At 40.4% G+C, this 72,089-nt stretch overlaps 2 protein-coding genes and 2 long non-coding RNA genes across 5 annotated transcripts; all 4 read left to right on the top strand.

Annotated features, from left to right (window-relative positions):
• Positions 1 to 28,103: 28,103 nt before the first annotated feature.
• On the top strand, positions 28,104 to 37,228 carry LOC131223645 (protein MALE DISCOVERER 2-like). Its single transcript, XM_058219097.1, has 9 exons — positions 28,104 to 28,387; positions 28,510 to 28,636; positions 31,252 to 31,323; positions 31,982 to 32,125; positions 32,207 to 32,347; positions 33,131 to 33,663; positions 34,137 to 34,327; positions 34,416 to 34,548; positions 36,108 to 37,228. The coding sequence occupies exons 1-9, from the start codon at positions 28,282 to 28,284 to the stop codon at positions 36,707 to 36,709; spliced, it is 2,049 nt and encodes a 682-aa protein (XP_058075080.1). The 5' UTR covers positions 28,104 to 28,281; the 3' UTR covers positions 36,710 to 37,228.
• Positions 37,229 to 38,811: 1,583 nt separating this feature from the next.
• Positions 38,812 to 39,345, top strand: LOC131224243 (non-classical arabinogalactan protein 30-like). The gene has a single exon (XM_058219779.1). It carries the CDS (start codon positions 38,812 to 38,814, stop codon positions 39,343 to 39,345), a length of 534 nt encoding a protein of 177 aa, XP_058075762.1.
• A 25,507-nt stretch (positions 39,346 to 64,852) lies between these two features.
• Positions 64,853 to 65,192, top strand: LOC131224344 (uncharacterized). Its single transcript, XR_009160840.1, has 2 exons — positions 64,853 to 65,038; positions 65,121 to 65,192. It is a non-coding gene; the product is annotated as an uncharacterized LOC131224344 (long non-coding RNA).
• Positions 65,193 to 66,956: 1,764 nt separating this feature from the next.
• On the top strand, positions 66,957 to 68,354 carry LOC131224343 (uncharacterized). 2 transcript variants are annotated; one of them, XR_009160839.1, is made up of 3 exons: positions 66,957 to 67,071; positions 67,209 to 67,691; positions 67,852 to 68,354. It is a non-coding gene; the product is annotated as an uncharacterized LOC131224343 (long non-coding RNA). The 2 variants fall into 2 exon arrangements; XR_009160838.1 differs by having other exon boundaries at positions 66,982 to 67,691.
• The last annotated feature ends 3,735 nt before the right edge of the window (positions 68,355 to 72,089 follow it).

Genomic DNA, 72,089 nt, shown 5'->3' with positions numbered 1-72,089 from the left:
CGGACGTTAAGGAGAGAAGGGGCGAACTGAAACCAAACTCACATCAAAAAAACATGAAAATGGCTAATTAACGAAAAGAAGATTTCAAACGAAACCTCACCCTGAGGAGAAACTTCGCCTACTGCCCCACAACGTCATTTGGAGGCATGTCCATTATTTTCCTGGTGAATTCCGCATCCGGAATATGCCACTCCACCCAGGGCAGAAGACCTTCTATCAAGGCACGGGCCGATCTGGAAAATGCCTGACCTCCATTAGCTCGGACTTCGACTCTAGGCGGAGCCTCGACCTCTGCAGTGCCTGGTGGCTCAAGAGGCCGAGCCTTAGAAACAAGGGTCGCCTTTACCAAGACTTCTGCCGCCTTGAAAATAATAGCAGTATGGGATAGGGTTTGTGCGACATCTTCTATCTCTTCTAGGCCACTCAGCTAAAGAAGTTGCCCTATGCTTCGAGCCCCTCTCATCAAGCATTTCTACGCGACAAAGAAAAATGAGGAAGAGTTAGCAAACGCTACGAAACAAATGAAATCTCGAACGATCTAGCGATGTACCTGTCAGGAATAAATCAAGACCTGACTTAAGTATCAACTTAGGTGTAATGAGGTGCCTCCAAGATCTTAGCTCGGCGTTCACAGTCCTCGCTTTAGCAATCCAAGCTAGCTCTTCCCCACTCACCCCGGCAGAGTATTTGGGCAGAACTGTCATAAACGACCACAGAAAAAAAAAGAGATAACGAAGAAAACTAAGGGAAAGCAGTTCAGACAGACTGTAATGTCTCAAAAAAATCCATACAGGGACCCGAGTACCACCTCAGGCAGGACTCCCAAGGACCACATCCTGTCAAATAATTTAGGTAAAAATTTGTTGACTACTAAACTAAATAATTGGTGGATTAAGCTTGGGCCACCATTTCTACAAATGAGAAGACCTAAAACCATTAATACCACTGACTCAATGTCACTTAAAGACCTAGGTGAAACCCCAAGAGCCTGTCGCTCTCGGGAGTACATTGAAATCCCGTATCGAACCTGGACAGCACGTCAAGGGTCCGATGATCGCAAAACTATAGGACTATGTCCGTCCTACTGGGCTTGACAACCGTTGTGGGAATCAAACCCAGATGGTGGCCAGAAACGTACAACTTGAGGCCTGAGTGAAGTGTGTGAGAAACGTGAATATCTTTAGAAACTGAAATGAAACTTAAGTGAATTGGATCATTTGCTCTCACGCGAAATTAAGAATTTTGGACCATCAGTTTCTGACCAAACTTCGCCCATGAAAAAAAGAAATTTCCCTGCACATATCCGTATAACAGTGGCCCCGATCGAGTAAATATGACCGTTAATTTGACACAGGTCCTCCACCGTCGATCGGTTTATCCGATCGCACCGAAATCGTGTCTTGACATGGATCCATTGTCGAAGAGCATACCCTATGACGTAGGTGGGTAGTGGGCCTCCTTATGAGCCCTGTTTGTCAGAAACAGTCACCCAAAGGGTATAACCTATGTACATAGTGGCCCTGGGGCCATTTGCATCACTTCTGGGCTTATAAATAGCCCCTATTTCACCCCACCTCTCTCATATATGAATTTTTCCAAAACCCTAAGGGAGTGAGGAGAGAAACGAAGAGAAAAGAGGAAAGAGAGAAAGGAGATCTTGGGAGATCGTTGCAAGAATCCTCTCCCACGATTCCACGCACCAAATCTCCGTCCCGTTACGCTACACCTCTTCTGGTTACGATTTTGGGTAAGAAAACCTAACCCTAATGTCATTGTAGAGATACAAGTTGATTGTTCGTCAAACTAGCTAACCTGTTTTGTTATTAAGGTGCCCAATGTGCTATTTTCGACAATGTAGAGTTTGAACCGAGTCCAAAGCGGGTACTCCCACGAAAGGTTCGGACTATAAATACTTAGGTTATGGTTATCAATGCTTTCAATGTCAGCTAATGATTTATGTCTGACTTGATTGATACCATATTGTCTTAGATGCGCCGATTTCGGTATAATATACATGTACGAATTATGTTGAACAAAAGATGCATTACATGTGTTTGTTGAAATGTTTGAATGAACATTTAAACGTGATTTATGCTTGCCATGATTTCTGATATAAGATTAATCATTGTCATATTCATGTTAATCTCTCTGTATAAGGAATTGCTAAAATATATGTTGTAGTTAACCTAGTCTATGTATTTAGTAAAGTGTAGTCCAAGTGTTTGATGAATTGTCTGAATGAGAAATTGTTGATGATTTGTATTCATTACAAGTATTAAGATAGGATTCTTAATTGCCTTATACATATATATAGTTTCTTTTATGTAATCATATTTACCTCTACGCAATTCATCGATAAAATGCATGTGTTTGGTAACATGATCAATGTGTTTGGTGACATGAGGAATTTACTTGGATTATTTATTAAATGCTGAAATGATTATCACATGTGTTTATTTGCTGCATCTGAGTAAGATTGGGGCTACAACGTAGCCCAGGTAATCTTTAACAGTCCCTGCCAGGTGGCTGAATTAGTCTCGCCATATTGGGTATACTAGATGCATCCGAGTTGCACGACGATTGTCGACAGTGGTTAGGCCGCGAGGGGTGCTTATCTGCTCCATGTCGATTAAGGCAGCGTGTGACCATACCAATCCAACTTGCCTAACAAACTGATTAGCCTATTGTGTGTTTAACATGTATGGATAATATTGTTTGAATCTAAGGTACCCCTCACCAATATAAAGGCCCACTTTAACTATGGTACCACGATCTACTGAGACTCATGAGCTGGGCATGGTGGTATGGGACATCGTGTTCGAGCTGTCAGCCTACGCTGAGGTGACGAGCCTCCCCGTAGTGACCAGTGAGCAACCAAGACTCATGAGCCGGGCATGGTGGTATGGGACGTCATGTTCGTGCTGTCGGCCTATGCTGAGGTGATGAGCATCCCGTAGTGACCTCGAGTATAAACTCTTGAATGTTCCTATCGACTACTTTTTATTAGGAGTGATGCCCTACAACTTTCCTATCGTATGTGCTTAACTAGGAGTGACGACCCTAGATAGATCCTTTGGTTCGGGTCAATGATATAAAAGGAGGTACCCTAGCTTTCCAACCCTGCTATATGAATAAGCCTAATTAAGTACTCGACTGACACGACCATGCATCGCATTGCATTAGTTAGGATGTTCTTTAAAGGCAATGAAATTGCACCTTTTTGAGGGAGTGTTGTAATATACAAAATAGGTTGTTGGAGTCGTTTGTAAGGGAGCTTGGATGCGAGAGCATACATCATTATTTGCACTCCATTCCTGTATTAACAAGAGTAGTTAGGAAGTGATTGTTATGTTGCTTTATCATTACTGCTTGATTGACTTGATAACATGTTAACTTTTGCCATATAGTACCACTGAGTTGGCCACTCATTCCCACTATGGGACGGTGTATTAAACACCAACCAGACTCTGATTTAGATGTAGGTGCTGATGAAGTCTATGCGACGGAGCAGGACTTTATGGATGAGGAGGAGGAGTTCTCCTACTTTTAGCTCTCGGGCGAGTCTACGTAGACCCCGTGCCGATGCCCAGGGACTACAGGGATATTTGGCTTAGTTGAACACATCTACTTTTTTGCATTTTGTTTATTTTAAAACAGTACATGTATATATTCATCTCGGTTACATACTCATACTCTGGAGGTTGTGAAACACTTACATGCTTATATACATATGTTTCGGACTTTCGCTTACTAATTTAATTATATCTGGAGTATGATATGTTGTTTTAGTATAATCTCACTCATGTTTAACTCATTAATATGGGAAAAATCTGAACATCATTATCTATATTACATAAATGATGTGCTAAATCTCGGGAGTAGAGCTTTGCTCGACCCTCGAAATTCAGGGCGTTACACATACCGAACTGGTTTTGCAAAAAAGGTCGAAACCCATAAACGTAGCCCGACAAGTCCTGGTGTCTCCCAATCTCTCGATGCCTAAAACCATTTGCCCTTCCAGTTTTTATTTGAGGTCGGAATGTCCATGATTAAGGCCTTGCCAGTCTTCTTCCAAGCGAAAAAATAATACCAACCCTCATAAAGAGGGTTGGACTTCACTTGGTATAAATGAAGGAACTCATTCACGATCAGCTCAGGATGGCCAAGCTCGGACCAGAGAATGAACGTCCCTACTAACGCTCTCCAAGCATTAGGGATCGGCTGCCCGGGGGACAACCTCAAATATGCAAGGACCCTCCTCACAATCCTCTACAAAGGGAGCCTTAACCCACATTAGAGGGCGACTTGGTAAATGGCCACCTCGCCCTCCCGAGGTTCATTTGGGAGTTCACCTAGTGTGGGATTCGGAGTATCGCAAAATGACATGATACCCCGACCTGATCCGCACCAGTTCAACCTCCGTCAGCAACGACCGTATCAGTCCTTTCTCCTCTCCGTATGACGAAGACCCACTTGTGTCCTCATCTAGTGAGATAGCCTCTTACATATCATCTGGACGCTTGGCTAAGGACTTCTCCATTATTCGTGACTCATGGGATGCCCGGAAATCCCTGTCGCTCATAATCATTAAGGGTGACGCTGGGTTCAACATAAGGCGAAGATCATCTGCCCCACCGTCACACCGGGATGTCCCCTCCCGTTGACCAGACATCTCAGGCACATTTTCATGCAAAATGGTTGTCAGACACTTGAAGAAAAGAAGAAAAGACGAAGGGAGGGGGATAGGAAGACAAGAAGGGATCTCACCGGGGAAGGAAACCTCTGAAGATTGTCAGAAATCGTCCAAGTACAGGGTAAGTAGGAAAATGGGTAGAGAGGAGCGACGGTACAAATAGTCCTTGCACGATTAAGGCTCTCCCTTTTTATAGCAAACTCATTCGTACAAGCATTTATTGCTCACACTCAATGTGTAGCCAAAGTGACTCCTCGATGCCCGCGCTCGAACACGTGGAGCACTACCACTCGCTGCATGACTTGACTCTTGAGAACAGGCCACACATCATCGCCTCATACGTCAAGCACCGAAAAGGCACCTTGATAACGCACGTGACCTCAAGCCACGACACACCACCTCGAGTGCAACGTATCATGATTGCAAATACACCCCGATTCCTGTGCGTGCCACCTAACTTAACAATTGATGACGAACTGATTTGACACTCTAAGCACAAGATATTCCGACCTAACCAAGAATGACCTACTTCCTGAGCCCTCTACATGAACTCAAAAGTAGGGGGCATACTTTTATGGGAAAAATGAACCGACTAAAAAGAAAAGGTCAGGTAGGGACTCTATGCATATATAACGTCCTGGATTTTTTCAATATAATTAACTTATGTTGTCACTTACTGACAATTAACACTTGATGTTAGCATATACGTGGGTGGTATTATTAAAGAACCGCACATATTCGATTAATCGATTGTGGAAAGCCAACAAATTCACCCGATCACTTAAGCATCGAGTTTAGCCCCGTGATTTGTTCACATAGGGCCCAAATCTAACTGACCTATTATTGACTAATCAAGACGACCATAACTAAATTAAAGATCTACCCAAATCCAAGACAACTAGGGGTCAGATCTTAACGAACAAACCAAATTGACCCAATTATCCATTTAACCTACAAACAAAGGGTTTAAAGTGATTATAACCGAATCACCATTTTCGGTAATAGCGAATAGGCCACACTATGAACATAGTTAATCCAAACTCTAATCATTGCGCACAAGAAATCTTGATACCTAATTCATTTTAGAAATATCTTGATTATCCAAACGAGCTCTTGACCGATCGTTAGTGGGCCACTAGTTTCAAAACTATATAATAATGTTCGTCTCACTGGGCTTGATACCCATCACGGGTGGTGAACCAAGAAAGTGCCTAAAATGGCTCAACTTAGGCAGGAAGCCAAGTGCTTGCAAAGTGCAAATCCTTTAGCCTGAAATCTAAAACTTAAGTGAATTGACCTTCCGCTCTTTCGTGAATTTATGCCTTTCCAACTGATAGATCGCAACCAAACTCGAGACATGAGTTAAGGATATTTCCATGCTCGTATCCCTATAGCCGCAGTCTCGATCGATCACTGACGACTGTTTATCACAAGTGGGGTCCCCACAGTTTATCGAAGCGTTCAATTGCCATCAAATTGTGATGTAACATAGATCCCATGGTGGGATACCTACCCTCTAGTGTGGATGAGCCTGTGGGCCTCCATTGAGGCCCTGTAAGTGAGAAACACCCTTCCCTAGGATAAATCTAATGAAAAAGGGGTATCGGGGCTATATGTGCACATTTTATCACTATAAATAGCCCTCATTTCTCACTCTCTCACTCCCATACGAATTTTCACTTGTAAAAAGAGGGGGAGAGAGAGTGGAGAAAAGAGGGGAAAGTGGGAGAGTAGCTAGTGTGGAAGATCCACCTCACCGCCACTAGCCGACAATGCATCCGCAACACGTCGCATTGTCAGAATCTCCCCGGTAATGATTTGAGGTAAATAAAAACCCTTTTCATGAAGATTTTCCTTTGAGAATCAAATGCATGAGCTATTACAAGCCAATCGTATTGGTACAGGGCACCAGTGAGACAACCTGCGAGACTCTAGCACTAGGAGCAAGCTTGAACCCGATACACCGACCTAAGGTGCGGACCATTCCCCTATGTTACCGTTTATCGAATTCCATGTCACGATTAATGATTCATGTCATGAATAAATGAATGCATGCTAACTTGTGCGTACTAATATAGCCTGTTTACTTTCCATGAGTTGTTATCCGTGTGTAATGAAGCCTTTATGTTCGATTGGTTATTAGAATAGGTTAAATTTGCTAATTTCTTGCTCATGCTTCTTACTAGTCACTTTCATATCCACTCAATTTACCTTAGCACCCATGAATTACTATGTTAGTCATAATATGGCCAACATATTCAATAAAATGCCCAAACAAAGTAGAATTTTCCTGATTTGTTGTTTGTACATTTTCCTATAGCCACGATAATTAATTTGTTAGTATATTGATTAATTGTGACTATTTGGTTAATTGGGTTGGTCGGTAAACCATAAATTTATGAGGGTATCCATAATTCAGTTAGCCGCTCCTGACTAGTCCGATTGACCTAGGTTGAACATGGATAATCGACAGTAGTTGGATCACACAAGATGCTTACACTCAGTGTCAGTTATGCCGAGGTTCGCTAAGTCTATCGAACTAGTCTACTAGCTGACCAACCATGTGTGTCTACCATGTATATGTGCCTACTGATAACTATTAGTGAGATGATCCCAAGTCTCAGGAGCTGGGCATGGTGGTATGGGACACTGTGTCCATGTTGTAGGCCTACACTAGGGTGACGCCCCCCCTTGGCTAATGATCAATTAATAAGGCTATGAGCCTAGTACATCAAACCTTAATAATGTCGCGACCATTCCACAATTGTGTTTGGGTAACAACCCTTACATCATTTGTGGGTGCCCTCCACCCGTTAATGGGCAGCCTAACCATATACGTTCGGGCTGTGTCATCCAGGTCCTGAGTTATCGGTCGGGCCAGTATTAGCCTCACATTGATTGGAGAGTTGTCGTCTGGGTGGTAAACCCTAATATGGATCAAGGATTGCAGGCACAAAACCGCTACAGCCGCTCTGGGCCTAACAATCTGGATAAGGCCATTGATTATATGGAGATGTTTCGGCTTCCCCAATCTTGTTGGATGAACGGACTTAATTAATTCACTTAGCTAACATGAGCATTCATCACATTACATTAGCTAAGTTTGGCGACTCAACAGTTGAGGTCGCACGATGAGGGAGTATTAGTCATTTGTGAATGCGAAGTTGGAGTCGCTATGAGGGAGTGTTAGATGGCGAGGGCATACATCATATCATTATAGCATACACGTGCATTAATAAAAGTATCTATGGACTGTTTGTTTAAGTTATTTTTCATTAACTGTGCATATGGATTTGATAACCTATGTAACTTAATGTTAATAAAACCACTGAGTTGATCACTCACTCCCACTCTGAGATGGTATTTTAAAACATCAACCAGACCCTATCATAGATGCAGGCACCCTAGAGCCCAACACGTTGGACAAGACATATATGTACTCAGAGGAGAAGTCCTCGTATATCCAATTGCTCAGTGGGCTGATATAGGACGCCTGTGAGTCGTCGATGAAATCTTAGAGTTGACACATTTGTAAATTTTGGACTATATATTTTGCTCAATGGTAGTCTCATACTTTAGATGGACACGTTTTATTATTTGTTGATTTACTTGCATTAAAATTTATATTTATTCTAGGGTACATCATATAGTCTATTTTAATTATATGAACTACTCAAATGCCAGGTGAAACGAAGTATAAAATTTTGCTTCCGTAAAGCATAAGTGGCACCCGGGATATCGAGAGTTGAGTATTTACTCGACCCCCGAAATCCGAGGGTGTTATAGAATTTCTCCAAATTGAACGACAACGGATGCGACTTAAGGAATCCAACTTCTGACCCTAGATCGAGCAGAAACGAAGTCAGGCTCGGTATCTAGCCAACAAGTCGGAAGATCCATTATTCGACATACGAAGCAAGAAATGGAGTCGAGCTCTGTATCTCGTCAATAGGTCGACATAATCCCAAGTCGATACAAACCCAGGTCAGAACAACCCACATTCTGTCAATCCTGACCTGATCACAATTGTATCTACCTGAGATCATAGCAGAAGATCTAGGAAGTCAACTGCAATACGGATCTATCCAAGATCCTAGCCAAGAATCTAGGGAGGATCTGAATCCTATTACAACACACTCCTGCTAAACAAGGAGATCTCCTTTACGCTACCGTCTACTCTCACCCATAAATAGAAGTACATCCAATGGTGAAAGGTACGCACAATTCTAAGCCTAAAATCCTACTTTTGACTGAACCCATATTCCTTAGCTTGACTTTAGCATCGGAGGGTTCCCTACTTTAGCCAGGGTTTCCTTTATCTGTTCCTTGTGCAGGCATTTGAAGGTCCAGGGAAGGCTAATGAGTTTTCCGCATCAACATCTATTATGCATTTTCAACAAGATCACCGTTAAAAATGACAAGGATATTCGTTTTTGTAGATCAAAAATTAAAAAAAATATATCACACCAACCCTTATGCCGATATGGTCTAGGGAATGACAGTGACAAGTGTTGAACCCACGATAGAAATGGTTTTTGTCAGAGATTGGTTTCATGCTTTGTAAAAAATAAAAATAAAAATTGAAGTAGCCAGGAAGAGTTTTGGGTCTCATAATGGATATATTGTCGGCGAAAACATGCCAAAAAAGTGACCGTGTGAGTCCCACGGAGGTAGGAACAACTGTCCAACGGCTTGTGTGGTGGTCTCCTCTCTCTAAAAAAAAAAAATTCAAAACTTCCACAAATGATGTCGCAATTTTGTTCTTGGCCATTTATAGGGTTTTGAACTAGTTTTGTGAGGCCCACCATGAGTTTTTGGGTGAAATCCACTCCAGGTATTTGAAAGGGGATTAATTTTAGGGTATAGCCCTGAAAACGAGGGGAAAAGACATCAAAGGTGGACCACACCACGAAAGGGGATTAATTTTAGGGTATGGCCCTGAAAACGAGGGATAAAGACATCAAGGGTGGACCACACGGCAGGAAATAACCCAGAGAGAAAGAGAACTGTCATTGCCATTTGAAGACTACACAGTAATTGTCACACCGCAGGAAATAACCTAGAAAGAAAGAGAACTGTCATTTCCATTCGAGGACCACACAGTACTTGTATCAAAATGAAATCAACATCTTGTAATGCCACCAATGAAATGAACGGGTCGAACGGAATGAGCCCAATCCTAATTTAAGAAGACCCTCTCTTATTTTGGAAGAAGGCTTTTCAACATCTGAACAAGCGACTTCGCAGAGGTCAAACCCATGGCCATTTTTATTCAAAAAAAAAAAAAAGCCTATAAGCGGATCAGGTGAGACCTCGCTCCACCCAAGTTAGTGGGGCTATCTTGATATATGTATTCTGTATCCACGCCGTCCATCCATTTTTTTCGATGCCATTGTAAGGCATTATCACAAACGTGAAGCATATCCAATTATCAAGTGGACCGTAACATAGGAAACAGTGTTCACTGAATGCTCTACCATTAAAAACTTCACAGGACACTTTAAAGTTTCCGTAGTATTTATTTGCCATCTAATCTGTTGATGAGGTCACGTCAGCTTGGATCATGACAAAAAAAAAAAAACAAATATCAGCTTGACCGAGAACTCTTGTGGCCCATTAGTGGTCAGTTACCATGGTTCCTATGTTATGGTCCACCTGATAATTGGACCTGCTTCGTTTATAGGGTAAGGCCGTAAAATGATCTGGAAAAACGGATGGACCGCGTAGATGCAGAATAAATATATGAAGATGGACCCACGTCACGGCACACAGTCTTGCGTGACTCTGGATGTCACCTATCCGCTCCCGACCGTCACCCAATAGAAGCGGACGCGGATTTCCTACGAGAGCTTTTCCCGGTGAGTTCCAACGTTGGGATGCTAGGGGGAGCCCACCGTAATGTTTGTGCTAAATCAACCCCGTCCATCCGTTTTTGGAGATAATTTCAGGACATTACAAAGAAAATGAGTTAAATGCAAAACTCAACTAGACCACACGAGAGGAAAAAGCGGGGATTCAATGACCACCATTGAAACATTCACATGACAACAAAAGTTTTGTATCGGGCTAATTTTTTGAATTTTTCACTTCATCCCAGTAGGAATGAGCTTATAAACGGTTTGGATGGCATATAAATATCGAGATGGAGGCGGGGAAGGCTTCAACGGTAGACATTTTTTCTTCCAATTTTTCATCTCGTGTGACCCACTTGAGTTTGGATCCGCCTCAGTTTTGGTGGGATCTCCTAAAATGAACTCGAAAAACGAATGGACCGGGTGGATTTCTAACAAACATCACGGTGGGCCCTACCTAGCATACCAGCGCGTGAACTTTAGCATGCTTTCCAGGAAATCCGCGTACGAAGCTGTAAGGCAGGAATTCGGTGTACACGAGATCTTAATAATTAATTAATTTATAATTTAAAATTATATCCACCGTCCATCCAAAACGGTGATGACCGAGTTCACGGTGATGATCGCGCGGTGTAGAATATGCGTGTACTCTTCTTTTCCTCATTTTAAAATGTATGAGGCTGAAGTACTGGGATTCTTCCTTGGGAAAATCTTTGATACTCGAGACTCTGATGGATGATACACAGGCACTTAGAAATTACCAATAAATTATATACTTGAAATATAAATAATTCAAATTAAACTGTTTAAATTATGGGTACCAGTTTATATATACCATGGCCCAAAAATTACATCTTATCTGATCATCTGACTATCAGATTGGTGGAAAATTATTGGACGGTTAGAGATGTAAGAATCTAATGGTCCAATTTCAACAAACAAGTGTAGAATAATAAGAGTTCAGAATTTTTCAAAGAATCCCATTTTGTACTTTTGAATTAGAAACGGTGATTTCCATAATTTAAGCGGTTTAATTTGAGTTATATTATGCCACGTATGCAATTTCTGATCGCCTGTGTATCAATCGTCATACGCAGCTGGAGTATCAATTAATTAACTCTTTCTTTTTGTACGCCCTTTCGCTGAAAGAGGAGGATGCGGTTATTGATGAGCTGACACTGAGCCGGACTCCATCTCTTGAATTTCTGGGTCCAGCTGTAATATGCTCGCATTCACATGTCCATACGCGGCTGCGCATGTGGCCACGGAGCATGCGTGTGAGACATCTAAACCGTACATCAGGGGCCCACATTGAAAATAGACTGGCCCAAAAACGAGGTTAGTCATTTGGTTAGGAACAGTGTGAAAAATAACGAGATCTTGAAAATATGGCTATATTCATCATGAAATAAGGGTGTGTTTGGTTGCACCAAACATCGTGAAATTTCATCATAGTTGATATTTGGTGCAACCAAACGTACCCTAAACTGAAAATTAACGTAATAGTTATTTAAACACTAACTAATTCATTACAGACTTATATATTTAAATATTTAAAATTATTTATTAATGTATAAAAAAATAAATTTTTAGCAAGATTTTTCCTATAATGTCACGAGAAAATTTTGAAAATCTAAAAATTTCAGAGCTGAAAAATTCCGATACGAGATTTGTCAAATACGGTTAGGCGGGTCTGATGCGGAATCGGTGGATCACTGACTTTGGGGCCCACCTTTATGTATGTACCTTGCATCCACACCGTCCATCCGTTCTGATATCTCATTTTAAGGCATATTTACAAAAATGAAGCAGTTACAAATCTCACGTGAACTACACCACAGGAAACAATGGTGGTTGACCATTCGGAACTTATTGTAGACCACAAAAATTTTAGATCAAGCTAATATTTGGGTGGTCCCTTCATCCTCGTCTTGTGACCTCATCAACAGGTTGTATAGAAAGTAAACATTCTGGTGGGTCCCCAAGAAGTTTTTAATTGTGGTATTCAATCACCACTGTTTTATGTGGTGTGGTTCACTAAGATATGAATTTGCTTCATTTTTTGTATACAATCACTAAAATGAGCTTTCAAAACGGATGGACCGTGTGGATGTAAGTAAAATATATCATGGTGGGCCCCACATTCAGGGATTCACCCACCCGCGCGGGTCTGATGCATGGTTTTAAGACTCGGATTCTGTGGGACCCGAACTCGGATTCGGCGGGTCCCCAACTTTGACACCCTTACTCGGGCCGGTCACGCCATTTCAGCGCTAATTTGGACGGGTCACGGCTCGAGTCAGGGCTGAACGAGTCGATCTGAGTCACCCAGTCTTTCAACCATGGTTTGATGTGTACTCAACGAGAGTTCATCTTGCATCCGTTGCGACTTAGAAGGCCAGCATGTATCGTTCCATTGCGCTCACTTGCTGAAATTGTTCAATAATCCAAACCGTACATGTTCTTTACTGTATGAAGATTTATCTGAAGAGATGATTCTAACAATGCCTGATTTGAAGATGAATTTAGAACGTTAATTTTAAGATTTAGAGTGGCCACATTCAACTTAACTGAAGCGTGATTATGGGATCATGGCTTCTTTAGAATATTATAAAATCATGTGGACTATCGCAGCATGTGGACCGCAGTTGGGGGCGCCACAAGCTTGTATCTTTCACAAGTGCCATCACTTCCATGTGAGGCCCGTACACGTGGGCTGGGCTAATATGTGTGGACGCGGATTGCGTACTGACAGCGTCAGTAGCGAGATGGCTACTGACAGTGCTCTGTGGGCCCATCATGATGTGTGTTTCTTATCCATTCCTTCCATTCATTTATAAAGACTATTTTATAGCGTGAGCCCAAAAGCGAGGAAAATCCAAATCTGATATGGACCACACCATAGGAAAGAGTGGTGATTGAACACTAACAATTAAAAACTTCTTAGATACCACAAAAGTATTAGATTAAGCTGATATTTGTGTTTTCTCTTCATTCAGGTGTGCGTGACCTAATCAACAGGTTGGATTACAAATAAAAATTACAGTGAGACGGTAGAAAATTTTAATGGTGGGAATTCAATCACCAATGTTTTCTTACAGTGTGGTCGACTAGATATATTGATTTCCTCATTTTTGGGCTCATGCTCTATAATGATTTAGAAAAATAGATGGACAGCTTCGATAAAACACTCATATATCATGCAGTCCACAAAGCGCTATCAGTCGCCACCTCGCTACTGACGGTGTCAGTACGCAATCCGCGTCCAATGTGTGGTCGCTTTCTCTTCGCCCTTGATTGCACTCTGCCAAAACATGCCACTCTCTCTGCTCGTAAATATATCAAAGGGACTTAAATGCATCTGTTTAAATGCCACCAATTGAATTTTGAGATCCTTCAATTGATGCGGGATTTCGGTTGTCACCTACCCACAAGAGGGGGCCCATCAAATGAATGGTTCCGATTGGTAGAGCGACAGTTAGGTGGGTCCATTCAATGAATGGTCTCATAAAACCGGATCCAATAGTATCATCCTTTATAACTAAAGTATGAAAAGTCTCCTTACCTTGCCCAAAAAAAACAAACATGGGGCATGTGGGAAGAGATCACCTGCAGCGGGTGCATGCTATGCGACTGTATCTTTTCCGCCTACGTGTGGTGTATCCGGTGCATTCTTTAGGAATCAAATAGGAAATTACACGTCTTTGCATAGAAAGTATATACCATGCGAGAATATTTCAAGCGTCTGTTGTGAAAATAACAACCATACTACACACTTCAATGTAGCTGAGTAATGAAATACATGATAGAACATGACTCATAGAAAAATGATGTTGAAGCGGTTATTAGGATAGGTATCACGAAGAGCCTGAAAGGTTGGAGTAGTAATGAAGTAGTTATTGTAATTGGTCAAACGGTAGAAGAAGCATCTACATAACTATCTCAAAGAAATTTATTAGTAATATAAATAGTAAAGGAGTTTAATAAAGCAAAGCATCTCATACCAACTCAATCAAACAAATCAAATTTATCAATTATCCTCTATATTTCTTAAGTATAGTAAGTTTTATATGTTCCTTAGTGTAACTAATAGCCTAATCTTACATTAAGAGTAGTGATAATCTACCAATTATAATCCTTAGATGTAATCCAAGTCTATGCTCATACACTGAATGATTTGCATTGAAATACAAGCATTTCTTCTTTAGAAATGTGTTATGTAGTTATTCCTTGCAGTTGATTGTAAGTGTTTCCTTTTTGTTTGCTTTTATATCAGAAAATTCTTTCGTACAGAAGACAATATGCAACCAAGTCTTGTAGGAAGAACCATATCCTCTAATATTCGCCTGATCATTTTAAACAATATCTTGCAAGTGGCTAAATAGGCGACTGGTCTTCCCAGATCTCGTTCATATACAGTCAATTCTTACGTATTTGCCTATCTTGGCACTTGGGGTCAAAATTATTCAGTTGAAATCAAGCTGCACAGTTGGTTCTAGCACATCTGCGCACACGTGATCGAATTTTGAAACTGAGAGGATAAGATATGCATTGAGTTAAGTTGAATTGACGAGCAAGAAAATTATGACAGTATTGTTCGACTATTTCCTTAGCATTGACACTAGTTTCCACAATGCCACCATAAGGGAAGTCTGGGCAAATGAGGTAAAATTTTAAAGCCCTATATCTGTTCTCGACCATGACGGTGTTGGCCAAATCAAAGTCTTTTTCGGTAAACCAAGTTGGGCTGATGTATTTATTTTAGAACGGATAGAAAGAACAGCTGGATTTATTAGCATGAAGGGAAAAAAAGAAATTCATACATTCTGCAAATGTGCAGGTGATCTTAGAATACAGGATATTACGTTGACCATAAGAAGAATGAAGATCGGAAGAAGTAGTAGGGTTGCAAGTGAAGGAATGGAAGTACTCACAAAGCTACATTTGGAGCAGCTATAAAGGTCCTCCGTTGTGGGAAAAACTCCAAATCCATGGAACTTCTCTGGACTCCTCACTGAGAGTTCTCGAATCCACGAGGAAAGAAAGCAAAAATTAGATTTATATTCTAATAAATTCGATATTGATTAATTAATTAATAAAAACGAGTTCACAACCCTTTAAATAAGGGTACCAAGCATTGGGAAAGAAATCAATCAAACTACAACTCAAACTCCAGCAACCGGGACTTACTATAAATAGTAAACTTACTATTTGTAGACGGTCGTGATGTCTACTAGTGCAAGGTTTTCGGCCAAAAATAGTAAGTGTCCTATTTGGCTTCACCAAACCTGTTCTCCTAATTATTCTAAGATCTTTTCACGTTAGGTGCAACTCCTAAAGCTCGGATGAAGAGTTATAATCAAACTAAAACTTACTATTTTGAAAAACGAAATTAAAACAGGAAACGACCATCGATCCAGGGGTTTTTCGCAATTTGGCCGCACAAGCCGGGGTGGTTGGCTTCAGTAGCTTGCTCTACCCCAAAATCATATATTTGACGCTTGGTACTCATTTTGGATTGCAAGATATGCCCGATTTAAGGTTCGATGGTCCGGATAACTTCTGGCCGGGCCTTTTTCGATCCATCTTGGCCATGTAAGTGTCCGCGACCGCCATAAAGGTCCTCCGTTGTGGGAAAAACCTTTAGTCGTTGCTTTATACATGCTATGATATAGATGGCCGAGCACAAATGGAGTGAGAACTAGTTGTCGTCCTTAAGCTAACGCCTCGGCCAGATAAACATAATTTTTCATGATTTGTACGACATTCACAAATCCACATCAATAGGAACATTGCATGTTCCTGATCATCAACTTTAGTATGATTCTTGCACCAAAGAAGCATGAAGTTGGATAAGCTCTTCCACATTTATCTGAAAGGTCGAAGTTATGGTTGTCATTTTGGGTGAAATTTGGGAAGACTGCTTCACTAAATGAAAAAAAATGATTGAAAGTATAAACATCAATGATTGTTGGACTCATGGGACCGCATCCAAATATTGAAGCATAAGGAAGGGGCGATGTGTATGCTGAATATGAAAAAAGGGAGAGCCTGATGCATTCATAGATGTCAGCTTGTCTACTTGTATTGCTATGTTACTGGACTACACAATTGTACCATTTTGCATATCCTTTCATTGGTATCAATTAGGATCTTAAGGATTTGAAGGCATTCACATGATCTAGAAGGTTAGATTGCAGTAATAGTTTTTTAACCAGATAGCTTGGGAAGAACTAATCTATGATTGGAATCTCTTGGTGAGTGATTTCGGAGTAAAATGATGGTCAAATCGAAAGGAATGATCTTTGATTGATAGGAACATCAAAGATGATATCTTCTGTAATCTTTAGAAAGAGTTTGTCAAGTTCCTTAATGAAATCTTCCTGATGGAAGGTCAGAAGAGTAGAGAACGAAGAAACAACTATGATAGTGATAAGGATTTTCGAAGAAGAAGAAAAGAGATAAGAAGTCAAAATATGTAGAAAATCAAAACTGAAAAATGCGAATATATTGGTCAGGAACGTGTGCATTACTCCTCGTAGGATTCGATTGTTTGCTATGTGTCACAACAGCAGCCGTGGGAACAACAAAACCATCATCTAGGTTTTCGTCTCAGCTAAGCAAAAATAATAGGAAGTTGATATGTGAAAGGAAAGACCAATCACATTTAATTTATTAAGCAATGAGCCGCCATCATTTTCACCTTTTGCCCAAAAGAGAAGCAACAGGGGGAGGGGATAATATTGTACCTTATTTTTTTTACTATTCTTAGAACCAAGGGATTCCAAACTATTGCTCTGATACCATCTGTAACACCCTGAAAATCGGGGGTCGTGCATACGCTCGACTCCCGAGTTCCCGGGGTCACTTATAATCGGTTTTCATTAATATGCGATTAATCTAGGTTTAAAGGCGCAGCATGGAATTACTTGAAACATGAAGCACGATCACAACTAGTCTGATGAAATGAAAATAGATTATTATATACAGGTCCAAAAGGATATAAAAAGGGTCGTATCAGGCGTTGCCCAACAAAATCACAAAAGGAATATCATGTCCAAAAGAATAGAGCTAAGTCCATAACTCACCGATCCAAATACTGTCTACTAGGCCGACGGGGAACCATCCATCAGCTGAAAGTAAGAGAACTCGTCATTCTCCTCGAGGCTCGCATCACCAGGCTCTACAAAATCTGCATCACCTGCATTTATGAACGGGTCTGGTTGGTGTTTTAAAACACCGTCCCAGAGTGGGAGTGAGTGATCAACTCAGTGGGTGCTATTAGCCATAAGTTGAACAAGCATCAATTATAATAAGAATTTAATGAAAAGCAATCAATCATAAATATCTATCTAGTCTTGTTAATGTGCATGCATGCAGGATGATATGATGTATGCCCTCACCACAACGCTTCCTCGTGCGACAACATCTAACGATCGCCAATGCCAATACTCCCTCAGTGCGACCTTGACTGTCGAGTCGCCAACCTATCTAATGCCATGCAATGATGATGTTAACCGGGTTCTTAGTTAAGTCCATTCATCCAGATTGGGGAATCGATACACCCCACGTATCAAATGCCCGAATTAGTTGCGAGGCCAAGAACCCCCAATGTGTGAGGCCGAGACCTGCGATCCTTGACCCCGTCCGGTTTTCCCCATCCCCGACTTCAAGCACATGGGGGTGCTTGAAAATGGGTTTGCTCATGATCACTATGGGGAGGCTCGTCACCTCAGTGAGGCTGACGCTCGGACATAGTGTCCCATTCCACCATGCCCGGTTCACGAGGCGTGGATCAATATTCCATCCGGTATCGATGGGCTACAACGGTGGTGGGGTGTTCCAGTTTCCATACATATGTGAGCAAACAAGGTTAACAAACTAGGTGGGTCAGCCAGTGGACTAAACCGCACGAGCCCAGGCAAGTATGTGGCGGAACGACATCGGGTACAAGCGACCCATGTAGCCTAACTACTGCCGCCCACACGTACTCGTCCAAACCCATGGGTTTAGCCTCAAGGTGGTCCTACCAACGGAACCACCTTCGCTCTCCTCATGTTCCTGACCAACCCAAGGGTAGGAATAATGACTCATAGCATGCCAACTACTAATGTAACATCAAACATATTCAACACCATGTTCTCATGTTGCTCAACATACAATTCAAATTTTTCTAGTGTGGGTTGGTGAGGAAGTTAAGCACTTCCTACACCTCAAGGGATCAATTACATAAGAACAATGAATCAACACATTAAGAAGCAACACATATGAGAGAAAAAGAAATCAAACAAACATGAGCATGTAATCATCCATACACTAGATCATGAGAGGCAAGATTTAACATCAAGGAGAACTAAACATGTCATTCCATACAATCCAACAACATACCATTCCTAGGTTCCTCTAGATTCTTCCATACAACATACCAAGCAAACAAAATCATTAAACTCCAACTATAATTGGTGCTAGGCCACCTAAGGATAATAGTCCGCACCTATGGATCGTTGGAGGCTTGGAAAATGACTTAGGAATGAGGGTTTTTGGGGTCAGAGATCCTGAGCCAAATGAACTTGCATGTTAGGATTACATGCATTTCCTAACTCAAACCCAAAGATTACCAAAAATGATGGGTGCTTACCTCCCCATTCGGATAGAAGTGGCTTGTAGTTGTGCATATGGGAAAGGAAAGATATTTCTCTAAGGCCCCAAGCTTCCTTGGGCCTTACCTCCTACCACACACCCCTTTCCTTTCTTCTTCCTCTCTCTTTCTCCTCCTTTCTCCTCTTCCTCTTCTCCCTTTCTCTCTTTTCTCTCTTCTCTCTTTCCTTTCTCTAGGGCAAATTCGTATGGGGAGAGGGGTGCTCCAAATGAGGCCTTTATATATTCCCAAATTTGATGACAATGGCCCCAAGTGTTGGGTTTTCACTATACTAGACCTATGAGAGGGTCTTTCAAGCCTCTAGGGCCCACTATGGGGTGTACAAGTCAATACACACCGTAGGATAGCTAGCCCTAATGATGATCTACGTATGAATATGATCGGCCCGCCATTTGGATGCGCCGATCGACAGATATGATAAGAAGTCTGTTCAACGGTCACCGATAGTCGATCAGGGCCGCGGCTATACGGATATGAGCAGAGAAATATCCTTACTCCATGGGTAAAGTTTGGTCGCAAACCGACGGTCCGAAATCCTCAACTTTGCATAAGAGTAGACGACTCAATTCACTTAAGTTTCAACTCCTTCCTTTAGGGTATTTGCACTTCTCATGCACTCGTCCTTTGACTCAAGTTGACCGGTTCTGGACAGTACCTAGGTTTGATTCCCGCGATGGACGTCAAGCCTAATGAGACGGACATTATTCTATAGTTTTAGAACTAGTGGCCCGCCAACGAGCGGTCTAGAGCTTGTTCGGAGAATCGAGACAGTTCTGGTGGCCCTCTGGCTATGAAACTTATAGGATAGGTGCTCCATGGCCCGATGAAGGGCCATAAAAAATTTGGGGACGATCGGATATGGGGTTTGGTCGCACGGGTCCGATTCGCGATCAACGGTCACCATGCTATAATCGGGACCCAGATTTTGTGGGTGGGCGTAGACAAATACATTAGACCCTCATCGTAAATTATAAAGAAATCGACGGCTGAAATGTCTTACATTTCAGCTTTTATTTACGTGCCCGATTCTAATTTTGGCATTGGTGGGCCGCATCTGGCAACCCACTTCTAGGTGTCCATCGGGTCCGTGGTCCGCGATGGTCCCCAAGTCCGGTGAGATCTATGCTCCCTTAAATTTTTATAATTTTCTCGACCTTCCCGTTGCGGAATAGCCCGCACGGGCTGTCGCTAAGTGTTAACGGCCATCCGGCTTGGAGGCCCGCACCAGGTTTTATCAGACCCGTCCGACCTATTCAATTGGGCTAATCTTGGTTTAATTTATTTGTGATACCTCACTATGAGTGGCTTAAACGAACGGTCCAGTGGCAAATCCTATGTGAACCCAGGACACTGTTCTGGTTGAGCGAGACGTTATACTACACCGATGTTCAAGTGATCGGTGGATTCATCGCTTCCTACTCGATTAATGACGGTGCGGCTCTTTATTGGTATCACCCCGTATACACCGATATCGAGTGCTAATGGTTATTAAGTAATATTTAGGTTGATTAAATAAAATAAAAAATATAAAATTTGATGGATTTTGGAAATCCAAAACAGTGAAAATCGAGGATGTTACAAGGACACTAAAAATCTGTCGCTCGAAAAGCTCGCTCGACTCGACTCGAGTTAGCTCGGATTGACTCGGCTTGAATGGCCGATTCAAGCTGAGCCAAGCTAATTATTTGAAGCTCGAGTTGAGTTCAAGCCAAGTTCGACCAGGGGGCATTTCAACTCGACTCGACTTGAACTCAACTCGACTCAAAGCTCGAACTCGAGCTCGATGGGCTCGATTAATAAATATATTAAATATAATATATTATATGTATTATATTATATATATATATATATATATATATATATTATATTATATTAATATAAGTTTTAAGTTTAAACTTAAAAATAAAAAAATAAAAAAACAAACCCTAGAGTCTCTACCCGACCGCACATACCCCCTTGCCTTTCCCTTTCTTCTCTTTCTCCGCCCATTACCAGCCGCAAGCCCGCTCGGACCACCACCACCACTAGTTTTCATTTCACTCCACAATAATATGATTTTAATTTCTTGAGATCTACTTCTTAAGTGAGAAACCCAAGAAATTCAAGATGGGTTCTTCTCAAATTTGTTAGAGCTTTAAGGAAATCCAATGATCCGATTGGTTAGAGCTCTTTACTTAGATTTCGATCCGTGTTCCGCTCTGTTTCTTTTCTAGTACTGATTTCTTTTGGTGGAAGAAGATCAAGAACAGATCGATTCTCACAGGTTTCCTCATCCGATTCAAGCTTTGTTTGGTTTTTTCATTGGATTTTGCTTTGATTCTCCTGAGATTTTTGAATATTTCATCAATGGACGAGGATCAAGAACAGAATCCATTACTCTCTCACCCAACAAGCTCGAGCTCGACTCAAGGTAAACTCGACTCGACTCGAACCACTAGCTCGACTCGAACTCGACTCGACAACTTTGGCAAACAAGCCAAGCTTCAATGTTGAGCTCGAGGCTAAGCTCGAGCTCAAGCTCGAACTTGAGTACATCATGGACAAGCCAAGCCAAGCTTGGCCCACCTCGACTCGACTCGGCTCGATACTCACCTCTATATGCTACACCCCTATATATATATATATATATAATTAGATAAAACCATAGATGGTACTTTATTGTTGATACTGAGAGAGAGAGAGAGAGTGCTCAGGTGAGTGTAGGCCATACGGCTGAGACGAGCCAGGTAGACGTTGAGTCAAGCTCAGGCGAGTGGCCAAGTGGATAGAGAAATTTTGTACCTTATTTTTTACTATTCTTAGAAGAACCAATTAGGAAATGATACGTGTTTTTGCATGAGAAGTATATAATATATTTAAGATTTATGAGAATATTTCGAGCGTGTATTGCACAGGGGAGGGGGCAATGTTGTACCTTATTTTTTACTATTCCTAAAAAAACCAAATAGGAAATGACACGTGTCTTTGCATGAGAAGTATATAATATGCTTAAGATTCGCAAGGATATTTCGAGCGTGTGCTACGCAAATAACAACTAGCACTGGTTAGATAATATATGTCAACGTAACTAAGTAGTGAAAGATAGAACCTGGTCGAGAGATAAATGATGCTAAAGCGGTTATTAGGATAGGTGTCTAAGAAGAGTTTGGAAGGTCGGAGTGGTGTTGAAGCAATTGTTGTAACTAATCGAATGTGGAAAGAAGCATTTGGATAGCCATCTCAAGAAAATATATAAATAGTAAAGGAGTTCAACGAAGCAAAACGTCTTATACCAACCCAATCAAACAAATGAAATCTATCAAAATTATCCTTCATATTCTTTAACATAATTAATCTTTTTTACATTCCTTAGCATAACTAGTATCCTAATCTTACATTAGTAGTAACAGTAATTCATTAATTATAATCCTTAAATGTAATTTAAGTCTATACTCATATGTTGAGTGATTTTCATTAAAATAAAATAAGTTCTTTAAAAATATGTTTTGCAATTGATTTTATAATCGACTATAAATATTTTATTTTTGTTTGATTTTGTATCACAAGTCCTTTGGTATGGAAGGATGTATGATCCGATAATCTCACCTAATAAATTTTAATGGAAGCGGATTGGATGGTGTACCACACACTAGTTATATAGTTGGTGTAGATATGTGTTGTGTGAAGACGAGCCGATACTCGTCGAGCCGCGAGTTGCTAGAACAGTTCAAATGTGATCAAAGTTATGTGGGCTCCATAATGATGTGTTTATTATATCCATACTGTTCATCCATTTTTTGAGATCATTTTAGAGCATTAAGCAAAAAATAAATCATATCCAAAGCTCAAAATGGGCCACGCCAAAAATAGCTGCGAGGAGAATGATTTTCATCGTTAAAAAATTCGTAAGACCCATCATAACGTTTATTTTCCATCCAATCTGTTAATAAGGTAACAAATACATGGATGAAGAGGAAAACCAAATTTCGTATTGATCCGAAACTTCCGTGTCCCCAAAAGGGTTTCAATGATAGACGTTCAATCCCCCACTGCTAGTGTGGTCCAATCGATCTTTATATCTGTCTTATTTTTCGGCTCAAGCCTTAAGACGTGCTCGTCAAATGGATGGACGGTTTGGATATAACACATACCTCATGATGAACCCACAGAACTTGCTGACGTAAATACACCAGCTATATAGCTGGTGTGTGGTACACCAGCCAATCCGCTTCCAATATAAATAATATATTGCGAGGGACTAATACGTAACCGGTTTTCCAAGATCTCAGTTATATACTGTAAATTTTGAATTTTGATGTATCTGAAAGTTGTTCGACTGGGACAGTGACACGCCCACGTTATCACATGCGGCCGAATTTTGAAACTGAGAGGCAGCACCTGGGACATCTGATCCATGAAAATAGGCCGCCCGATCACGGCCCTGCCATATAAGGTCAACATGTCACAAGGTCAGGTTGATTCCGTTCATCATGCGGGCCACATCATAAGAATCAAACGACGGCAGATGTTCTGCCTCAACGTGAAGTTATGGCCCACGTAATGACTGTATAGACCAAATTATCATGGTGGTTCCCAGACTTTAAATGGCACGGATGTTTGGTACAAGTGAAATTTTGGATGGAAAGATGCGTTGCATTCTGGGTTAGCATACAGCTGGTTGCAGGTAATCAGTTTTCTATGAAGTGCCGTTTTGAACCCGAGAGCGGATTAGGTGAGACCCCGGGCTCACCCATGACGGTGCGGCCCTTACCGTGGGGCCCATATTGATGTATTTATTGTATATCCACGCCGTCCATCCATTTTTCCAGATCATTTTATGTACATCCAAAAAATGAAGAAGATCTAATTATCAGATCGACCACACCATAAGAAACAGTGGTGATTGACCATTAATGGGCCACAAAAGTTTTGGATCAAGATGATATTTGTTTTTCTCTTCATCCAGGCTTATGTAAAATTATCAACATATTTTATGGTAAATAAAAACTACGTGAACATTAATGTGGGCCCTAAGAAATTTTTAATGGTAGGGCGGTCAGTCATCACTGTTTCTCATGGTCTGGTCCACCTAATAATTGGATACTTTTAATTTTTGGTAAAATGAAATAAAATTAAATTTAAAAACGAATGGACGGTATGGATACATAATATATACATAAATGTGGGCCCCACAGTAGGGGCCGCACCGTCTTGGGTGAGGCCGGGGTCTCACCCAATCCACTCTATTGGAACCTTGACCTCGTCTTTTTCCTCCCTTATTTGGTCTATCAAAGACCAAAAGTACTTGGTTTCTAATCCCACACCTGGTGGAGCACCATCACACATGCTGCCTCCTTGTGTACCAATGTGAATGGCACACGTATGAGGGATCCAATCCGTCCATTACGTGTGAGAAAATTTCTATATTCTATTTCCTAATAATAAATCTGGTATGCTTCTTTAAATGGGCCAAAATGTTCAAAAAAAAATGGACTGTTAAAAATGGAATTTAAGTGTCGAGGCCAATTCAAGGATGGCTTGTATCTTGGACACACGTGACGCTTTAAAACGTGTGGAAATGTGCATGGGGTTGGACTATAGAAGCGTGTGGGAGTAGCAAACTCCTGCTAATCGCATATGGTACGAAGCACCCACGTGATAGGACTGGATCCAATTCAACGTGCGATTGCCGATTAGTAAGGTCGGCATATGGGTCAATCCAGAGGGACCAATTGATGGATGGTCCACATAGCTGGCTCGATCCACAGCCGTTCGTTTCTTGCTGCCCAAGACTTTTCTCGTCCGTCGAAAACATGGGAGATGATTAAATAAGGGACGAATAGTAGGTTACCGTACCTTCTAGCTATGTGGGGCCCACTGTGATGTGTGAGTCCCATCCAACCCGTCCATCATATTTGCCTCTAAATGTTAGACCTAGATCTCAAAATGAAGCTTGATCCATGACTTAGGTGGGCCAGACCACAGCGAACAATGGGGGACAATGAGAGGGACTCCCACTGTAGAAACTTCTAGATGGAATGCGGGGTCCATCATGTCTTTTATATGTCATCCAAACCATTCATCAGGTGTAACCCACAAGTTTTAAGGGACGTACAAAAAATAAAAGCATTCTAGAATTTTGGTGCTCCAAAACAAGTGAATATAAACGGTGTAGGCATGATTGTACATTGCTCCCTGTGGTGTGCCCCATCTGAGTTTTCGACAAAAATGATTTTTTGGAATATAATATTTCCATGATATTTCTCACCCGATGAACAGCTTGGATTCTTTTAAATATAGTCTATCCATGATAGGGCCCACTAGATGGATGAACATGGTTAATACATCACTGTGACACGTGTACTATGGAGAGATGGCTCTTCCGTATTCCTTCTTTTACCCTATACCGTCGGGGCCATAGGTCCATAGTACTTGCGGTTGCATGGTCGGATACAGTCCATCACATAGGTTATACTGTAGATCATTCATAAAACAAAGTCATACCGGTTGGAGTATCCTAACCGTCTGATCATGGGAATTTAATGTGGATTATTAGCCGTTCCTTTCTTTCGACCACCCCTTTGAAGGTCACCGAACGAACACTTGTGATCGTCCATGTCCCTGATTTTTAGACATGGAGAATCTAAAGTGTTTTCCAACAGATGAACGATCCAGATCATCCAACCATGCAGCAATACGTAAGGTGGTAATCTGTGCTGGACAGGGCTGAGTCAACCGCGTGTGACCAGATTTCTATTCAGAGACGAGCTAAAAGAGACGGCAATTAACTTCAGTTGCGGCAAATCCGCACCAGTTGCTGCACTACACTGAAACTCTATTGAACAAATCTCCTAATCTAGACCGTTCATTTCATGGACCACGATCCAAAAATTTTACAGAACAGACTAATTTTCCTATATAATTTACAGAACTTTTCCTCATTTGCCAATTTTCTTTTCTGCTGTCCATTCATAGGTAACAGATCAGACGGTTAAGATAACCCTATCAGTTAAATAACTTCCGTCATTTCCAATCTAAAGTGGACCACACAAAATGAACGATCTAGATCACCAGAAATTTCTACCAGTTGTCCAATTCCCGGGGCTGGTCACCGTAAGGAGCGCCTGGTCACCGAACAGACAATCTCTTATTAATCACAGAGATTTGCTTAACCAGGCATGTTCGAGGGTTACCATCTACACGCCATCACACGTGCTAACCTGGTGAGCAAGTATGATATCGAAGCCGTCCACCAAGTGAGTATGAGATGAAATATTTTTAATAAGAAAAATTAAGCTGGGCCAATAATCATGTGGACCACGATGGTAGCAACAGTCACACGCATTAAAAACTTCAACCAAGTTTCTATCAGCCGTACATTTGTTGCATGAATTGTGGCCATCCTGGAAACTGAAACAACTTGATTTTTGGATCAGGCTATCTTGATTTTGAAAATGCTTTGATGGATGGATTAGATCTCTTTTCTATGGATGGACACATGCTCCACACGTGTATGGCACTCATGTCCAGCTATTCACGCCAACCAAATTGCTGGTCCCATTTGGGATATAGAGCATATGACTAAATCACTCTGACCAATCGATCATAACCATCCAATCAATGGCCATCAAATAGATGGCTAGGATTAAACTAATGAACGTTTCAAATTCAAAGTGAAAAACTTGTAGGGTGACGGAGTCCTCTCAGTTCAACTTTTCAGCTAGGAAAAAAACGCTTGCGTACGTACCCCGCCTCTCCTCTCTACGTACCGAGTTCTTTCTCTAACGTGTGGAAAACAGCTTGACGTGCATGAAATCCAAGCTGTCCATCATGTGGACGTTTTTTTTAAAAAATCTTGATTCTGAAAATGATGCTGATTTAACGCTCCAACCATAAAATTACGCATAATGGCCCACCTGGGTTTTGGAATACTGTTATTTGGGTATTTCTTTTATCTTGATGAGGACCACAGATGAATGGATTGGATGGTGTATAAACATCACGATTAGCCCTATAGAAAACTAACGGTGGATGTCTCATATCAACGGTTTCCCATCGTGTGGCCCACAGAAAATGTTGGATCATATGATTTTTGGGTTCTACTGTGAACATGAGGCAGTGTTCATGATGGACGGGGTGGATCTCATGAAAGTTATACAAAGGTGGATCTTGGTTAACGAAAGTAACGGCCACGCTTCATCGCAGAAAGTCAGCTATTTGCGCCGGACAACTATTCCGCGTGCGAGGTTGAAGGGTCTGTCCATCCGCATAAGGTAGACCATCCGACCATCTTAGCAAGTGGGGCCCAATGCTTGGGAGACGCTAGAGTGCTCCTGCTTGCATTGTCCACTTGGACACTCCAATATATCGATCGGAACGGTTCATCAAGTCCAAAACACATCTTATAGGTTAAAATAAAAAAAATCTCATTAATAGATTATCCAATTCATCCTTGATCTGGCCTTATTTTCTCTAGCCATCCATTTTCCAAGCCTTTTATGAGGCGGTTACAATTGCCTAACAAGACTGATTCTTTAGAATGATAATCAATCCATAATGGGCCCTACCAAATGGACAGATCAAATTTCTGATTGGATCTATTTTTCGTAAACGATCTTGACCGTTCACATTCAAGACGATAAATCAATAGCTAATATCAGTCAGATTTTTGTGAAAATTTCTTGGTAGCCCATGAATTATGCACCGCTGTACCTAATGAACGGTCTAGATCAATGGATTGGACTTACAAGTGTCCGAATGTACTCAACTTAAATTACTCTGAGAGCAACGGAGCATTAATCAGATTCAGCCAGACAGCCGCAAAACAACACGCTTGAAGCACGTGAGAGGGCACAAAGTCACGTGCCAGTGGCCGCCTATATATATATAAAATTCAAAACTCCATAACGCGTCAAAAGAATTCGTCTCGGCCAATCTCACTTTCTTTAATATTTTCAAATCCCAATCCTCTTTGTTTAAGTCCTTCCAAACGATCCCTAATTCCACAGACCGCATCGACGGATTTCTGCATTTCGATGCCGTAACATATCGGTGCCGGCACCGTTTACTGCGTTTCGGTCACAGATTCTCGTATAGCTATGGATAGCCTGAGATTGAAGCCGAAGCTGATGATGCTTCATTTGTTTTTGTTGCTGTCTTTCCTTGTTCCGAATTTCGACTGCTGCTTCGCTCTTCGCTCTGAAGGTGTTTGTTCTCTGCAATTCAGTTCGAATTTATCGATTTGGATTTTTTATTTTTTATTTTTTGGTGTTTTTTTCTTGGATTTTGACGGTTGGGATTCGATGGTGGGGTTTTGGGTTTTTCAGGTTTGGCTCTGTTGAGCTTCCGAGAGCGGGTGGAGAGCGATCCATTTGGTGCTTTGTCGAATTGGAACGGCGATGATCTGTGTTCCTGGTTTGGAGTTACGTGCTTGGATGGCAGAGTTGTAATTCTGTAAGTGATTGGTTGACCATTGAATGATGGAATTTAGAAGTTGTTGTATGTGAATTGTTTGATGTTTTGCACGGATGGTGTCTTTATTATGTGTTTGTTGATTTGGGTTTGGGATTTGGTGTTTGGACGGCAGATTTTTAGTTTCACAATCAAACGCCTCGTTTGAATTGGTGCCGAATACTGTTTTCTGTCTCTTCTCCTTGCTTTTTTGAGTTTTTGATTTCATTGTATATGAATTGTTTGGGTGAAAGAATCTGAATTTTAATGAGTTGGTTATTGCAAGCTTGGTTTTGGTTTGGATTCAGAAATGAATGGCACAGTTGTAATTTTGTAAACAATCAGTTGGTGTGAATTTCTATCCAATGTGTTACTGTTTTGCAGATTATACAATTCTGATGACATTGTTTCCATTGAATTGTTTAGCATTTATGCAAACGAAGTATGAGTTAGCAAAAGTTGCTTATTTGATTTTGGCTGTTGGGTTTGTTAGAGATGGTGCGATAGATTAATAGATTCGACGACATCTTCAATGGGCCGCTTGCTTCTTGACAGCTGTGGAAGGATTCAGTTTCTCTTTCTTCAGGATTCTGTTGCCCATCCGGAGGAGATCTCGACCACTCATCTTTCACTGTTTGGCGTCGTATTTTGTTCTTAAAAGGATTTTTGGATTCAGACATCCCTTTTGCGCTGTTAGCAAAAGAAAGTATTTGATTGTTGTTGCTCATTGGCAAATTAAGTCATAAATCTTGTCTCTGTTCTCCTCAAATATTCTCTCTTACAATAAAGCTCCAACCCCTTTCTGGGAAGATTCTTTTAAGAGTTTATGTAGTGTATTTCATTTGTTAGAAAGAATGTAAAGAGCTTACTGGCATAAATGCCACATAGCTTGCATTTACCTACCACGTTCGACTTAAGGAAAATCAGTTAGATGTGAATTATCACAGCATGGGTTTCATCGAGTTTGGGATTACATATTGTTTTCTCATTTTTTTATTTTGTAGTCATTGTCCTATGCAATACTTTTCGACTTGCTCGCCCACTACGTTTTGAGACCTTCACCTTCCAACTCCTAGTGACCGATCCTCATCTTTGTTTTCGGTAGGGAGATCATTCCATTATAAGTATTTTATCCAATGATTTTATCTTATATTGAAAAATGCTTTTCTTTCTTCCATAAGTTGAATTAGTATGTTTGAAATCGAAGGAGATTCTGTCCGTTTGTGTTGCTAGTGTCCAATATAAGTCGAAACATCCTGATCGCGTACGCTTGGTTGATACCGTTGCTTAATTCAATTAGCAAGGATTTTGCAAAGGACACTAGCTACCGTGCATGTCTTTCTTGTGTGAGCATGATACGCATCCTGAAGGTTAGCCCCTTGCACATCTTGGGTGGGAAGAATTTTGGGGGAATTATTGAAAATATCATGAGGTAAATCCAGTTCTTCCTTAGAGAGCCATGGGAAATTTTCTACCTCAAGGCAAGTTCCTTGTTTTGGAGGATTCTGCAAACGGAGATTGAGATGAAAGGAGTTGCTCAACTTTACCATTTAGAGAAACTTGGAGTAGACTGCAGAAAAATAAAACCCTTGGTAGAAGGCTCTTGCTCCCACACAGCTTTAAAAGGGATTTTTGGTTTTTGGAGCATGAGAGGGATCTCAAGTTGGGGATTGATAATAGCTAGATTTTAAGGCATCTTCCGAGTGATGGAGGAGGTGAATTTGTTTCCGAGGAACTTCGGAATTACCAGAAAACCTGCAGAGTTTCTCAAATCTCTTTCTAACACATTCGCATATGAATGGTCTAGTTTGATCATTCACTTTAGTAAAATTAATGAGCAGATGATACTTGTACTGTTATATGTAGACAATGGCACATCAGGAAAGACAACCAATACAGAAATTGAGGAGAAAGCGTATTATGAAGAAAATCATGGTTCTCCTAATAGATCCCTGGATCAGAGAAGTCAGAACTTGAGATGGAACGCTTGTTGCAGGCCAGTACTATGCATTTGTTCTGTTTCATCAAAATGTGGCACGGGAAAATGCAAGCCATTATTATACCTATTGAAATGAATAAGAATCATAGTTCAGGTTAAAGGTATCTTATAAAAATCCTACAGCATATAGAAGCATCATAGAAGAATCCAACACCTGTCTTCCATTGAATCTAATATTTGATCTTAGTAGGTTCAGTAGGACATGCAAACATGCAGGAGAATTCCAATTATATAATGGGCACTATAAATGACGATACAAGTGTAATGACTCTTAACTGCTGTGTTCTTGTTTGTTTCAGTAAGACAAACTATCAGGACAAGCATGGATCTGGGCCCTACATATCAGTAACTTAACTTGAATTTTGTTGGGCGTCAAGAACTATCCGAGCCTCATTTGATATGAGTGGATTCTCAGAAAGAATCCAGTCTGTACATCTGTATGAACTGTTAAATTATGATGTTAATGGATGAAGATAGACACTTCTTCTGTAGTTAATCTGTGCTCTTGCTTTATGGTGTTTGTTACAGTAACCCTCTATTACATGTAAAACAAATTTACTTTAGCTTTGGTGTTAACATTGTTTGATTTTCTCTGAAGCCCGACTTGTTCTGCTTGCAGGAACTTGCGAGATCTCTGTCTTGTGGGGACACTGGCACCTGAGCTTGGGAAGCTTCGTCACATTAGATCTCTGTAAGCGATAGACTCATCATATTGAATGCGCCCATAATCAAGATTTTAAACTACCATTTGGAAACTGCTAGGTAATGCCACATAACGCCTGATACATAGAGGTATCATCCATGAATGATATGGATATTGATGTGGGTCTGTATCAGTGATGAATGACACACTACCCGATACACCTTTAGAACCTTGCCCCTAATGGTAGTTCCCAACATTCTTGAGTAGATGCTTTTAGTTGACTTACCTGCTGCATCCTAGATTCTTGAGTGAAAATTTGAGGTTTGCATGGTATCCTTGGGAATGCAATGTAGATTTGGGTGCAACATTGTGCAAGTCTAAGATGATCTTCAGCCATTGCCTCGTCTTAGGTAAAGGAAGACATGATCTATGTAAAAACTGCAATGATGATGATGCTTAAGAGACAGATTTGGTGGGATGGAGGGAAGGAGTCCAATGCAACTATTTGTATTGTAGGGTCCAGAACTCTCTCTAGAGGCCATGATATGATACAGTGATTACACCCATTTGACGATTCTAACCTTCCTATTAATAGCTTGCGAAATGGACACAAGATTGTTTGCAAAAAGATAGGTTCTATTATAACTAGATGGATGGAAGATGATCTTTCAAAGGCAATTATTTTACTTCGTGCCCTTTTGTGCAGTATCTTACACAATAATTCTTTCTTTGGGACCATTCCAAAAGAAATTGGAGAACTTGAGGAGCTTGAAGTATTGGACTTGAGACGCAATGATCTCAGCGGGCCGCTTCCACCTGAAATTGGCAGTATCTTGCCCCTGGGAATCCTGTGAGTTGATGACCTTTTGACTCTTTTAATTTCTATCATTTTTGGGAAATTATAACTTACATGTTCTGGTTTATGTTGCAGCCTACTCAGCGACAATAGGCTCTTGGGAACCATGTCTCCTGAACTTCATAAGCTCAGTATGCGTTCGGAGCTTTACGTGAATGAGGGCATGTTATCTGACGATGCACAAGAGGCATGCTGGTACAGAGGATCCATTACAAGGTATGGGGCATTATACAATTATCAATCTAAAGAGAGGGAGAGGGAGGACTCAGCCATTTTCCATGTGGTGGGTCCCAACCTATGGTTAATGGACTTCATTGAATTCAGACCTTTTCATTTTAGCCATCCATTAGAGGTCCATTGATCACTCACTTAGGATCATAGTGGTCTGGTCCCTTTTAAACAGATAAATGTAATTAAAAGACTAAATTACAAATATGTCCCGTATTTGTGCTTGACTTTCAAAACATTTAATTTGTATATCCCTTCTCTTTGGTAAAATTACAAAAGACAACCTCTATGCATGTAGCATTCTAAAATTTCAATCGGTATGTGAAAGTCAAATGCACAAGTTCTCTAGGGGTGTTCTGATTGTGGGTAAACTACAGAAAGCTAAAGAAAGCAAACAGTTTTTCTTTAATATGACATTTCCTCTGTTTGAGAAACATGAGAAGGAAATCAATTTCCTTTCCTCAGTAAGGGAGTAAAACCTTTTTTTTTTTTCAAAAGTAAATTGGTGAGAAAAGAGATTTCCCTCTGACATGACATTTTAAATGGCAAAATTGGAGGGAAAGAAGTTCCTTCCGCTTCTGTCACTATCATAGTTTTCTTTTCCCTTCTTTTGTTTACCCCTAATCCAAACAGGCCTTAAGAACTGTTTTTCATATAGTATCAGAGTAACATTGTATCATAGCAGAAGCAAACTTTGCGGGATAAATATAGTATCTAAGTAACATTGTATCTTTTCCATGTTGGCATCATAAGAACTGTTTTCTTTGCTAGGGATGTTGATGAGCAGGTTGAAGATGCTGGTGATCGGAGATTACTGCAGGCTACGCCTGCTCCCTCGAATGGAAGACATCATAGAAATAGGAAAGGGGAGCCTCCTACGTCATCACCATCACCATCGCCAGCGCCAGCGCCATCGCCGTCCCTGTTGCCATCTCCACCAATTTCATTGCCACCAACGGTCACAGGCTTCTTTCTCCAACCTACGTCTTCACCTGCGCCTGCTCCAGCAGATGGCCCACCTTCTCCTGCTCCAGCAGAACCTACCAACACTGTTCCTATGCCACCTTCTCTTTCATCCCCCGTGCCTTCCCCCTCTGGGAGTGCCCCGCAATCAGAAGCACTGTTTCCTCAATCGAAGCGGCATAAATTTTCATGGATGATTTACGTGTTTGTAGGTTTAGGGGCTTTCATTCTTTTTAGTATTTTGTCCATCGGCATTATCTTTTGTCGAAACAGTAGGGTGGTCACCGTGAGACCATGGACCACAGGCTTAAGTGGGCAACTGCAGAAAGCATTCGTTACAGGTTCTTTTTTCTTCTCCTTGATTTTCCATGTGGGGGAATTACAGGTTCCGGGACAGAGCAAATATATGCTTGCTGAGAAGCATGATTTTGTACATGTGGTGCCCATATTTCAGTGATCCAAACTGTTGATCTGCTGGGCCCCACTGTGGATGGGGGATGCACCAAAGGCCTCTCTGAGTCTGATTGGAAGATCCCAACCCTACATTAGTGGCCTATAAGCAGATGAACACTAAAATACAGAAGTTGTCCACATTCAAGGTAAAGAAAGGCCAAAGACTGAAGGGTTAGAAGACTCTCCATGATGGGACACAGCTGATCAATGGTCTGGAGATCACCGAACCATGGGCCCCATATGTGTGGAAGTGTGTCTCATTTTCTTTGGCACAGTTGCCTATAATCCCTCGTTGCATGTTTACAATCACCTTTGTTGCAATTTACTTCTCCATGGTCATGGTATGGCATTCATTTTCCAGGTGTACCTAGTCTCAAACGATCAGAGCTTGAAACTGCTTGTGAAGACTTCAGTAACATCATCGGTTGTTCATCTGATAGCACAGTATACAAGGGGACACTATCAAGTGGGGTTGAAATAGCGGTGGCATCTACTGCAGTGAAATCTGCCAAGGAATGGCCGAAACATTCAGAAGGCCAATTCAGGAAGAAGGTAATGTACCCATCATCTTTTCGAAAAATTTCAAAGCTTAGTGCTCAGCCAGCCTCTAACCATTGATCTTGGCTATGGTTTGTTTCAGATCGCCACATTGTCAAAAATAAATCACAAGAACTTTGTGAACCTTCTTGGATACTGTGAGGAGGAGGTGCCTTTTACTAGGATGATGGTTTTTGAGTATGCTCCGAACGGGACGCTCTTTGAGCATCTGCACAGTGAGTATCTCAGTTGTGCATTTTTAAATTATTATTATTTTTAATTTAGAAATAAAAATTACAACATAATTTATGCCATCTATTGGTTAATTATTTGAAGATTAGTTGATTTCTGAAATGAGCTTAATCCCGAACGTTGATGAAGCATCAACTTCTTGATCTCAAACGCAATATTTAAGGTCACACTTGTACTTGTTCTGGAGTCCTGTAATAAGGAAAATTTCCTAAGATATGCGAAAGATATATATGCAGCACACGTGTGAGATCTGGGCTGTTCATCAATATGCCCCTTGCAAGAACATGCACTCTCCAAAAAAAAAAAAAAATAAATCCCGGTTCGCTCATCAGGTGGGTGAAGAATATAAATCAATTTTCACTCTATTTTATTATTGTACACATGCGGCTCACCTGCTGAGTGAACCAATCTGGTCTTTTGGCCAATACATGCTCACAATGGGACCCACAGAAAGCTCAGGCTCACATATCTCAACATGCGCCACCTTCAATGTGTGTGCTTCAAAGAGGATTCTTAATCAATTTTTGCATGTCCCTTTTTATATGTATCCTACGATTTCGTAATTTGAAGCTTACGATTTACAATTCAAATCCTGATTTACGATTGAAATTATACTTGTTTTCTTATATTTTAAGCTTCACTTGGCTTTCATTTTTTGTTTTTAACCTTGTGGGGCTTTAATAATCATTTAGAAAAAAAATGAATAATTTAGAAAAGGTAAATTATTTTATTTATTTATTTGTTTGTTTGCTTGTTTTTATAAGAGATTAAATGAGTCTCCCGCATGTGTGTGAATGATCCAGGGTTTAATCCCTAGAAGCGTTACCTTTCAGAAAGAAATCCCTAGAGAGAGAGAGGATATATATTCTCTTTACCGTTAAATCATAAAGCAATTTTTTAAAAATATTTTATGTATTGTGGAATGATAGTTAGAAATCAAAATATCTTTTCCTCGGTCAAAATATCTTTTTTCGTCAGTCTGTAGAATCAAATGCTACTTTTCCAATGTGATTCTATACATTCAAGAAAGGTAACAAGAACATAAATTATTAAAGAATACTCGAATGCTTTTTAAGGAAAATTTCTTGAAAGAAAAACAAAAAGAAGAGATAAGAATCCTTTAACACTATCATGGCATGGTATTACTTAGTGCATTTTGATGGCGAAAGGATGATTGCTAAGTTTTTAATTTTGTTCTAACTTATTTATATTTTTCATATTTTTAAGAAAATCATTAAAAAAATCTTACTGTTTACGATACAATTTGCGATTCAATACGATTGAACTCCAATTAGGATTTGCAATAGAATAACATTTTTTACAACACTGATTAGGATTATCCAAGCAGTGTCAATTGTGAGATATGGCCCATCAAAGGTCTAGTGCTTACCTGATGATCAGTTCCAATCTCCTACATGTTTGTGCATGTACAAAAAGCAAGTCACTGATTATATGTGCTGCGTGAAAGAAAATAATTGAAGTTCCAAGTTTCTTGAGCTTTCAGAGGCACCATGCTGACACCAGCTTTTGCTTGCTGCTACAGTAAAAGAATCAGAACACCTGGACTGGGCCACACGAGTGCGGATTGCAATGGGAATGGCGTATTGCCTCGAGTACATGCACCAACTGGACCCGCCTATAGTTCACAAATATTTACACTCAACAACCATCTATCTAACTGATGACTATGCTGCAAAGATCTCAGATTTCAGCTTTTGGAATGAAAAGGCTACTGTCAAAACCAGCTCAGGTGAAGCAGGACACCCAGATACAACATCATCAGATCCTGAGAGCAATGTATACAGCTTTGGGAAAATCTTGTTAGAGATGATGACAGGTAAGCTCCCATATGCAGAAAATGCAGGGCTAATCATCGAATGGACATCGGACTACTTGAGAGGTGAACGGTCAATCACAGCCATGATGGACCCGACCCTGAAATCATTCCAAGAAGAGGAGGCCAGAGCTCTATGTAAGGTGATGCTATCTTGTATCAATCCTGACCGGAAGCAGAGACCGACGATGAGAGAGGTGGCTGCCCAATTGAAAGAAATAACAGCAATGCCACCTGATGGAGCAACACCGAGGATATCTCCTCTCTGGTGGGCGGAGCTAGAGATTCTTTCTTCTTCAGATGCAAGTTAGAGAGTAAAGGTGAGATAATAAATGGGTGTTTGGCGACGCGGAAAAGTACAATTCTGGAAAGGAATTAATCCTTTTTCCAGTGTCGTTTCCTACGTTCGGACGTAGAAACGGTTAGAAACGGTTTCCAGACACCGTTTTGAGGGGAATGAATTCCTTCTCGGAATTACATTTGCAGTACCTTGTAGAATCTCTATATTTGAGAATTTGTTTCGTGGTTGCCAAACACACCAAATTCAAGACCAAAAGCTAAACAGTTATTCTTTGTGTTTTCAAACGGAGAAGCGGTTGTGGTTTGTTACTACTATTCTATGATCATGTGCATAGGTAGTTGGGTTGTGGAATGATGGTATTGTATATATGTAGTATATATACGGTAGATATACAGTAGGTAGAGTGATGGCTTGGTGTATTTTGTTTGTATTGTTTTGCTGTGCAGGACTTCATGTATACGGTTGGAATACATGAAAGTGCATGATACCGTATGTACTTGAGAAAATGAATAACAAGTGTTATTTTTCATATGCCTTTGCTTTTGGGTTTTTTGTTTTTTTTTTTTGTTTTTTTCATCGGGTAGTATGCAACATGAGCACGTCAGATACCAAAAATCAAGATACCAAAAATCAGGATCATGATATTATGTTGAATTTGGACTGTTGGATTTTTTATTTTATTTTTTTCATTTAAAAAAAAAAAATTGTCTATTCTCCTTATATAAGTTTGATCTGTCTGGTTAATGTACCTATAAGTTTGTAGAGTACCCTATATATGTTCATGTGTGGTGTCCACCCACCCACACTAGCCAGCTAGCTGGTGTCAAAGCTCTGTGGGTCCCACCATGATGTATGAGTTTTATCCACGCCATCCATCCATTTTTCAAGCTTATTTTAGGTCATGATCCCAGAAATGAGGCGGATTTAAATTTCAGGTGGACCACACCATAGGAAATAGTTATGGTTGAATTTCTACCGTTAAAAACTTTTTAGGGCCCACTCTGATGTTTATTTTCCATCCGACTAGTTGATTGGGTCACAGTACAATATTAACCCTTCAGATCGTGAACTAAAAATAGACGTTTGAGATTTAAATAAAAATAAAAAATAAAATACAATACACGTTCAGCTGGAAAAAGAAAACATTAGGCGCTAGATCAGTCTCGTGGGGATGGTGGGCCGTCCATCCACGATGGCTCGAGTCAGACACTGGGGCTGAATAATCGAACGATGGGCCCCACTTGCAAGTGCTGAAAACCCTTGTATACGGTGGACATACGCGGCCACGCGTCTCATTGTTGTAAGGCAATCCATACTATCAAAATCGCTGACCCGACCGTGCATGGATCATATCTGAAAATTTACAATCAGAAGAAAATAATATCAACGAGTAATGATTTCCTAAGAGCTCATCCCATGTGATGTGTGCCTGACATCTGACCCATCCATCAGATGCATCACTTTATGAAACCCCTTAGATCCAGAAATTAGTCCAATCTAAAACTTAGGATGGCCACAGAAAAGGGATTCAAGTGGGAGGGGACGACCACCAATGATTTTCACTGGGGCCTACCTGAAATATTAAACAGGCTATTAATCATTAAATTTGAAGAGTTCGTATGGCCTGGATTTGCATAGATGTATTAACCGTTAAATTTGAACCACTTATTATTCTACTTCTAGCCATCCATTTAACAGCCATTAATTAGAAGGTCAAGATTGCTCGATCAGCATGATTTTAGACATAACATTCGTATCAGAACAGACCCACTTTTTGAACGGTCTGCATAGCTCTATATCAGTGCCACATGTAAGGAGGATGGTCCACCACCAACTCTTAAATGGTGCAAAATTGACACAATAGTCTCGCTTAGGGAATATTGAAAGTGGCTCCCACGTCCACATGCACATGAATGTTGCCATCCATTTCAAAATGCAACGTAGTAGCTCCCACGTTCATCAAATCTCAATCATGCCAACCAAACACCCACAAAACACAATCCGAAAAAAACTAATATATATATGAATCTACTCCAATGACTTCCTCCCGTCTCACCCATCTCCTCCAATCCAATCAATCCCACTCATTTCTCTAACAAAACAGATAGAGAAATGGCAGCCAAACAGCTCGCCTCCTTCCCCTCACTACTATTCCTATTCTTCCTGGCCTTCACTGCCTTTCAATCCACACAAGCCTCATATGAGAAAGAGAAGAAGGCAGTAATGTCCGCCGTTGAAGGTGTGGTCTACTGCCAGAGCTGCACCCACGTCGGGACGTCGTCCTTGATCGATGCCAAGCCCATACTGTCGGCGAAGGTTGGCGTCACATGCAAAGATCACAAAGGTAATTTGAGCTTCTTCAAGGTGTTTGTGACTGACCCGAATGGCTACTTCTACGCGCCACTCCATGGCTTCAAGATCGAGCACTCCTACTTGGATCATCCGCTCCAATCATGCACTGTCCACCTTCTTTCATCCCCCCATCCTAGCTGCAATGTCCCCTCCAATGTCAATTCCGGCTTGGTTGGGTCCCCACTTCGATATGAACGGAAGAGATTGTCCAGAAAGGATTATGAGATGGTGTTGTATGCAGCTGGGCCGTTGGCTTTCCACCCTTCTGATTGCCTGGTGACGATTCACAACTGATTATCCATGATGATCCAATTGATTTATCTGATTTTGAGTTTTGGGTTTTGTCCGAATAAATCCGTTCAATATTGATCTTCTTCATTAGGAGCTTAGGATCAATCAAATTTTTATTTTTAATTGTATGATTGTATTGCATATCAAGATTGAAACTACGATCAGTTGATAATAAACACAAGGAAATCATTTCCATTGTTTCATATTATCCAAAATTCACCATCAGTAGCAGCTTGATTTGCAAAATGTGCATGCTTAAGCTAATTCCGGTCACCACACACGTCGGGGTTGTTTCAAGCTGAAATACGTGCGGCACATCTGAGACATCCATATAGGTGGGCCCCATAATGTGGATGGCCTGGCCAAAAGAGAAGAAAAACTAGACCGGTTGGACTCATTGACAAATCACACATACTTATTGAACTTGGACAATCGCAATTCCTTAAAACTGCTCGTGTGTGACCCACCTGATGAATTGACTGATGTGATCCTGGTGCTGAGTAATTTACAAGCGTCGGATCATAAATCCAATAGTTATTTTCTTCTCTCTTAACAAATGTGAAGACGCATAGAAAGATGAAGACCCCCATTGGTGTAGATTTCAGTTCCTTGGATGAAGCTGACTTCTCTTTCTTCGGAGAGAGTGCTCGGCCATAGTTCAAATAAACAACATAGACCCCTGATTTCAGGCTTTTTGATGGCCCTCGGCGTGAATTCTAACTCGCCCATTGCCTCTGTAAACACTAGCCATTGCTCGAACAAAACTGCACACCATGTAGCTTGTCAGATGGAAATGACGAAGCCCCAAACACAGTTGTTGAAGATATTCATGTAAGAACTCTATTTAGTGGGCCTCACTGATCAACGGTCTGGATTGTTATACAGTTGGACTGGATGATTGAGTAGACCAGTGGGCCCCACTTGAGGTGATGCGCTGCGCAGTCTATCTGCGCAGCTCTGCGTACTAGGGCTGGAATGCTATAGCTGTCTTACACAGACAGCAGTTTCAGTTGAACTAGGATGCTACAACGTGGAGCATGGGAGAGAGAGTTGTGATGGGTTTCAAACTCCCTCTCCACAGACTCTATAAAAGAGAGCTGGGTCCCCAATCCTACACCATAGCAGAAATTCGAGTCCCATCTATTGATTTGCAGAAAGGGTGTGAAGGAGAGGAAGATCCTAAGTTCTACAGGTATTCTGGTATTCTTATCCGGCTTCCATGGCTGATAGCCATGTCCCATGCACAGACAGATCCGTGGGCCTATTCCGCATCTAGATTAGATCCCACAGTTGGTATCAGAGAAATTTGTGCATAGGTATGGATGATCACATTCAACTATATCTGATCATATCAGGGATTTTCGAATTCCTGAAACAGTTGTGATCAGGGATTTCCGAGTCCCTGAATCCAGAAATATTAAGGTCAGGGATTTGAATTTCAAAAACCCTAAAGACAAATAAAGCAATTAGGAATTTCAATTTCCACATCCAGAATTAGGAATTTCGAATTTGAATCCCCAAATTCAGAGATCAATTGGGTTGTTCAATTCGGAATCCCCAAATTTTGAAATTAGGGATTTTAATCTCAAATACAGCAATTAGGGATTTCGAATCCCAAATCCCAAATTGGGAATTTCAGATTCCCATCCCCAAAATCCAGAGTAGATTAAGGATTTCGATTTCGAATCCCCAAATTAAAATATTAGGGGCTTCAATTTCCAATCCCTAAAAATCAGAATTTCAGATTAGGGATTTGGATTCGAAACCCTAAATTCAGAGTTTCAGATCACGAAATTTGGATTTGAAATCCTAAATACAGAAACCTCTATTAGGGATTTTTAAAACTCTCCAAATCCAGTTTCTATTGGGGATTTCGATTCACGGATCCCAGTTATCCCACATACAGTACCTTGAACTGTTGGACCGGCAGCCATTGTCGAACCTTGCTCGTGCAGACGATGGTGATGGCTCTCAACCTTCTTTCTTCCTCCATCCGGAGCCATGGCCAGCGTCTCGTGCCTCAGCGTCCATCAATGGCAGTCAATGCCACAACCGCTGCCGCTTCTACAGACGATGTTTTCAGAACTGAGGAGATCCCGCATCTCTCCTTCCTGCATGAAACAGACATGGAGAGTAGCTGAGACTTCGTCTCCTTTCTCTCCCTCTTTCAGAAGCCAGCATAAAATGCATTGTAAGGTCGAAAGTCGACCTAATATAAGGTCGGGTACTTCGACCTGATTTTCGTAATTTCGGGTCAGTCAGTGGACCTGCGACCGGCTTCAAACTCTGGGACTCATGAATACACGGCCCATCTACCGCACTGCCCTGTTGAGATTCTGAGACGCAAAACCGGTGGAGATTTCTCCCGTTTTAATTATCGGGTAATCGGACCCTATGTTAGTCAATTTGGGGCCACCTCATGGATCTGTATCTGTTTCTATTAAGGCCTAAGTTGGATAGGGCACAGTTGCATCTGGGCCTTGTATCTGGCCTCCGTTTGGGATGTGTAAACGCACTATATATAAGATCAGCATGTTTAAATTATGAGCATATGGTATTGGTACATTTAGATGAACAGTGAAGAAGATGAACCTACCCTCTTGTGTGTGAGATCTTTTCTATCCATTTGACACTGATATAAACATCTCATTTACCACTTAAAATTGTTCTAGACCAGGCTTATGCTACTCATTATAGATTATGTTGATCTCATATAAAGTCCTATTTCGGCCCTATTATTGGCCCATCACCCATCTTTAAGTGTTGATTTGGACTGTTGGAATGTAAAGTGTGAAACTTGTTTATATGTTTCACCTTAAGGAATTTCAAAAGAGTCAATATCAACTAACTTATATGGATCGCATCGGACTAATTAAGTTATAATTCATTGAGAGGTAGGATTGTAATCGCGATCTTAAGTTTATATTTGTAATGTTGGATTCGGTTGTGTTAGCCACCATAGTGACCTCAATCGATGAAAATTCTACAAACTTGTAACATTAGGATAAGAGGATTGCTTACAGTTGCGTTCACATTTTCATGCGTGCGGTAACGAAAACACAGACGATTACCGTTTGGCAGTCATGTGAACGGGTGAAGTAAATGGTGCTGGTAATGTAAAGCTGAAAGACTCATCTAACTCACAGGTGTTGAGTGTCTCAGATTTACATGACTGACATCACTTAGCTTCATGTTAAGGAGAATTGCAAGCATGTTATTATTACCACCCACAGGAGGAATAATAATGATGTAATAGATTCTCACTAAGATGTGATGGTTGGGCCCATCTTCATCTTGGATGATTCAGTCAATGCCTCCCTTAGCAACTGAATCAGTTATATTTGCCTGATATTTTGTTTACTAAACTGTTTTGGAAAATAATGAACTAATGTGAGTATATGTGTATCTCTTATATTTCAGTCTCAATTCCAACTAATACGCATCAAGTCCCTACCTTAAATGGGTCCAATTATACTCAATGGAAGAACGCCATTGAAGTTGTACTGGGCTGTCTTTAATTAGATCTTGCCCTAATAACACCAGAACCGTCAAAGCCATCTGATAATGCCACTGAAGCTGAATATAATAGATGGGTTGCATGGTTTAGATCAAATGATACATGCCTGAAAGTCATTAAATATTCAATTTCTGAATCGATGAAGGGTGCCATGCCTGAAACAGATAAGGCTAAAGTTTTCCTAACTGAAATGGGAAAACGATTCAAGAAATCTGATAAATCTGAAGTAGGCATTCTTCTGAATAAATTGACTCGCTCATCCTACGATGGAAAAGGCAACATCCGTGAATACATTGTAGAGCAGATCGAAGTTGTTTCTAAGATCTGTGCTCTAGGGCTTGTGCTCACTGATGATCAACTGGTTCATTTGATCATGAACAACCTACCTCCCCAATTCGGCACGTTCCTGGTAAACTATAACACTCTGAAGGACATGTGGACATTGGATGAACTCATCACACAGTGCGTCCAAGAAGAAGACAGGATCAGACAGATGATAAAAGTTCAAAATGTTAATATGGTAACTTCAGGACAAGGGCATGGGCAAGGAAATAAAGGTAGAAAGAAGAGGAAACAAGGTTCTAATAATGGATTCTCTGGTCCTTCATCTGGAAACCATGAGAATCAATCTGAAAATGGATCTAAACGCAAACGGGTTAAAGGCAAACCGTGCTACTTTTGTAAAAAGACGGGTCATCTAAAGAAAGACTGTGAAGGTTTTAAGGAATGACTCATAAAGAAAGGTAATCATTCTGTTCTTGTCTGTTTTGAATCTAATCTGACCGATGTGTCAGTGGATTCCTGGTGGATAGATTCAGGAACTACTATTCACATATGCACTTCTATGCAGGAATTACTACAGGCCAGGCCACCAACTGATGCGGAGCGCTCAGTATACGTAGGCAATGGTGTCAAAGTTGACGTGGAGGCAATAGGAGTCTATAGGCTTAAGTTGAAGACTGGTCATTTTTTGAATTTAGTAAATACATTCTGTGTGCCGTCTATAAGGCGCAATTTAGTTTCAATTTCCTGTTTGGATAAGTTGGGATATTCGTTCCACTTTGGAAATAAAAGTTTTAGTATTTACTTTAATTCGATTAAAGTTGGAACCGGCTCTTTAGTAAACAACTTATACCAGTTAGACTTGATTGCCTCTCACGTATATAATATTAATACCTTACATGGAAATGTAGTGGGATCCAAGCGAAGACTAGACTATGAGAATTTCTCTATGTTGTGGCACAGGCGGCAATGCCATATATCTCGTGAGAGATTAGACAGGCTTGTGCGAGAAGGAATTTTGCATTCTCTAGACTTTTCTGACTATAAAGTATGCATTGATTGCATAAAAGGCAAACAGACTAGAACGAGAAAGAAAGGTGCAACCAGGAGTGTAGATCTATTAGAGGTTATACATACAGATATCTGTGGACCATTCCCTACAGCCTCATGGAGTGGCCACAAATATTTCATTACCTTTATAGATGACTACTCTTGCTTTGGGTACCTATACCTTATCAGTGAGAAATCAGATGCCCTGGATGCTTTTAAAATCTATAAAGCCGAGGTTGAAAATCAACTCGATAAAAGAATTAAAGTTGTCAGATCTGACCGTGGTGGTGAATACTATGGCAGATATGATGAATCGGGACGCAATCCAGGGTCATTCGCTAAATACCTACAGGATTATGGCATTGTTGCTCAGTACACTATGCCTGGTACTTCAGAGCAGAATGGAGTTGCTGAGAGACGTAATCGCACCCTTATGGATATGGTGCGAAGTATGGTCAGCAATTCAACATTACCAGAATCTCTGTGGGGTGATGCGATCAAAACCGCAGTTCATATATTAAACAGGGTTCCCAGCAAAGCAGTAAGCAAAACTCCTTTTGAGTTGTGGAATGGGAGAAAACCAAGTCTCCGATATCTACATATTTGGGGTTGTTCTGCTGAGGCCAAAATTTATAACCCGCATGAAAAGAAGCTTGATCCTAGAACCATAAGTTGTTTCTTCATTGGATATCCAGAAAGATCAAAAGGCTATTGATTCTACTGTCCTTCCCACTCCATCAGGATTGTTGAGACTGGGAATGCCAGATTCATTGAGGACACTGAAAACAGTGGAAGCACGAACATAATAAATTTTGTATTTGAGGAATAAAGGACTGTGACTCCTGTCATAATGCAGTCGATTCTGCAATCACTGCAGAGCACCACGTAGAACTTCATATACAAACCACTGATGAGGAAAATCAAGATCAGACCCAACAAGCTGAACCATTAAGAAGATCTGAAAGAGAGAGAAGGCTTGTAAATCGAGACGATTACATCGTATACTTACAGGAACACGACTTTGATATAGGGGTGGAAAAGGATCCTGAATCCTTTACACAAGTCAAACAAAGTGATGATCCTTCTCGTTGGTTTAATGCCATGAAAGATGAGTTGAAATCCATGCAGGACAATAAAGTATGGGATCTTGTAGAGTTACCCACTGGAATAAGGCCAATTGGTTGTAAATGGATATTTAAAACCAAACGGGACTCCAAAGGTAATGTCGAACGATATAAAGCCAGACTAGTTGCCAAGGGTTTTAACCAACGTGAGGGCATTGACTTTAAGGAGACTTTCTCACCAGTATCAAAGAAAGACTCATTCAGGATCATAATGGCTCTTGTAGCTCATATGGATTTAGAGTTATATCAGATGGATGTAAAGACTGTATTTCTCAATGGGGATCTAAATGAGAATGTGTACATGTTGCAGTCCGAAGGTTTTGTAGCTACTGGCGCAGAACATTTGGTTTGCAAACTTAAGAAGTCCATCTATGGGTTGAAACAGGCATCGCGGCAGTGGTACCTTAAGTTTCATGAAGTAATTTCTTCATATGGCTTTGTAGAAAACACTGCAGATGAATGCATCTACATTAAAACCAGTGGGAGTAAGTTCATTATGATGATTTTGTATGTCGATAACATTCTGTTAGCTAGCAGTGATACCAGGATGTTGAGCGACACCAAGAAATTTTTATCTCAAAGGTTTGAAATGAAAGATCTTGGTGAAGCTTCTTACGTCATTGGCATTGAGATTCGCCGTGACAGAACACTTGGACTGCTCAGCTTGTCACAGAGGGCCTATATTACTAGGGTACTCAAAAGGTATGGCATGCAAAATTGTGCTTCAAGAAAGTCCCCCATTGTGAAGGGCGACAAATTTGGTTTATTTCAGTGTTCAAAGAATGATTTAGAAAAGAATCGAATGAAAGAATTTCCGTACGCATCAGTAGTAGGGAGCATCATGTATGCTCAAGTCTGTACGGGACCGGACATTACCTTTGTCACTGGAATGTTGGGAAGATATCTATCTAATCCAGGAATGCAACATTGGATAGCTGCAAAGAAAGTATTACGGTATCTTTAGAGAACAAAAGACTTCGGACTCATATACAGAAGGTCTGATCAGTCGGAGTTGATCGGATATTCAGATGCAAACTTCGCAGGCTGCGTCGATATTAAGAAGTCTACTTCAGGATACATCTTCATGATGGTGGGAGGAGCTGTGTCGTGGAAAAGCGTGAAACAATCTACCACAGCCTCATCCACTATGGAAGCTGAATTTATTGCTTGCCATGAGGCATCTAATCAGGCACTATGGTTACAAAGTTTCTTCTCAGGTTTGCGGGTACTGGAGCATATCCCGAAACCGTTGAGAATATTTTACGATAATTCGGCTGCTATTTCCTTCTCTAGTAACAACAAGCATTCGTCAAGGTCGAGGCATATCGACATCAAGTATCTTGTTGTAAAGAAAAGGGTTCAGAATCATCAAGTGTCCGTGGAATTCATCGGTACTAAGCAGATGATTGTAGATCCGCTCACTAAAGGACTCCCTATCACGCCATTTCAGGAGCATGTAACATCCATGGGAGTCATTGATCCCACAGATATTTTCAGTTAGTGGGAGTTGAGCGTACTTTGATTTTTACAGACACTTAAAGATCTCGTTTTATACAGTTTGTTTGGATGATTTTGATATAAAGATTTATTTCTGCTTATTTATATATATGCGTAAATTTTGAATAAGTGGAACTACAGTTGTGTCTCGTTGGGGACATGAAAAAGCTTCAGGAGCTCTTAAGGATAGGCACATATTATCACACTAAAGTGTGTAATCCTTATACCACATTTCCTAGTTCGTGATCTATGTCGTTAAGATTAAAAGTATTTGTGATCGCGCTTAGACTCACTTCGCCTAAATTAAATGTTGTGATGACTACCGCGTTTTGATACTGACTGTTTTGATGGACCAGATTGAATAGCATTACTCATATAGTCCAACTGTTTTTATTGGTTAACCATTTAGATATTTTCTTAAAATAGCAAAACTTGTTTACAAAATTATTATATATATGACTATCATTGACGTTACTCAATGAGGCCCAAGTGGGAGAATGTAAGAACTCTATTTAGTGGGCCTTACTGATCAACGGTCTGGATTGTTATACAGTTGGACTGGATGATTGAGTAGACCAGTGGGCCCCACTTGAGGTGATGCACTGCGCAGCTCTGCGTACTAGGGCTGGAATGCTATAGCTGTCTTACGCAGACAGCAGTTTCAGTTGAACTAGGATGCTATAACGTGGAGCATGGGAGAGAGAGTTGTGATGGGTTTCAAACTCCCTCTCCACAGACTCTATAAAAGAGAGCTGGGTCCCCAATCCTACACCATAGCAGAAATTCAAGTCCTATCTACTGATTTGCAGAAAGGGTGTGAAGGAGAGGAAGATCCTAAGTTCTACAGGTATTTTGGTATTCTTATCCGGCTTCCATGGCGGCGTCTCAGCTAGGTAAGCTATCCGACCCCTGATCGCCATGTCCCATGCACAGACAGATCCGTGGGCCTATTCCGCATCTAGATTAGATCCCATAATTCACCCTTAGGAATTGTAGGGCGCGTTTGTTTTCAATAAAAACATTTTGTGGAATATGAGCTAGGATCTACAAAAGACATATTCCTGCTTTAGCTACGGCTTTTAGCCATCGGAAATTCCGACGGCTAAAATTCATAGCCTAAACGCACGAAGCCGTAGCTGAAGCTACAGTTTTAATGATGGATGTTCAATCTGTATTGTTTTCCCCGTGGTGTGGTCTACTTGAGATTTATATAGATCTCATTTTTTTGGGATCAATCCTAAAATGATATTGAGAAATGGATGGACGACGGGGATTAAAACATATACATCATGGTGGGGCCCATTGAGCCCTACCAGATCCAAAGAGCAAGTGACCTTATATATTGCACAAATACAGTTTGTGAGTTTTGTGTTTGACGTAAAATAGTGGTGACTCATTTATAATAATAGTGGAAATAATATAGAGCTGCTGGAAAATTCACAAGTTGCTGTAATTTCTCCTGCAGTGCAACAGATTCCCAGTTAGTTGACCTGGATATGGCATCTCTATGCAACAGATTCCAATCTCATTATTGATCAACTCTATCCACACATATGGCCTTAGAGATCTCTTTGTAGGCCAAAATACAAAAGCTAAGATATAAAGAGATCTTTCAAATCTAGAGTTTACTAATCAGATCTACACCATGACATAAATTTTGGTGAGAATGGCTTGATAAATTATTATTTTTTCAATTTTCTTGCCGACACAGCTAGTTGGTCCAAGGTAACCCAGGCAGTGTGTCTGCAGCACTGCAACAAATTTGCGCACGAACTCAACAGACGACTGTAACTACTTGCACTTTATTTCCTTCGTTTGGCATGCTTTTCTTTTTTCTTCCCTTTTAATCATTTTTTTTTCTATGCATGGGTTTGGCTCTGAAATGTACATTTTGAAATTTGTAGGACATCAAAGGTGATGTCAACTTGGGTGTAACTCAAAGATCCTTGCCGATGGATCCATCATCAATTTATGGGCAGGGAGTCATGTAGTCAAAACTTGAACTTGGTGGTGTAGGTAAGATTGCTTGGTTATCTAGGAAATTACCACCACTCCTTGTCTTCATATCACATCCGGTCATCAGACATTTGGGAACTTTTACATGTATTGTTCAATATTCTCATTTAGAAGACAACAGGGACCATCGCTTTTTTGTCAAAAATTTGAAAACCCTTTACTTTCAAGTACGCCCCTGAAATGGCAAAAGTGCCTTTAAAGACCAAAGATTAATTGACGTAAACTTCTGATAGCAGACATTGAGCTATTAGTTTTGTTGTTCCTTTTCATTGCATTCAATTAAAAAAAAAATGTAACGCCCTGGGAAAATCCGTACAGAGACCCGAGTTCAACCACGGGCGGAACCGCCCAAGGGCCATACTCGACTAGCTATCTACAACTAGGTGTATGCTAATACATAGGATTAAAGAAATTAAGTTCGGGCCACTATTCCTACAAATCAATATAGCTCAGGATCACAAGTGCACTAGTGCACTGCCATCCGAAAACTCGAGGGAAATCTCGAGGGCCCGCCCCTCTCGATAGTACCCTGAAACTCCGTAAAGGGCTTAGACTACACATCGGGGGTCCGCTGGCCTTGAAATTGTGGAACAATGTCCGTCTTACTGGGCTCAATGACCACCACGGAAGTCAAGCCTGGATAGTGTCCAGAAACGCTCAACTTGAGTCGAGAAACAAGTGCATGAGAAGTGCAAATACTCCAAAAGAAAGAGCTGAAACTTAAGTGAATTAGGTCGTCCACTCTTACACAAAGTTGAGAATTTTGGACCGTCGGTTTATGACCGAACTTCATACATAGAGTAAGAAAAATTCCCTACACACATCCGTATGACCATGGCCCCGATTGAACATTCATAACCGTTGATCTGACACAGACTTCCCATGACTGATCTATTTATCCGATCGCACTGAAACTGTGTCCTCCATTGATAGGAAGCCCACCCCATGGCATAGATGAGCCCGTGGGCCCTCCTAAGGGCCCTGTTAGTCAAAAATAGCCACCTATAGGGTATAAATATTATAGAAAGTGGCCCTAGGGCCATTTACACACCATTTGGAGCTATAAATAGCTCCTAATTCACCCCATTTCTCCTAAAAACGAATTTAGAAACCCTAAGGTGAGAGAGAGAAGAGAAAAGAGAAAGAGAAGAAGAGAGATTGAAGTAGTGCTTGCCACGAAGGATAATCCTCTTCCATCGACTCACAAGCCTGACCACCGCCACTCTCACTAACAGAACTCTTTCGACTACAACTTTGGATAAGAAATACAAACTCCCTTATAGATGTAGGTCTTCAAATGAGTTTTCTCCAACCCTAACTAACCCGTGTGCTTGTTTAGGCAGCTGACGATCCTTCCTTGGAAACATATTCCTAGGAGCGAGTCCGAGTCGGGCGTGCTACCGAAAGGTGCGGACTATAAATGCTTGGGTTGTGATTTATCAATGCTTTCATTATAGTTAATGATTTATGATTGCTAATGTAGGCTTTCTTGTTGTCTTAAGTATACTTGCATCTCTATCTAATGAATTGATGAATTGCAAGTTGTTGTGTGATGTTGTCTATGTGTTCGATGAAATGCATAAATAAATAGATTATCAAAATTTCTTATTGAATGTTAACCCATATGTTATGAATGTTTGTTAACATGATTTGGATAGGAATAGGGCTACGAGTGTTGTCATGCCCCAAACCCAGAAATTGGATTCACAGGAATCCTGATCGCCGAATCTGGTGCTGACAGCCTCCGTAGTACCCCATTCTCGGCTCCTAACGTTCATACGCCAAATTCCGATCCTAGGATCATACAAGGAGGATTTTCTTTTTGTACATTTAACTCGTAATAAGCATAACCACAAGATTACCCAATTTCACAAAGGCAACATCATCATCATGTATCCACTAATATAATGATTTGAGTACAATGCTGAAAGGGAAACACATAAATCGAAAATTAAGCTCCAGAAGATCGCTGCATGCTCCAAGCTTAACACTGCTGCAACCTAACATCACCTGCACGCATCTATCGTGCATAAGCTTATAGAAAGCTTAGAGGGTGGTGTAAGTGTGTGCACAAGGTAAGTACCAAGTATTTAATACAATGCCATCATCATACAATGTCGAAAATACTGATAATCTATAAATCGTACATTATCGGAATAAGCAGAAAGATTGACAAGATCATGAATTATCAAAGTAAGCAGAAATACTGACAAGATCATAAATCATAAGATAACAGAGTAAGCAATATAGAACAGCTATGCAAATCAGGAGCCATAAAAAGCCCAAATATCAGATACTGAAGATGCGATGCAATATACAATTCCTGATGAGTTCATGAATAACGTCAGCCGTATCTAGACCATATAAATGCAGAAACGTAGTAACTCAAAATGCCATATGCAGTGTGAATGGATGACCATGCCGGAGTGTGAGGTCGGGATAATAGTACGTAGTATCGCAGGCTATGGGGTCCATCACAAGGGACTTCTATTCAAACCAGTCCCATACCTAAATTTAGATAGTCAGACTCAATGTGGTAAACTCCTGATCTCAGGTTAGTCGCGCGCCCCAACCGAAATCCGGGCCATTGCGAAGGCACACGTAACAAATAGTTGTGTACCACCAACCCGAGTGGATAGTGAATAAATGAATGCATGAATGCGTATGCAACTCCTACTCACTAAATCCACATATCAGTACAGTTCATCTCTGGGATCATCACCGGGGTTTGATACACTCCATATGGCACTGCCGCTCTCCTGGCCGCACAGTTCAAGTGAGCATAAGAAACCTCACTATTCGCCTGGCCAATAGTCTGCTAATATCTATCCGGCACGTCGATAGCGGACCCATTTACAAGCTGGTCAAACTCAGCCTAGTATTGCCCCCTACCCTCGGGCGGGTAAGGGTACACCCCCTCCCAACCGACCACGACACAGTGGGAGACGCGGCCTCCTGGTATTCGGCACTCGAGTGCTCATGTATCCACTCGGTCTCGACGTTGGCCGCAGAGGTTTAGGGATTTTCACCCGGGGACATCTATGGTGCCCATATGCTAGAACCAAACATTTCCGGTGTCCCATCTGGCCATCCACGATATGCCTGTGGAGGCTATGGCCCTGATGTCACTAGGGCGTACAGTAATCACAATACATAATGTAGGATGCATGAGTCATACAGTCCAATCATACATTAATCCCGCGCATACCGTGCGCGCGTATGAGATAACATCCGCCTATCAGAGAGCCTCATAACCTGCCTAATGTCATATGTAATGGTCAACCACATCTCATAACAAGCATGCAGATGATGCGTATGGGCATGTATGATGATGCTATGCTGTCATATGCTCATAGTCGGTATCAATAATCAGCATCGACAATCGACCTCGACAATGTGGACATTTAACCAACATCGCCCCTAAGGAATGGCTCACATAGAGCTTAACATATAGTGGACCCATGGCCTCACACAAGGGCCAAATATATACAACACCATGGGCTTCACTCAAGAGCTTAACACATCACGAGGAGCCTTTCGCATGGGTCTAACATACATCACAATGGCTACATCGCCTGACCCTCAAATGCATCACAATGGGCCTCAACTATGGGTCGCATATACATCATATAGGTCTCAACAATCGGCCTCGACAATTGAAATCGGCCTCGACAATTGAAATCGACACTCGGAATCGGCCTTGACAATCGAAGTCAACCTATACAGTCGGCCTCGACCATCTACCTCGATACTCGGCCTCGACAATCGGAATCGATCGATATTCAGAATCGGCAAATCGGTCACGTCAATCGGTCACGACAACCGGAATCGATCAATAATCAGAATCGGCAAATCGGTCACATCAATCGGAATCGACAATCGGTCCCGACAATCAAAATCGATCGATAATCAAAATCAGCAAATCGATCACATCAATCTGAATCGACAATCGGTCACGACAATCGGAATCGATGGATAATCGGAATCGGCAAATCGGTCACATCAATCGGTCATGACAATCGGAATCGATCGATAAGCAGAATTGACAAATCGGTCACGTTAATCGGAGTCGACAATCGGTCACGACAATTGGAATCGATCGATAATCAGAATCAGCAAATCGGTCACGTCAATCGGTCATAACAATTGGAATCGATCAATAATCAGAATCAGCAAATCGGTCACGTCAATCGGAATCGACAATCGGTCCGGACAATCGGAATCGATCGATAATCAGAATCAGCAAATTGGTCACGTCAATCCGAATCGACAATCGGAATCGATGGATAATCGGAATCGGCAAATCGGTCACATCAATCGGAGTCGGCAATCGATCACGACAATCGGAATCGATCGATAATCAGAATCGACAAATCGGTCACGTCAATCAAAATTGTCAATCGGTCACGATAATCGGAATCGATCGATAATCAGAATCGGTAAGAATGAGCTTAATAAGGCCAAGGGAAGGTCATAATGAGGACATCTAACCATCATTGCCTATCAATGTGGACATCTAACTAACATTGCTCCCAAGGAGTGACCCACATAAGGGATTTATACACAACGTAACGGCCACACATATGTCACAACGGGCCTCGCCTATGGGCCTTAAATACATCACAATGAGCCATAACCTATGGGCCTTGAATACACAATAGGTGAGCCCTACACATGGGCCTAATACAGTCAAGTGGGCGTCATACTTGGACCTCAAATATATCTTAATGTGTCTCAACCCATGGGCCCCAAATACATCTCAATGGACCTCGACCCATAGGCCCCAAATATATCACAATGGGCCTCAACCCATGAGCCCCGAATACATCATATTGGACCTTAACGAATGGGCCGGATATATGTTACAATGGGCCTCTTTACACTAGGCGGAAATATATCACAATGGGCTGCACCAATAGGCCTCATATTCAACAAGTCGGGCCGCATTATGTGGGCCTCAGATACATCAAATCAGGTCGCATCATGTGGGCCTCAAATATATCATAAAGGGGCTCTCAAATGGGCCCAACATACATCACATCAAGGTGGGGCCCACACATCAGTTAAAGGTCATTTTAGAGCATTATCAAAAATATATCCCATGGAAGGATTATCTAGGCCATACTACAATAACAATGGAGATAATGATTTTCACTGTTTAAATTCGCGGGGCCCACCATTTTATTTGTCGTCCAACCAGACCATACAGTCACAAAGACCTAAGTTGAATGAAAATAAAATAAAATATCATCCTGATCCAAAACTTCTATGACCCCAAAAGGGTTTCCAATGGTGGACGTTCAATCTCCACTGTTTTGTTTTTTTGGCAGTGTGGTCCACTGATAATTGGATCTGTCTTAATTTTATTTTATTTTATTTTATTTTATTTTTTTCTCAAGCTTGAGACAAGATAGCCAAATGGATGGACGGCTGGATAGTCCTCAGCATCAGGGTGGGCGCTGGATGGCGTGGCTAAAACATATACATTAAAGTGAGATCCCCACCGTCCCAGTCAGCTGACGGTGGAGATGAACGGTCTAGATGTTAGACATACTCCATGATCAGACCCTCTTGCTGGCGTCACCACAGCAGGTAGGTGGGACACATAGAGTTGCTAACATCAATGCAGCAATCCCACGGCTGGTGTGAGGTACGCTAGTCAATCCGCTTCTATCCATGTCCCGGATTGGACGGTGTGCATAGCCACGTATCAAGGTGGGCTCCACCGTCCATAGCTGGACAGTGGATGAACGGATGAAATGCATGCATCTGGTGGGTTCCACGTGGAAGTGGCCCACCATTTTATTTCTTTAAAATATAATATAATATATTATATATAAATACATAAAGAATTTAAAAAAACGGCAGAGCGCTGCCCAGAACCCACCGTCCAGATGAATCTGGACGGTGCAGATTTTTTTATATATGTTAAAGGTGGGCCACCAGCATAAAGTAATATCATATATAATATTATATTATATAGCAATATATTATATTTATATATAACTACGTGTGTATGAGAGGAAAACTGCACATCTATCATGGTATTGCTGACGTCAATGCAGCTACCAGCTGCTGACCGTACGGACGGTCCAGATAAAGCACATGCGTGGGGTTGGGTCCACACATGTGGGACCCACCTAAAGCCGATATTTGTGTTTTTCCATCCAGCATCCAGGCTAGACGGATGGCCTGGATTCAACATATGTACAAGGGGGTCTCGCTGTCCAGTTTTTGCTGGACGGTGTGGACCCAAAACATACATCATGTGGGTCTCATTATGGGCAGCAAGGCCGACCCCGGATGGACTGCGGTGTGGATAAAATACATACATCATAGGTGGGGTCCACAGCACCGTCCATCAAGATGGGCCATCACACAAAGAAAGAAAAATAAAAAGGAGAGAGAGAGAGAGATAGAGAGAGAAACGGATGGAGGAGGGGCCCCGCCACTATGGGCCCCTCAATACAATGCATACATCATGATGGGTCCCATTAAATGTAGGCCCTCAAATCATCAAAACCTCACAATCAAATCACAAAATACACCCACCTTAGATCTTAGACTCCTCCTTCCACTGATGCGATCTAGAGCTCCAAGGGAACGATTTCAACGGTCGAGATGAAGCTTGGAGGGTGGGATTGAGTGGTACGAAGGTGGGCCACACTAGCTCTTCTCATGGAGAGCTTGGACGTTGGACTCATGGGATTTGCTTAGAATGAAAATGAGAAATGAGAGAGAGAGAGGAGTGGTGTAAGGAATATGACATGGGAATGTATGGGTTGCCTTGACTTTTTGGTAAGGATGGGATGGGATAGGTATGAGTATTGTTAACTTGTGAGTGAGAGAGGGATGGGTGCTTGTACTTAGGGTATGGGTTGTACTTGACTTGGGTGGTTGATTGATTGATGAGACACATTGTAGAGATTCTCTCAAAATTCGCAACGCGCGGCGTTTCTCTCGAAATGAATGTGGGCCCACATCTCCTGGCCTGGGTCTCACCTCGATGCGCAAGATGCGGCATCGGAACCGCGGCGACGGCGCGGTCGCAATGATACAAGTTTCGAGTCGAGCCGACTCTGATATGCAGGACTTCGCTTAGAATCAGGCACAAACATCGAATACAGGTCGAGGGTCGCCGGAATTTGACCGGAAGGACCGTGGAAGCCTACAGAACGGTACGGTCTAGGATACGGGCCTTACAAGTGTTGTCCAGGTAACTGGTAAATTTTCATATTTGGGTGGCCGAATTGGGTTGGCCACCTTAAGTAAATTCAAAATATATGGGTCAGACATTAACTATAGACAATGGCTAGGCCATGAGGGGCGCTCACGCGCTCCATGCCGATTATGTTAGTGTGCACTCGTACCAATCGAAATTACCTAAAGAACTAATTGACTTATTGTATGTTCACCATGTATGAGCGCGATTGCTTGAATCTAAGGTACCCCCGCTCTATTATAGAGATCCACCTTTAACCATGATACCATTATCCTCAAGACTCGTGAGCCGGCATGGTGGTATGGGACACCGTGTCCGTGCTGTTGGCCTACGCTGGGGTGATGAGCCTCCTCGTCGTGACCGTGAGCACCTCTTCTTACAACTTGCCTATTGTATGTATTTATCTAGGAGTGACGAACTTAGACGGATCAAGAACACAGGAGTAGGACCGCTACAGTTGTCCGATGCCTAGTGATTCGATTTGGATCGATGTTTAAAAGGGCGGTATCTTAGATTTCCCAAATTACTGGATGAATGGACATAATTAATCACTTGTCTAACATGATCATGCACCGCATTGCATTAGTTAGAATGTGGCAAAAAAGAGATTGGAGTCGCACGTTTGAGGAAGTGTTGTCATGTGCGAAACAGGTGGTCGAAGTCGCGTGTTGAGGGAGTGTCGATGGGCGAGGGTATGCATCATTACATAAACCCCATTCTCGCATTAAAAAGAGTAGTTAGGAAGTAATTGTATATTATTGCCTTATCATTATTGCATTGATTGACTTGATAACATGTGCAACTTTTTCTTTATAGAACCACTGAGTTGATCACTCACTCCCACTCTGAACGGTGTTTTAAAATACCAACCAGACGCTAGTGTAGATGCAGGTACTGTTGATGTCGATATATTGGATCAGGATTTCTTAGACAAGGAGGAGGAATTTTTCTATTACCAGCTCTCGGATGGGCTGATGTAGGCTATGTATCATTGGACAGGGAGCGCTGGGCAATGATACATAGTTGGATGTCACATTACCACATTTTGTTTATTTTTTGGAATTGTATATATATACATTAAACTCAGTCGTGGACCCATACTCTGGAAGGAACTTTATGATATATATGTATGTGTTTTAATACGCATCTACTTTAATCGCATTGAACCTGGAGTATGGTACGTTGTTTAGTATAATTCCATGCATGCTCATATGCCCAATGCGAAATAAATCAGGATATTGGCTGTCGTAAAATATAAGTGATGTTCGGAATCTCGGGAGTCGAGCTTTGGTCGACCCTCGAAATTCAGGGCGGTACAAGTTGGTATCAAAGCATGAGTTTAGGATTAAACTGGACCGTAGGCTGTGGATTCACCATAATGCAATTGTTAACGTATATGGGAGCCCTAAAACTTAGTGACGTTAAACTCTAGGACCAAACCTTTAGCCGTCTTGAGTAATTGTACTTTAGCTTAGAAAATTGACCTTAGAAAGGGTTTAATTAAGGGAGAGTATTAGGATAAATATAGTTGTATAAAAAAAATGCATATATTTAATAACTTCATGGAGGATTTTAGAACTAATCACTACTGATTGAACGGGAAATTCTATAGGTCGCATACAAGTTAACTTATTTTGTCAAATTTAGCAAAGTAGATGGAAGATATATATATATATATATATATATATATATATATATATATATATATATATATCTATATATATATCCCATGATCTTGTTTCAACGAACAAGTGTCCACCAATCAGAGGTTGGCATTGTTCAACTAATCTTTTTTTTAAGAAAAAAAAAAAAAAAACATTACTCTAAGGTTTTAATAAAAACTTACCAACCACCTCAAGACATCAACTAAGAAATTAAGCATATGAAATTGAAATTAAAGCAACCAAGAAATTTCCATCAATTTGCATCCCCTGGACATACATTACATTTCAAGTTTCAATATATATATATATATATATATCATATGATGACTTTAAAGAAGAGGGGAAATGCATTGAAGCTGCCAAGTATCTGCTAATTAGCCTGTGAGACATAAATGTTGTTTTTTAATTGATGCATATGGAACATGTCGGCAGTGATTGGATAAAATAAAAATAAGAACTATCAAGACCTGAAGCATCAACTCATTGCCTACGGAGGGTTTCACTGATTCAAGGAGATGGCTGTTTACCGAACGAACAAAGTGAGGACCAAGGGAGAATGACACTTCTTACAGGGTACACAAGCTAGTTCTTGTGTTATAATAGTCTCAAGCAAGCATTAGGTTTGGGCGCATGATTAGATGAGTCAGACAGCTGATTCATGGGCCCATCATAGATGATGCATGCCCAAGGATATCCCAGATTTGAAGATCTTAGCCTTTCAACCAGTGGACCACAACTATACAGTTGAGGGAAAAAAAATACAACAACAGTTCAGAAATAAGACCAAACAATGGATGGTAAAGAACTTCCAATCTGCATTATATATATATATATATATATATATATATATTGGCATCTCACATTCAATGTGGAGCCCATCAGCTCAACAGTCTGGATTGCAACACTGAGGTCCTGGTATCGATTCCCTAGTGGGGGTGGCTAACAGTGTTGTGTGAACTGACAATGGGTGTACTAACAAGCTAGCAAAAAAAAAAAAAAACAGTCTGGATTGCTAAACCTGGTTGGCATTGTAGGACTCCCCAAAGGCACTATCACATCATGATTCATCAAGACCTAAACTCCTACCCATTTAGTTAGGCCAAGCCAGCTACAAAGGTGTCTTGGGAGGCCATGCCATCCAGAGCCATGAGCAGAGTATGTGGGTCTCACTGTGATTTTTGTGATTTATCCATGCCGTTCATCCGTTCTGCAGTTGCTGTGGCCAGCAACACCATCATCATCATCACCACTATCAGCCAATCCGCTTCCATTCCACCTCCACTTCCATTCCACCATCACCACCACATTGTAGCAGCCCCACCATCAGCCGCACCATCACACCCACACCACCATCAACTAAGGCAACAAATAGGGCCTCACCCATCACAGTAACCTGTTAGAATATTTGGTTGAATTAAATAGACTATTAAAATCGAGAACCAAAAAAGAAAATAAATTTTTTGAGAAAGAGGACTTATTGAATTGAGTCGAGGCATGACTGAGTCACTCGGTTTGAAATCGAATTTGCTCCCCTTGGATAGCGTCCCAAGCGCAATAGGTTTCCAGAGCAATTGACCTCTAGGATACAACAACTATGACCCGGTCCCAGCGGTGCATTCACTGTACGCAGGCTAGAACCACTTGCAGTTTAATCTGAAAGTGCTGAGTTAACTCAGCGATGAACTCAGCAATTAAAATTCGTAAAACTGTATCAGAGAGAGTTTTATAAGAGAAATAATATTTTTGTAATTTTGAAATTGGAACGGAAGTCCTTATATAGACTCCGAAATGGTGCATAAACATCCTTTACAAAGGGTTAGGTCCGTTGGATTTAAACCCAACAGATGCGACCAACTGGAACGGACACACCTCTCTGGTTTAAAATGAAAATGCGCAAGTGCGAGTACACTCTCCCAAATAAAGTCCCGTAAGTACCCATACACCCACACCCATGCAAGTACACTCACACCGCACCTGCGCCCGCGCCCACGCCCAGCCCAACCCAGCCCGTCCGGTCCCATAGCGTCGCGCACGCGCACATAGACACGGACATGGACTCGGACTTGGCTTGGCTCGGTGCGCGCACACGTGTGTGGTCAATGACATAGATTAGAACTATTGGCATAGCACTCCCCCCCTCCGGAAGGACCAAATTCACATGCCCCCTTAATGGGGCTCAAACCCAAGGTAAACAAATCTTTCTTATAAACAAGAGAATTTTCTTTGTCAAATCCGATGTGGAACAAAACCCACACCTCAAAAACATCAAAATTTAGATGTATAGGGAAACCACTAAAAATTTGAAAAATCAAATTTTAATATTATTTTAAAACAAAATATAAGAATCTCCCACATGTTTTAAAATAAAACTCTTTCGGATTAAAGTGTAATAGTTGTGCAATGATGTCGGTGTCACCATAGACTTGAACCGACATTAGAGTAAGCAATACAGGTCTACAGGAATCAGGTGACACCATAGTCTTGAACCTGAATCCTTTTAATGTAGATCGCAAGTACATGCCACTGACACGACTCTTCCTCTGTAAGTGATTTTATGGTTCGGTGCGTTTCGATCATACACCATTACCTAGATTTCATGAGTGCTCTAGAGAATTAGCCTACATTCTCATAGGAAGCGGCCTCCATCTCCATACACTATAGGTGAATTTCATCAAATGTATGTAGCAACTGTATACACCACAAAATATATGGTTATGGATCTATTAAGAGTTCTAAAAACTCATCCTTTTGCGTTGTTGCTCGCACTGTACACCATAGAAGGGGCTCATATAACTCAGTGTAATCGCCTACCTCGTGTTTTGTTGTTTAGCCATTGAACCTATCTTATGAGATCTCTACTTGTATAAGTTAGGTTGCCAACACTAGCAGCTCATATATTAGGCTCAATCTCATTCCCTTCGATGTATCATTAACTAACCTTTGAGATAGTCCTTTGGTCAGAGGATCTGCTAGATTCTTTTCTGACCTCACAAAGTCAATAGATATGACTCCATCACGCAACATGTGTTTCACTATATTGTGTCTGAGTCTAATATATCTACTCTTTTCATTATATATTTTACACCCTGTTTTCGTTATAGCTGCTTGACAGTCACAATGAATAGGCAAGGCCGATACAGGCTTTGGCTACAATGGCATCACTACCAAAAAAATGAGCAAAGGCTACGGATTATCGGAGATTTTAGCTACGGATATAATCCGTAACTATATTACTACGGATTTAATCCGTAGCGAAATACTCTAACCCCGCCGCACCAACGATACAAATTGATGGTCCATTAGAAGTTCTATGGGACCCACCAAATTTTTTTTGTTTAATCTAAGCCGTCCATCCATTTTGAAATCTCATTTTAATGCATTAGCTCCAAAAAGTAGGTAAATTGAAAGCTTAAGTGGACCACACCATAGGAAACAATGGAGATTAAGTGCCTTTTGTTGATTTGTGGTGTGGTCCATGTGAGCCTTCTATTTGCCTCATTTTTTGGGAGAAAACCGTAAAAATTTCGTTGAATTGAATGGATGTCACGGATAAATGACACACATCATAGTGGGCCACACGGAGCCCCTAACATGACCGATCGTCTCTATTGCGCGTCCGCGCCCATAAAAAAAACAAGTTCCGCTTGCTTTTTTCATTCTCGCGCCCACACTAGGAAATACATCTCCTCTCGCTCCTTACTCTCCATCTTCTCCCCACCTCTCTCTCTCTCTCTCTCCCTCTCTCTCCCTGCCCATCCTCGGTGAGGGACTCGTTCGGACAGCTGACGTTGACGGAGTGGTGTTTCAAGGCCCTCCCTGCCCACACACCACCTACATTCCTCTCTCTCTCTCTCTCTCTCTCTCTCTCTCTCTGAAGCTCGATTGAATTAGATTCGCAAAGGCGAGGTATTTCTCTCTCTCTCTCTCTCTCTCTCTCTCTCTCTCTCTCTCTCCCCTTGTCAATCTCTCTCAATCTCATTGTTGATTTATGAATTTGGGGATTTTAGGGCTTACAGATTTGAATGTAGACCCTGAATTTGGGTTTTTCTAATTTTACAAATTGGGGATTTTAGGATTTTGGGAATCTGAGAATTTTTAGAATTAGGGGTTTCACCTTCCAGATTTGAGAGAGTGATTTTGGTCTCAAGTATAGTTGGAATGGGGTTGGAGGAGTGGCTGCTTTTTAGCATTTGTTTGCTCCCTGTTTGTAATTGTTGTTGATTGCACAGATGTGAAAACAACCCCCATTACCGCAGCTTTCGCTACTGTAATCCACTGTTGCAACCTCTACACTCCACCAACGCCGCCACCTCCACCGATCGGTGCCAACATTTGCCCCATCAAGAGCTTGGACTATAAGTAATATCCCATTCTACTATGCATTGTTTTTTTATTTGGGTTTTAATGTTTTGGTGTTAGATGATTTTTTTTGGGCGTTTGGATTTGATTTAGGGGTCGCTTGGATGCTGTAAAATCTGCAAGTCGTAAATCAGTTGCTGGTAAATGGATTACAGGGCCTGTTTGGATGCTGAAATTTCCTGTAAATGCATCTTGTAATTGATTTATAGCTTTTACCTGCATTTGAAAATCTTCCATTGGTGAGCCCACATGCTGTGCTAGTCTGATGATCGAAACAATCTATGTTCTAGGTCCTATTTTATAAGTGAAATTGTGAGCATTTTACATTGAATGCATGAGCCTTACCATCACTATGTGTAGATGAATTTAATAGATTGAAATTTCCTGTGGCTCATGCTCGACTTCAGAAATCAAAAGTCAGGTGCATCATTGAAATGTGATTATGGGACCATAGCTTATTCATGGTACTTCAAAGAATATGGACAGTTAAAATTGTCAGAACACCTCAATATGTGGACTGTGAAGAGTTTGTTTTGGGTATGTTGTAACTCTGGATGGAGTTCTTCCTTTTTTATATTAGTTTTTTTTCCTTTATTTATTTTTAGAATTGGAACATTATTTATTTATTCTCGAGTGGTATGTGTTTGTTTATTTTCATGAGGCGTGTTATCTGTTTTCTCAGTGCTACATCTTCCACCTTTAATGCATTTTGTTCTGGCATTATTCAGGGTTCTGTAAATCTTGTACGGGATGCCACCTATTGGCAGTGTGAACATGAGTGGCGGCAGGATATTGCCGTCGTTACAAAGTGGTTGTCAAGGATGTCTCCGGTATGCTTTCATGGATTTTCTGCTTTGGCATTAGAACTTGCTAAATTCTAATTTGCATGCATCATTGATGTTTATATGACAATACTGGGATGCACTGTAATTATTCTTTAGTTGTATGATTATACATTTAAACAATTGACCTACTGTACATATGAATTCATAAAGGATTCTTAATTGTTTAAGTCTTTTGTTAGAAAAGTACTTCTCCCTTAAGAAAAAAAGAAAGTACCTCTTGCCTCTTTAAAAAAGAGAAAGTGCCTTTCTGATTTTAATATTTTCAATGATTTGTTATATTTAGAATTTGTTGAAACACATTAGTCTGATCTTCTCTTGCCATCCTGGGATTTTATGAAGCCTCCCATCTCGCATCTTAGTTATCTGTTTTCAATTTGCTTCTTGAGCAACTTAAGCAGTCCTAGCTATCCTACTTATCTATTTTTAGTCTATGTTTTGACTTCTGCAAGTTAGATCTTGTATAAGTTGGCTAGGCTTGTGTCCAGCTCTACACATAGCAGATTCTTTGAGAGGCCCCTCTCATCTACGACGTTTCATGTAATTGGGATTGCTTTTTTTTTTTTTTCCTGACATTTTTGGCAAATATGAGGGTGATTATGATTCCTTACTGCGACTACTAGGGGCTAGACTCCTGTTTTATAGTTCACTACCATCTCAAAATGATGATCTCTTCCACCATACACATGTATGGAAATTTAGACCAGCCAAACTACTGAGCCGATCTTGGATGGAGTAAGACTGAGCAAATGCTAATAACTATCTAACGTATGTCGTTGAATTGGTAATACTCGCTGTGTTTCTTTTAACCACCCACCAATCAGATGGCTAGGATTGCCAAATAATGTGATTTTCAAGAAATCCTCCACCATAGTGTGCCCCAAAGTTCGGATGGTTGGAATAGCAATATGTGTGCCATGTTAAGGAGGATTAGGTGGTATGGGACATGGGATTAGGTGGTATGGAATTGCACTTGTTCCGTGCAAATTCCATCCAACGCTTGTAAATGACCAAAGGATTGGATGAATACAAGTATCATATCATCCAGTCCCAACAGTAGAAACTACAGGATTTCTGGTGGAGATACACTTCAGCTTTCACAATTGGAATCCATTATTCCAATAGGCCTTGAGAACTCAACAATTAAACTACCATTCCACAATTTGGGTTTTTGATTTGTTGGGATTGTGTATTTGTTATTAGTGTTTGTTTGGTTTTTTTTTTTTTTTTTTTTTTTAAATAATTTGCAAATGCGAATTCTTTGTGATTTTTGAATTTCCAGATTGCAGGGTGTATGGTTGCTTTACTGGTAGTTGTGGCTACTCTACTGGCAGCAGTGCCGTTCTACTTTGTGATTTTGATTATTATTGTTGTTATTTTCTTAAAGCAAGATTCTCACTTGAAATTCATTCCACCAACAAATCCATTGTAAATAGGGAATTATAGTAGAGAAATCCCCATTCCAAGAACTCTTTAATTTTTCTTGAATGTTGTTGATTTATTGGACCTAATAACTCTTTGGAATGATGCCATAAAGCATTTGATATATGTGACAAAGTTGATTTTTATTTTATTTTATTTTATGAAGCTTCTAGATGTTTGATCTTGAAACAAAAACATAAAAACTGGATATGACCCTGTTGGATTTAGACCTCTGTGCATCAAAACAACCTTTATCTTGTTAACAAGCTTAGAATAAAGAAAATGGGAAAAAAGAAAGAAAATGACAATTCCTAAGTGACTATATGTGTGATGTTCGTTTGATAGGCTTCTTCTCTAAACCTTAACTCGGATCTATTGTGAAATAATTTGAACTGATCAGGTGATCATACAAACAGGGCAACTAGTGATTAGTTTGCCATAAATTATCAATTTGTTTTAGTCAAGAGGTTATGGTTCTAGTTTTGATTATCTTTTGCCAATAACTAATGCTCAGCCACCCATTTGAAATGGTAAAGACTTAGAACTTACCTTTTCCTCTTCTTTTTCTTTCATTAAAGGTAAGAGCAGCATATTTGTTTGGTGTGGATGCTTGTTATCCAAACCCAAAGGCTTCTGAATGCCACATTAATGTGAAGGTACCTGACACCTCTGTAGGGTAGAATTGGAAGTTTTCTTTGCAGGTAGCTATCTTTTGACAGCTGGTATTTACCATTGCCACCAATTTTCCTTGCATACTAAAAGGAGGGGCCTATATTTTCCCAGATGGAAAGTTATGATATAGTGGTTCTTGATTCAAGATTGTCTATAGAGGACTTCAGAACACAGAGCAATCAGGTAAATCCAGTAATAATGGACTACACTTGAAGTAAACTAAGAAAAAAAGGAAAGTTAACCAAACTCTATTGGCATAGTTCATCTACAATTCCTCATTAGACTTCATCTTTAATGAGTTCACTGTGAAACTACCTATCAATCCATGACTCAGATTCTTGACAGCTTTACTGCAAACAGTTATGATGCTGAAAATTCGGAAGGGGTAGAGTATTTGGAGGTGAATGACATCTCATTTGTTGCAGATCAGATAGGTTTGATTCCAAGGATTGCTTCTTTGTTTTTGTTTGATCATGGTCCGACATTGATGGTCTATCCAATCATTTCAACTAAAGGTGGATTCCTTAACAGAAACTGGTTGTACACCATTTCCATTGGCCACCTGTTCTCAGCCCCTTGTTCTTGTTGGAGACAGCAGCTATACATTGACTTCATCAATGGAGTAGGACACATTAACCAAGGAACAGGAAAATGTTAGATCATTAACTATAGTATCAGATTATTATTATTTTTTCTTTCAAGTTATTCATTGCTTTCAAATCTACATTTTATGTTTTGTGTAACATTTTGTAGCATTTGAAGTAAGAAACTGATTGATTATATATGTTTCTATAACCTGCATCCTTGGATCTCCAGACAGAAAAGTACAAGTGAACGGCCCACAGAGCACCGTCTAGTAGCGACTTGCTACTGACAATGCCAGTATGCAATTTGTGTCCGAACAACAAGCTATTTCATATTTCTAGTGTACCATTGGCTACTCATCCAGATTTGGATCCATATTTTCAAAGAATTGCAGATGGAGACTTGTCACCTATACTTACTGGGAGACCCATAACAACCATATCATTAAGGTCTTGTTTCTGATTCTACTTTTGCTTCCTGTACCTACTTTGAACATATGATCAGTGAACTGAGGCAAAATATTTGTTTCTTGCAGTTCTGGTACTACACAGGGAAAGCCCAATTTTGTTCCATTTAACGAGGAATTGATGAAATCGACATTGTAGATATTTCGTATGTCCTATGCTTTCAGAAACAGGTAAATGAGATTTGAGACTCTTGTTTCAATTTTAGAAAATTTCTTGCTTCAATTTGTTGATGGTGTGCTTCCCATCGATTTGGATCTCACAGTTGTTCTTTGGCTGTTTCATCAATCAAAGATATGTTATCTCAAAAAAGATTTCCACTACAGAATCTAGCACTTACTGTAATATCTGTTTGGGTTCCTTATAAAATAGAGCTTTTCCAGTATCATGGAGATTTTCTTAATTTCTGTTTGATATGTTTGGGTTTCCTCATAAAATGCATGCCAGCATTGAAACCATGGTATCATGAACTAGTCATAACAGGCTATGTGCATAGTGGACGGTTATGAATGAGCATAATGAAGGGGCAATTGTTATTACCCACAGATATATATTTTCAGATCTTCTGGGCCAGTTTAGGTCATCTAGCTCAACCCATTGATGAGCAATATGGGTGGCTCAAGTCAGGTAGAGTTCAACCCAAGTCCAACCCATTTACTTAAATGAGCCATTTCTAACCCGAGCCTGACCCAATATTTGTTTGGATGCCTATAACTTTTTTGAGTTGTAAACGCATTACCTGAAAGTGAGTTTCATGTGTAAGTTATTTACAGGTAAGTGAAATTGCTGAAAAGCCGTGACTTACCGCTGCGCTTCTAGCTAACTCACTTGTGGCTTACAACTTTGCTTCTCAATCACTCGCTGGTGAGATTTCCCTCCTAATGATAACGATGATGTTGCAAATTTGAGAGAGCTTCCTTTCTTTATAAGAGTGAATGTTCTACCTCCTAATGACAACGATGATGTTGCAACTTGTATTGTCAGGCTTCGGTCTACCACAACCCAAACATATGGTATATCAAGAGAGAAGTAGCAACTTCACCACTGTTTTATATGAGACACGCCATAATTTGATTAATTATCCTTTAATTAAACAAATAGAGGGACATTTCATATTTTATTTCCTCTGTTTTCTTTCTTTTCTTCGTAGAGATACAAATTGGGGATTGCAAATCAGCCATTCAATTCAAGCATGGCAAATGTGGCTAAGGAGTTCTGTAGTGCCACAAGGTAGAGAAAGAAGGGCTCGATTGGAATGGCAGTTACACACCATTTAAAAATGGTGGTGACTCTTCCAATGTACATATGGCATAATTGTATTGCTATCTGGACCGTGCAAATCAATGACGTAACTGTGGATAGATCATAACAAAACCATAATGCCGACGAGATGGAAAACCATCTTATTTTTCATTTGAATTTGGATCACTCACTATTTTACTTTTAACCATTCATTTGTTAGCCATTGATTGGATGATTAGAATTGTTTGATTAGTGTCATGTTTACAGATTGGTCCATGGGTCATTGAGGAGGATCCATGCCTGCCAAACAGTGGACATCCGAGGCCTTTTTATGATGGGTTGCTGACATTATCATTTGCTAGTGACGTTAGAGCCCATGGGTCTCCAAATAGTATGCACGTGCTGTCTTTTTTTTTTGCAGCACCCTGCATCATTTCTTTCGTATGCATGTGTCTGCAGTTGGGGAGAGTCATACTTGTGCTCTCTCTTAACATACAATAGCATGCATGTGAGATGCTATTTTCTTGATGTTCTTTTGTTTTCATGTGTAGATGAAGGAATAGGTATTGTATGTTGGAACAAAAGGTTGCTGATATCAGGTATCTCTAGAGCTGTTCCATGCATTTCCATTTCATCTCCACCAGGAAAGGCCAACTTTGTTGTAGTGAGGGTGCAAAAAATATGCCAAAGATTGGATTGATTTAGGATGAATTTCTTTTTCTGCCAGGGGAGGTATTTTGTAAATGGGCTCATATGATAGGCAACATCCTAAGTTTTTAATGGGATCATGCCAGAATGTAGCAGTCTTGTTACAAGTTTGTTAATAAAAAAAATAAGTTTCCTTTCAAAAAAGGAAGAAGAAGAAAAGAAGATAAACCCATGCCTAGCCCATTTCAGGCTGGTCTCGTGTACCATTGGGTTACCAAGCCCATGGTGACCCTTACTCTTGACTAAATTTAAGAAATTTGTAATTCTTTTTAATAAAATTTTCTTATTCTTAAAAACAGTATAATGGGACAGTATTTTCTTAGTGAAATGTGTAAATTAGCAGCAATACGGGACAATATATATATATTTTTTAATAGTGAATGAATTTTGTATTCTATATTTGAACGTATTTGTAGTCTTAGGCTCCATTTGGTCATCACATTAGTATTTATAAAAACATTTTTTTTTTAAAAACCAAATGTAGCATAAGCCCTTTTTTAACTCCGCCAATGCAACTCCTTGCATTGCCGGTCCCAAGCTCAGGTAAAGGAGGAGGGAGAAGGGCTTTAGAATGAGATCGTCAACTATGGAGCAGATCCTAAAAATGCAGTGAGTATCTCTGGTTTTATGGTTTTACTTGTACATTCTTGTATTGATTACTCAAGCATGACGGTTTTGCGCATTTTTTCAAGTGGATGTTGCATGTGGGAGGGTTGGAGCTGCATATTTCAGATTCAAGCATTTGGTACGTCTTTTGTCAAGAATGTACATGTGTAGTTCAACAAACAATAAATTATGTGATCGTGTGCATGATATCTATGTTGTAATTCCCCTCATGCAGTTTGCTTAAAATCCATGTTTATGCATGATTCTCATGCATTGACATGGATTTGGGCAAAAAAAGATCGAAATGGAAAATTTGAGAAAACAGGGGAAATTTTCTTTTCTAAAGTAAGTATTTGGGGTCGTGTTTATGTATTTGCTCGAAATTAATGGAGCAAACCTGGATGTGCGTCGGAGCTATCTGGATGAGCGGGGATCCCTGGAAGGTGGGAACTGCTGTTATGATCATGATGAGGCTGTCCATTTCCTATGGATAGCATTAGAGGAGCCTGGCCATTTGGACAGGTTATGTTTATGTATTTGCTCGAAATTAATGGAGCAAACCCGGATGTGCGTCAGAGCTATCCGGATGAGCAGGGGTCCCTGGAAGGTGGGAACCGCTGTTTTGACTATGATCAAACTGTCCATTTCCTATGGACAGCATTGGAGGGGCCTTGCCATTTACACTGGTGGCCATGTTTATATTTATATTTGCAGGGACCACACCCTTAACCTAAACCATACCCTAAACCTATAACCTAAACCTAAACCTAAACCTTAACCTAAACCCATAACCTATAACCTAAACCTTAACCTATAACCTATACCCGAACATAAACCTAAACCCAAACCCGAACCTGAACCCGAACTCCTAAACCTATAACCGAAACTTTAACCTACAACCTATAACCTATCACCTAAACCTATAACTTATAACTTATAACCTAAACTCAATTCCCTAAACCTTAACGTATAACATAACCTAAACATATACTTATAACCTAAACCTATTCTCAAATCCCTAAACTTAAACCTACACCTAATCCTAATCTCAACTCCCTAACCTAAACTTGAAAACCCAAACCTAAACCCAATCCCAAACCCGAACCCAATTTCCTAAACCTAAACCTAAACCTAAATCTAAAACATAAATGTATTCTTAATTCCCTACTATAACCTATAGCATTAACCTAAACCTATACTTATAACCTAAACCCTAAACTTAACCGTAACTTATAACCTATAACTTAAACCACCTATAACATTCACTTATAACTTACATTTATAACCTAAACCTATAACCTATACTTGTAACCTATAACCTACAACATTAACCTAAACCTAAACCTAAACCTATAACCTAAACCTTAACTTATAACCTATACCTGAACATAAACCCGAACCCAAACCTGAACCCGAACCTGAACTCCTAAACCTATAATCGAAACTTTAACCTACAACCTATAACCTATAACCTAAACCTGTAACTTATAACCTAAACTCAATTCCCTAAACCTTAACCTATAACCTAACCTAAATATATACTTATAACCTAAACCTATTCTCAAATCCCAAAACCTATAACCTAAATCTAAATCTTAACCTAAACCTATAACCTGAACAAATAACCTAAACTCAATTCCCTAAACCTTAACCTATAACCTAACCTAAACCTATACTTGTAACCTAAACCTATTCTCAAATCCCAAAACCTATAACTATAACCTAAACCTTAATCAAAAACCTATAACCTATAACCTAAACTCAATTCCCTAAACCTTAGCCTATACCCTAACCTAAACCTATACTTATAACCTAAACTTATTCTCAAATCCCAAAACCTATAACCTAAACCTAAACCTTAACCTAAACCTATAACTTATAACCTGAACCTATAACCTAAACTCAATTCCCTAAACCTTATCCTCTAACCTAACCTAAACCTATTCTCAAATCCCAAAACCTATAACTATAACCTAAACCTTAACCAAAAACCTATAACCTATAACCTAAACTCAATTCCCTAAGCCTTAACCTACATCCTAACATAAACCTATACTTATAACCTAAACTTATTCTCAAATCTCAAAACCTATAACCTAAACCTAAACATATAACCTATAACATGAACCTATAACGTAAATGTATTCTCAAATCCTTAAACCTAAACCTACACCTAATCCTAATCTCAACTACTTAACCTAAACCTGAACTTGAAAACCCATACATAAACCCAATCTCGAACCTGAACCTGATTTCCTAAACCTAAACTTAAACCTATTCTCAAATCCCAAAACCTATAACCTAAACCTAAACCTTAACCTAAACCTATAACTTATAACCTGAACCTATAACCTAAACTCAATTCCCTAAACCTTATCCTATAACCTAACCTAAACCTATACTTGTAACCTAAACTTATTCTCAAATTTCAATACCTATAACTATAACCAAAAACCTATAACCTATAACCTAAACCTATAATCTAAACTCAATTCCCTAAACCTTAACCTAAACCTATTCTCAAATCCCAAAACCTATAACCTAAACCTATTCTCAAATCCCAAAACCTATAACCTAAACCTATAACTTATAACCTGAACCTATAACCTAAACTCAATTCCCTAAACCTTATCCTATAACCTAACCTAAACTTATACTTATAACCTAAACTTATTCTCAAATATCAAAACTTATAACCTAAACTTACACCTTAACCTAAACATATAACCTATAACTTGAACCTATAACCTAAATGTTTTCTCAAATCCTTAAACTTAAACCTACACCTAATCCTAATCTCAACTACTTAACCTAAACTTGAACTTGAAAACCCAAACCTAAACCTGATCCCGAACCCGAACTCGATTTTCTAAACCTAAACCTTAAACTATTCTCAAATACCAAAACCTATAACCTAAACCTAAACCTATAACCTATAACCTGAACAAATAACCTAAACTCAATTCCCTAAACCTTAACCTATAACCTAACCTAAACCTATACTTGTAACCTAAATCTATTCTCAAATCCCAAAACCTATAAGTATAACCTAAACCTTAACCAAAAACCTATAACCTATACCCTAAACTCAATTCCCTAAACCTTAACCTATACACCCTAACCTAAACCTATACTTATAACCTAAACCTATTCTTAAATCCCAAAACTTATAACCTAAACCTTAACCTAAACCTGAACCTATAATTTATAACCTGAACCTATAACCTAAACTCAATTCCCTAAACCTTATCCTATAACCTAACCTAAACATATACTTATAACCTAAACCCATTCTCAAATCCCAAAACCTATAACTATAACCTAAACCTTAACCAAAAACCTATAACCTAAACCTATAAGCTAAACTCAATTCCTTAAACCTTAACCTACACCCTAACCTAAACCTATACTTATAACCTAAACTTATTCTCAAATCTCAAAACCTATAACCTAAACCTAAACCTTAACCTAAACA

This window comes from Magnolia sinica, chromosome 13 (genome assembly GCF_029962835.1).
Source record: "Magnolia sinica isolate HGM2019 chromosome 13, MsV1, whole genome shotgun sequence".
Lineage (NCBI taxonomy): Eukaryota > Viridiplantae > Streptophyta > Magnoliopsida > Magnoliales > Magnoliaceae > Magnolia > Magnolia sinica.
This window is presented reverse-complemented; position numbering and strand designations above follow the sequence as displayed.

Bases quoted from the DNA above. Each gene is read 5' to 3' on its own strand.
- LOC131223645 (XM_058219097.1), top strand. From the start codon at position 28,282: ATGGATAGCCTGAGATTGAAGCCGAAGCTGATGATGCTTCATTTGTTT. The intron at 28,637-31,251 runs GTAAGTGATTGG...TTCTGCTTGCAG, and splicing joins GATGGCAGAGTTGTAATTCT to GAACTTGCGAGATCTCTGTC. The intron at 32,348-33,130 runs GTATGGGGCATT...TTTCTTTGCTAG, and splicing joins TACAGAGGATCCATTACAAG to GGATGTTGATGAGCAGGTTG.
- LOC131224243 (XM_058219779.1), top strand. From the start codon at position 38,812: ATGGCAGCCAAACAGCTCGCCTCCTTCCCCTCACTACTATTCCTATTC.